At 57.2% G+C, this 62,389-nt stretch overlaps 2 protein-coding genes and 1 non-coding gene across 3 annotated transcripts; 1 reads left to right on the forward strand and 2 right to left on the reverse strand.

The window, feature by feature from the left end:
* Nucleotides 1-7,570: 7,570 nt before the first annotated feature.
* On the reverse strand, nucleotides 7,571-23,189 carry MORF4L1 (mortality factor 4 like 1). The gene is made up of 13 exons (XM_066558907.1): nucleotides 23,066-23,189; nucleotides 21,259-21,305; nucleotides 19,233-19,300; nucleotides 17,070-17,156; nucleotides 16,837-16,917; nucleotides 15,097-15,159; nucleotides 12,209-12,234; nucleotides 11,549-11,637; nucleotides 11,342-11,443; nucleotides 11,012-11,100; nucleotides 9,782-9,954; nucleotides 9,381-9,465; nucleotides 7,571-8,254 (listed from the first exon to the last, which is right to left on the reverse strand). Exons 1-13 carry the CDS (start codon nucleotides 23,103-23,105, stop codon nucleotides 8,170-8,172), a joined length of 1,035 nt encoding a protein of 344 aa, XP_066415004.1. The 5' UTR covers nucleotides 23,106-23,189; the 3' UTR covers nucleotides 7,571-8,169.
* Nucleotides 23,190-23,369: 180 nt separating this feature from the next.
* Nucleotides 23,370-23,442, reverse strand: TRNAK-CUU (transfer RNA lysine (anticodon CUU)). The gene has a single exon. It is a non-coding gene; the product is annotated as a tRNA-Lys (tRNA).
* Nucleotides 23,443-25,032: 1,590 nt separating this feature from the next.
* On the forward strand, nucleotides 25,033-58,969 carry ADAMTS7 (ADAM metallopeptidase with thrombospondin type 1 motif 7). Its single transcript, XM_066558486.1, has 25 exons — nucleotides 25,033-25,219; nucleotides 25,675-26,015; nucleotides 26,914-27,085; nucleotides 29,060-29,262; nucleotides 29,883-29,966; nucleotides 30,538-30,662; nucleotides 31,648-31,797; nucleotides 32,425-32,568; nucleotides 35,846-35,990; nucleotides 36,693-36,785; nucleotides 37,391-37,536; nucleotides 38,881-39,050; nucleotides 39,238-39,371; nucleotides 39,786-39,906; nucleotides 40,202-40,446; nucleotides 41,688-41,829; nucleotides 43,178-43,304; nucleotides 43,855-44,068; nucleotides 46,562-48,118; nucleotides 48,548-48,691; nucleotides 49,780-49,932; nucleotides 50,658-50,831; nucleotides 51,576-51,722; nucleotides 51,915-52,074; nucleotides 58,818-58,969. The coding sequence occupies exons 1-25, from the start codon at nucleotides 25,033-25,035 to the stop codon at nucleotides 58,967-58,969; spliced, it is 5,430 nt and encodes a 1,809-aa protein (XP_066414583.1).
* The last annotated feature ends 3,420 nt before the right edge of the window (nucleotides 58,970-62,389 follow it).

Consider the following 62,389-nt stretch of genomic DNA (forward strand, 5'->3'; position numbering starts at 1 on the left):
TTCCTCTCACCTCAAAAAGAAGTGGGGTTTGCTGCTGCCTTGGTTTATCAGCAAGAGCAGGCAGACTTTCCATGGGATTATGCAACTCCTGGAACATGGAGGCAAAAGGGACCTCGGACCAGGGCTCCTGGGGCTGCACCAGGGGACAGAGCAATGTCAGGAGAAACTCTGATCTCCTCTGGACTGGTTTGATCCTGGAGATAAAGCCTTACCATGGACTATGGTAAATGGGAGGACAGACTAACAGCAGGGATAAGGAGAAGTGATAAGGAGCCGAAGGAATGTAAAGATCAAAAGGAACTTAAGCAGAGCTGAATGCCTTCCTGCACAGAGCAGTCTGGCCAGGGAGTGACCATGCTGCAGTTTAACTGTTTCATTTGCAGCAAAAGAGAGAGAAAAACGGGACTGTGTGGCCACAGAGTGTGCAAATCCATCAGAGCACTGGCAGAGCTGCAGACAGGTCTTCAGGGAGACAATGCTCTCTCTATCTGTGGGGAGCCAGCCCAGCTCAGAGAAAAAACATCTCAAATAGCTGCTGTCATCAGCACCTCTCCCTCCATCCTCACGGATGGGCTGTGCTGGAAACCAGAGCTCCCAGGCAACCACAGCACACTTTCCAAAGCTTTAGAGTCAGTAGCAAAGGCAAAGCTCTTCCTAAGCTTCTTATCCCTGTGTGTGTGTGATGGCTGGGGCTGGACCATCAGCAGCTCGGAGCCTTGTTTAAGCTCAAATGGATCAACAGTGAAACTGGAGCCTTGTGACCTTCAGTAGCTCCCTCACCCTCTGTCTCTTCTTGGGAACTCCTGTCAGCACCGGAGAGATCCTGGATTCATTTTTAGGGTGATGAGGAGCAAAGCAAGCAGGGTCCCAGGTTAGCAACCATCCAGGCATGCAGGATTTGCAGTGTAATAATAGCAACCCCAGTGTCTCCCACAGTAATCCCAACCAGCAGCGTCTCCTGAAGCCAGAGAAACCCCATGCAGCTCCCCGAGCCTCGCAAATTAGCTCCATTATCTTGGCTGGGCCTTCCCTCTCTCCATCTGCTCTGAGCAGTGGGAAACCAGCGGGGTTTGAACTCCTGCCTGCTTGAGGGAGCAGCTGAGCCTGCAGCAGCCAAACCAGCCTGGGCTCACAGAACAGAGGGGGAGGCTGGGGCATGAACAGCCCCCGGGGTGGCTCAGGGGAGCAGGGTGCCCTGAGGCTGACACACCAGTTACTGCACCCCTGAGTTCATGGTGCTCGAAATAAATCCTGTGTCTGCTGGTACTGCTCTCTCTTGGATGCTGGCCGATGGCAAACAGGGGCTGAATTTCCTGTGAAGAGGATTCGTTCTGGAAAGGAGCTGCCCCTCCTGCTAGGCAGCAATCTGTGCGCAAATCCGGGAGCTGATCTCGCTGTGGAGCAGAGGCCCTGCCCTGGGAGCAGTCCTGGGAGAAGGGGCAGGCACACTGTGCCCTAATTCCACGCTGCACAAAGCAGCAGGCGGCCCGAAATACCTGCGGGATGGCTTGGGCAGCTGGGAAACCTGAGCCGGCTCCCTGCCGAGCTATTCAAGGATGGCTTTGCTCAAAGTCTTGTCATTTCAAGAGAAGGCAAAAAATACCCGTGGGCAGGGACGTTTGTGCTCACACTCAGGAGCTGCTGCTGTGCTCTGTCCTCTGTGGAGTGTTCCAGGCTGCTGCACACTCCATGTGCCAGTTCCAGCTGCTCTGCACCTGGACATTCTGGTGTTTGCACCGAGGAGGGAAAGAAAATGACTTGTATTTTAAATAACAGCTTAAATCCTGGGGCATGAGAGCCAAACTTTGGGGAGGACAGCCTGTTGCCAAGCCACCCTAATCCCAGTCTTTTCCTTCTCTTTGTTTAGCATTCCTGTAATGGAATTTGGGCTACAGCTAATGCTGATTAACATTTCCATGTTAGTTATTTCACATAATCTCTTCTCCAGCTGTGGCAGAGCCTAGAAATACACCATTTATCCTTGTTCAGTCTCTGCTTCCCAGCCAAACCACTGGGACTGCAAGGCAACTCTGTTTAGCTGCCCCTAACGTGGATAATTCCTAAATGCAGGAATGGTGTCCTTTCCCTCTAAACCTCCATGTGGACAACAAGACTGTGATTGCAGGCTGATCCTGAGGTGGGAGCAGGGCTGCCTGGGAGGCAGCAGCACACACAAGGCTGAGCTGGACTTTTCCGTGGTGGGGCACTGGTAACTGCCAGCCCAGAATAATCCAGCTAATTTTACACCTGCACTCATCCTTCCCTGCGGGATTCAGCGCCAGGGACCTAAAATTAGGGCAGGTTACAGACACGGTCCTTAAGATGTTAAAAGTAGAAACATGCCAGTGGATGCAGGGCTCTCGTCCAGTGCTCCCCACTCGGGCCAGGGCCCATACCAGCCACCACTCGGGGCACCTCCCAGCTTTGGTGACAGCCCCTGGCTGCCCCACTCGAGGGCAGGAGGTGCTGGGGCGGCACACAAGGTGCCCACGCTCTGCAGGTCACCCACCGAAACTTCAGTCAGCGATGTCACAGCCGGGCAGAGCTGCCATGCCCCAGCTCCAGCCGGCCCAGCACTGCTGCAGCTTCCAGCACTGTCCTGGGGGATGCAGGAGCTGAGCGTGGAGCAGAGGTGACAGGTGACAAGCCAGCCACTGACAGCCCTCTGTCCTGCTGCACCTTCTGCTTCCAGCACCAGCCCTTACCTCCGTCTGCCTCAGTTTCCCCTGCTCCTGGAGTACTGATCCCATCTCCTCAGAGCACTGGCTGAGGCACCAGCTTGGAATTATTATGGCATAACTGTTTTTCCCCTCATTTAAAAAAAGTCCCTTTTGGTGACACACCAGTTGTTAATCAAAATTAATTTTTCTCTATCATTAATTCTCCACGGGTGAAAAAAAAATATCACGGATATGTGTGACTGCATCTGTTTGCCAGATATAATCAGAGCCTACAGTGATGTTGACTTTATGGAGGGACCAGCGTTTTCTTTGCCCAGACCTGCGGGCAGGTGAGGCAGCAGCTGCCGCACAGGTTCAGCTGGGGCAGCGACACTTCAGAGCAAATCACGGGGAACAGCTTCTGCTGGGAAACTCCGAGAGACAGAGGATCACAAGGAGCTCCTCCCCGGCCGCTCCCAAGCGCTAATGGCTGAGCCGCTGGACCACGAAGCACGCAAGGGTGGCCCGGGCCAGTAATTATCCCTCCTCATCCTCCTCCTCGGAGCATCACCTCCACCTGCGGCCGGGTTCAAGCGCAGGCTTGGCGGTGTCGGGGTCAGGGCTCCCCGCACAGGTCTGGGTGTGGTGGCGATACCTGCCCTGGGCTGGGCTGGCAGCAGGACCGGGCTGTCGGGGCTGCCAGCGGCAGGAGGAGCTCGGCCAGCCCTGCATTCCTCGCTCCCGGCATCACCCATGCACTGAGCAACCCAGGGAGGAGCAGGGGAAATCGGCACAGCCCAGTGCTGCCGTGCAGCTCTCCGGTTCTGTCCTGCTGTCCCTCGGATGCCAGCGGGCACTGGAACCTGCCCTGCCGCTGTATGGAAGCGCAGGTCCTGGGAAGGGAAGGGAAGGACCAACCCGTCCCTCAAGCACAGAGCATCCTCTCAATGCGGGGAGAGAACAGGGACCGGGCATCCTCTCACTGCGGGGAGGGGACAGGGACCGGGGCATCCTCTCAATGCGGGGAGAGAACCGGGACCGGGGCATCCTCTCAATGCGGGGAGAGAACAGGGACCGGGCATCCTCTCAATGCGGGGAGAGAACAGGGACCGGGCATCCTCTCAATGCAGAGAGAGAACAGGGACCGGGCATCCTCTCAATGTGGGGAGAGAACAGGGACCGGGGCAGCCTCTCAATGCGGGGAGAGAACAGGGACCGGGCATCCTCTCAATGCAGAGAGAGAACAGGGACCGGGCATCCTCTCAATGTGGGGAGAGAACAGGGACCGGGGCAGCCTCTCGGGCCAGGGAGGGCACAGGGACCGGGGCATCCTCTCGGGCCAGGGAGGGCACAGGGATCGGGGCAGCCTCTCAGTCCGGGGAGGGCACAGGGACCGGGCATCCTCTCGGGCCAGGGAGGGCACAGGGACCCGGGCAGCCTCTCGGGCCAGGGAGGGCACAGCTGTTCTGGTGCCAGCTCGGAGCCCCAGCCCTGCTAACCCAGCATGGCTGTGGGACTGGCGGGGATCATGCTGATCCCGTTTCCATGGAGAGCTCCATAGAGAGCTGAAGGGATGGCGAAGGGTGGGAGCTCCAGCGGTGGAGCACCGGGGCCCTGGATAACGAAGCCCTGTTGTTTTGTACGGGAAGGGACGCCGGGTTTCCACTCCCCACCCAGCTGAGAAACAAAAGCAGCGATTGTGGCAGTGGAGGGGCTGATGGCGCTCCCGAGCCAGCTCACACTGCATGGCCTCTGGAAAAGGCACTTCCCTCGATCCTCGGTGTGCCCCCGGGCTGTCACAGGGCCGGCAGCCAGGGCAGCTGCTCGGCACTGTCCCTCGGGAAGGTTCCTCAGGCCCAGGGGTGCCTGTACCACACCAGGGCCGCACGGACCCGCGGCTGCTGTGTCACAGCGGAGCGTGCACGGGTTTGTGTTTCCCAGCTCCATTAGCTGGCCTAACGAGGTAATGACAGCCCTGTCCAGCCCTGGCCTTTCCCAGATCACCGAGCTGCTACTGAGAGGCTGTTTTAGAGAATAAACTAATTAGCCAGCAGCCTTCACTGCTGCATTGAGCAACCCCTCAGTGCCAATTACAGGTGAGAGCAGCGGCTGAGCCAGAGCTGCTCCCTGGCCCTGCTGCTGCCCTGGCTGTTCCTGCCAAGGACAGGGACTGGATCCCATGGGACTCCCACCCTCCACCCATTCATGTTGCCAGTGGGTGCTGCCTGGCCAAGGCCTTCCAGAACCTCCAGCAGCTGGTGAAGCCATGGGAAGGGAAAATAAATAGTGCCACCCAGCAGCAGGGTCCTCAAGGGGACACATGGCTCCTGGCACCCCCTGCTCATGGCCCAGGGCAGCTGCAGAAAGCTGCTTTACTCCAGAGAAGCTGATTACAGCTCCCTGACACCCAGGAAGGCCACACAGGCAGCAGAACCCACACTGGGGCTGGAGGCTCTGCTGCTGCCTTTGCTCTGGGGGTACCAGCAGGGCCTTGGGGTGATGGGGCAGGGGAGCAGCCTCTGCAGCGCTCCCTGCATCTCTCCACCCTTCATCTCATTAATTCCGGTTAATAATTAACCAGAGGGAGTAAGCCTTGGCATAATCCTGGTATGGCAAAGCCCAGTGAGCATGTGCCTATTGCAGGTAACAGGGAGCCCCATGGAGCCTTAATGGGCTTTGGGACCCGTTAGCTCCTTATCCCCTGCAATAAGCTCCTTGTCCCTTGCAGAGAGCTCCAGAAGCCTCAGCAGCTCCAACAGCCCTGGCTCTTTCCCTTGGCCATGTCAGGGCTGAGGCCCCAAGCCCCCCCAGCACAGATCCCTGGGCAGGGCACAGCTCCCGGTACACCCCAAGGCACAGGGACACGGCACATGCAGGACACAGCCAGGAGGACACTGGGACATGGTTATGGGGGCACTCACCTGTGCAGACACCATGGCTGAGCTGGGGCAGTGCCACAGGGATCACTCTGCTCCCCCTCTCCTCTCCTCTCCTGGCTGTGCCGAGGCAGCAGGGCAGGGATGGAGCAGCGTTGGGATCACTCTGCTCCCTCCTCTCCTCTCCTGGCTGTGCCGAGGCAGCAGGGCAGGGATGGAGCAGCGTTGGGATCACTCTGCTCCCCCTCTCCTCTCCTCTCCTGGCTGTGCCGAGGCAGCAGGGCAGGGATGGAGCAGCGTTGGGATCACTCTGCTCCCCCTCTCCTCTCCTCTCCTGGCTGTGCCGAGGCAGCAGGGCAGGGATGGAGCAGCACTGGGATTGCATCTGGCACAGGCGCTGCCGCACCAGCCAGGCTCGAAAGGGCAGCAGGAAAACAGGCGAGGAGGGACCCAGCCCTCCGCACCCTCGGCACAGGAAACCACCCTCACATTGGAGCAAAGGAAGGAAAAAGGGACACAGCGTGGGGCAGGATGCACAGCCCAAACACTGGGAACAGCACGGCTGGGACATGGGGAATGGCACAGCTGGGACATGGGGAATGGCACAGCATGGCCCTGCCCTCCTGCCGGGGTCACCCTGACAGGGACAGCTCCTCACAGCTCCTCATGATTCCTCAAACAATCATTTCCCATGTGTAAAAGCACCTTTTCCAGCAGGGAGCTCGGCCAGCTGAGCTCCCCCAGGCTCTGTCACATCGTGCTGTGCCAGGGACTCCCCTCCTGGGCACAGGGCTTGGCCTCCAGCAGTCCATCCTTGCAAAGATCTCGTTTCCTGCTCTACAAACTCCTCAGCTTCTCCAGGGGGTACAGCCCTGTCTGAGGAACCACAACCATAAGCGCACCCAGCCTCCATGGGGGCCAAGGGCACCAAGAAAGCCAACGAGGGAAGCCAACAATTCCTGCCTCAGGCCAGCCTGGAAGAGTTCACCCTTTCCAGGAAGAGCTGGAGGGAGCAGAGGCTCCCAGCTCAGAGGGGCAACACAGGGCCAGGTGAACTCTCCCTGGGAACCTTGGTTTGCCAGCAGGAGCCCAGGGACCTTCCCACATAAAACATAATGACCAGAAGATCCCAACAGGCCTTGGTACAAACCCTGTTCTGTGAGCACAAGCACTGACAACAAAAGGCCATTTTCACTCTTGGGGTGGTTGGCAAAGGATAAATCCATTGTTCAGATTGGAACATGATCCTGGCTCCGGGTAATGGCCAGGATAAATAATGAGACGTGGCTAATTAACAAGGCTGAGGCGAGCAGGCAGCGATTAGAACAGCAGCAGGAGCAGGAGGAGCACCCACCTTCCCCCAGCCTGGTGCTGGGCAGGGACCCCACAGTGCCCCTTTCCCTACTCCCTGCCTGCCCTGAACAGAATTCCGAGTAGGAACCCGCCTTGGAAGTGCCACAGGGGCTCCCAGCCCTGCCTCAGTTTCCATGGCAACTTCCCCTCACCCCATTGCTCAATATCGCCCTTTTTCCATGGAACAGCAGATCCTGCTGCTTTTTCAAACAGCTCCTTATCCAACTGGACTATCCCATCCCCAGCACCACTGGGGGCTGTGCTCAGCACAGGAGGGCAGCAGGGTGGGACACGACCCTGCTGGGCTCCCGTCCAGGGAATGTGCACAGACCTTCCCTCAGCCCCGGGCAGCCCAGCCCATCCTCACCCCAGGCGGGGCTGGGAGGGCACAGCCCTGCTGGGGACACGTGTGGGACCCTCCTGCCCCTCAGCCCCTGCAGGAAAGGCTCAGTCCCACCCCAGAGCAGCCCTGGGACAGCATGGGTCCCAGATCCCTGGCCACTGTGGCTTCCTGCAGTAACATCTGTGATTAAAACCTGGTATTTTGCCTGCAAAGAGCAGCTATTCAGAGCCAAGTCATGCAATGCCTTTAAGAGATCCAAACCCCTCATTCCCTTGCTCAGCCTGGCCAGGACACTCACAGAGCAGAGACTGATGCAAACACAAACACCAGAAACCACATTTGAAATTAAAAAAGTTTATTTGCAGATCTGTAAAACAGCTCTGCGAAAGACCAACATTTCCAAACACTACGAGATGAGAATGCATTTTCCTATCATTAGAATATAAAAAAAAGTCACAGTCCTTCAACTACCCCATGAAAAGCAGACATTTATAAACCAAACATTGAACTTTCAACACCAAAAAGTCACTGGGGTGAGTGAGACAGTCAATAGCACCGAGACAGGTGACACAGCCCTCGTGGTCTGTCATTACTATGGAATAAAGCAGGTTAGTGAGGCCGAGCCTCTGGGGAGAGCAGCCCTACGAGCACTGAGTCCAGACAATGACACACCAGAACACATTCCTTTACATCCCAGCGATGCACACACCGAGCCAGGAACACCACGGAGCTCCCGGAGCTCCGAGCTTCCGCCCTGGGACAAGAGATTCCACCGCAGAACAAGGAATCTTCCGGACTTAGGTGGCAGTTGCACTTCACACACACAACTTGAATCACTCTATGTTTACAGGAGCTGTGCAGGAGCTGTGTGACGGGGAGGTGAAGGACAGGATGCAGGAGTGGACAGTGGTGCAGGATCCAAGCCTTGCTCCGTGGATTACACCGCCTTCCGGTGGTACTCCGGAGGGGCCACCTCGTAATCGCTGGCACTGAACAACGCAGAGGAATTCTTCGCTAAGTATCTACAAAAACAACAAAACCATTACATTGCTGCTTGCCCAAACCCTCCGTGTTTCAGTGAATCTGAATGCCCAGACACACAACAGGGTTTGAGAAGCACCAGTCAGTCCCACAGTAGCTGCTCCCATCAGCTCTGCCAGGCACTTACAGGTCTGACAGCTCAGCCAAAAATCCCATTCCAAACGAGCTGCCAAGCACCTCTGGCTCCAGGTGAGCTCTGGCAGCTCAGGATGAACAGGACGAAGCTGGTGGTATTTGAGGTTCAGGCAGCTGCTGTACCAAGAATTGATCTGGTACTGCTCTGCTCCAAGAAGGAGGAACAGAACAGGACACCAGGAAGCTCTGTCTGCACAAACAGGGACCCTCGAGGGCTGAGTGAAGGATGGCAAAACAAGGAACGGCCAAAGGTAAAGGTTGTGTGCCATTGATTCTCATGGAATGGGTTCAGGATTTCTGCTCACTGGGTTCACATTTCTACCTCACAGCCAGAGCTCTTCAGCACCTGCATTTACCTCAGGCTGCCCCAAAGGACCAGGGCAGGTTTCCCCTGGCTACCAGGCTGACTCCTGTCAAGCCCTGCTGCAGAGCTCTCCTGGATTTACTGAGGCTTTTCTTTCAGCTTCCAATAGCTCCTAATCACGGAATGATTTGGGTTGGAAGGGACCTTAAAGCTCACCTCATTTCACATTGAAGTGTTTTATTATTATAGGATGTTTCCCCTCCTGAACATCCCACGGCTACAGGGAACCATAGCACACTAAAGCCCTGGTGACAGTCTGTCCCAGAAATAACATTCCTAAAGTTCATCACTTTTTAAACGTTTGCTCAATTGTTGTTGAGTAACTGTTGTGTAATTTAATAGCTTGCTGGAATTATCATCTGCTTTTTTTAGCAGCTATAAATAAATGTTGAAGCATTTATTTTGCAACAAGGAGCAGATGGGACAGGGTAGGAGTGCAGATTAACAGAACCAGAGAAGTGGAGTCTGAGAGGCTTCACTGCAGCCGTGGGGAAGATCCCACACACAGGCCCCAGTTACACAACAATTCACTGAAAAGGGGCAGCCTCACAGCAGCCTGAGCTCCCTGACCCCTCTCTTTCTTGCTGGAAGACCTCACAAGTACTCACTTTAAGAAGTCATGCAAGTAGTTCAAGAGCAAAGCCAGACTCTTCTCATCCAGGGGCGTGTAGGCCAGCATGGCTCCGATCCGCACTGCCCAAAGCAAGGACACTTGTCACAAACACTGCTTCAAGTCACTGTGTGAGCCCACAGCCTTACAGCAGCACAGGAAAGCAGCCCAGGGATTATTCCAATTTATACAATTTCACCCAAACCAGACTTTAAAAATTCATGTCCATCCCAAACCCCACAATGGCTCTGAGCCTTTTGGGTATATGGATAGGGAACGAATCCACCCTTAGGGAATGAACCCTCCCTTCAGAGCTGCCTGTCACAGGCTCAAGAGGGGGAAACAAGCACTTGACTCCTTCCCAGTGCTGTCCATCCCCCCTGCCCAGGTGGCACTCACCAAAGAGCCTCAGGAGGTGTGGGGCCCCGTAGACCTGGGACATGGGGGCGTCGGGGTGATCCGCCAGGATCTCGGCGTACTGGGGCCTCTCGAACTTGTACAGCAGCTGGGTGCCCAGCATGACATTGAAATACTCCTTGATCCCAGCCACCACCTCGTTGACAGCGTACTCCCTGGGGACAGAGAGCTCTGCAAGGCCTGCTCCAAGGAACAAGGACTGCTCCAGGGCGAGGCTTGGCTTGGGGACACCACCAAAATCAGGATAGCCTTTCACACCTTGCAAGGAAATTTGTCTGGAGACCTTAAAATCTACAGCCACAGGGAGGGATGCAATTCCAGACCCCCCTGGAAAATGGGCTGTTCTGAACAGAGCCAGGATGTAGGCAAACCAAGAACAGCAGAGATGGACTTGGAGCAGCCCTTCTGAAAGCACAGGCAGCACGGGGGACATTCAGCAGCTTTCTCTGTCACCCACATCTCATCCCAGCTCACACCATGTTCAAAGGACAATACTGAATTAATTGCACTGGGCAGGGGAACAGTCCCCTAGTATTTCAGGCACCTGCTCCCTTCCTCCCAGGCCTCTCCTGCCAGATTCCTGCAGGCCTCCAACCTCACCCTGCCTATACAGGACCTGGCAATGACAGAAGAGCAGAGCCCTCACCCCGCCCTGCCAACAAATTTAGAACAGGCATCAGGACAATTACATCAGAGCAGGTTAAAACACCCTGACAAGTCAATAATCTGCTTCCTCTTGAATGGAAGAAAATTACTTCCCCTTTCTGTTCTCCCTTTCAAACAGGAAAGTCTCCTGCAGAGTAAACACACCTTGTTTTGCTCAGGGCTGATTGCTGGGTAATTACAAACAATAATTGGCTTTGCCCATCTGAGTATTTACAAGTCCTCGTGCACCTCTCTGGCCCCTGGCTCAGTGAGGGAGCCCAGAGGCACTGAGCTCACCCCACATGGCTTCTCTGGGAAGTTTCATCAGCTTCCTTCAGGAAAAGGCTTAGGGCAAGTGGGGAAGCAGAACTCATACGCAGAAAGCAGACGTGCAGTTTGGAATTACTCCCTCAGGATTTCTGAACACCACTATCACCTTGGGCTTGGAACAGGGCATTGGACATGGGGCTGGGTCAGGTTTCACATCCTTATTCCATTTTCCATGGAATCCAAGTCCAACAACAAGAGCCAAGGAGGTGTTTAAGGCTGGCAGTGAGCACTACTCACTTGTTATCAGTATTTCCTCGGGATTTTTTGTAGTTTGCATAATCCTCTAAAATGGAGTCCACATTCTTCTTGGCAGGGAGGTAGAAGAGCTACAAATGCAAAACAGAGTAAAAGTTTGTCTTATTCTTGCAGACATTTATACCTGGAAGCTGAACTGAAACCCTTTCTCACCAGGCTATTTCTAGGATAAAATCAGCAGGTTAAGATGATTCAGGTTAGGAAAGAACTACTCCAAGAGTTTAGTTGGGCATTTAAAAAACCCCAACCAAGCTGGGCAGCCTGGGATAGTGGAAGGTGTCCCCCAGAGCTGGGCAGGATTTCCACAGGTACCTGTTTCTGCCTGGTGATCAAGTCCCAGTCATCCACCAGCCATGGCTTCAGCTCTTCAGGGATCTTCACCTTCACTTCAACTCTGTTCATAAACGTCTCCTCCTGGGAACAGCCAAGCCAGACTAATTACTCTCAGGTACTAATTGGGAGCACAGCACCCTTCTGTTTTCCACCCAGAATCCCTGGGAGGGAATGGAAAATACTCACACTTTCAACAGTTGGATCCACCCGAGCCCTCTTCTTCCTGGGAGGCTGGGGAGTCTCACTGGTGCTGCTCCCCTCCCCAATGCCTGGAGCTGTGCACAGCACACACAGCAGCAGAAAAAACAGCAGGCAACATTTAGGGCAAGGATTTCAAAGTAAGGCTCAGATTTTTCTCAGGTCACCTTTGCTCCTGTTGGGGTTTTTTTGTTGTTGTTTTAAATATTACTTCTGTTCTGGGAGTCCCCCATTTGTGCCAGTTTAAACTGCTGCACTGGCACTTATCTGAGGGAGGTTTCTGCACTAGAACCACACCAGTCTGTCACATTTTTGGGGGAGAATTTTTGGACCCAGCAGCTCAGCTCTGCAGCTGTGTCATGTCTCCATCTCATTAAGAAAACCCAAGTTTGAGTTAGGAAATTATTTCAGCAGATCAGCTTCACTTTGCAATTGCAAGAGCTCAAAATCCTGACAGACTGGAACGAGTACATTTTGTACCAAGCAGAAAAGTGTGAACCTTCCCCTTCCTGAGCAGGGAGAGCCCCAGGAGCCCAGGAGGGACAGCACAAGGTGTCACTGAATTATTGGGGCAGGCTGAAGGTCTTGTTTCAGCTACAAATCCTTCACTAGAGAGAGCCACTCAGATGCAAAATAAAACGCACTTACTTTTCTGCTTGTTCTTTTTTGTTTTCCTGCAAGAAGAACACAAATTAGTGCACATGTCAAGAGAGTGATACTTAAAGAAGCCACAGCAGAAAGCCAGAAAATGTTTCAAGCAGCAGGAGCAATCCTCAAGAGGCCTGGGCAGTGTTTAGCTAAGGACACACAGAGGAAACACAAGCTACAACTTGGCTTCAGGGCTATGGTACCACAAGATTCCTCATGAAACAGGTTAGAATTCACCATTTCTGGGAAGTTTTATCCTTCCCAACTGCTCTTGGAGAGCTACATGAGGTTTGTGGCTGTTTTATTTCAGACAGAATATGGCACAAGGAAACAGAAGTGCTGGGAATTCCCAGAAAAATCTCACTAAACTGAATTAACTTCCAGTAAAAGATGGAAAAAAACCCTCCAGCTTTACCAAGTGCAGCAGCAGAGGGAAGATGCAGGAGCACTTTGTCTATTTACTACCCATTTTCAGCCAGTTTTAGCTGGAGTACCATGATTTATTCTCAGTTTGCTCCCTGCCAAGAGCAGCCTGGATCCACTGCTCAAAAACTGGGCACTGGGTGGATAAAACTCCACCAGGCCAAGCCTGATCCCTCAGAAATTCAGCACTCCCTCAATGACTCTTGTTTTCAGGCTCTGGACTGGGTTTATCAGGGCCAGGAAACAGGCAGAGCTCTGAGGAAGGGCAGGAGATAGGGAGAATAAAGGGTTTGTTTAAAGGCAAAGCAGCTGAAATGAGGCTGAAAGTCTGTGCAGGATAAAGCTCATCCCTCAGAGGGAGCAATTCCCAGGGTAAGTCACCAACAGTGGGCTGGTGCACTGAAGAGAAAGGCTTTTCTTCCAAAGCCAACAGGGAGGATCAGGGAGCCCTTCACAGAATTAATTCACAAGATAAAAATCAGGTTAACCATTAGAACAGAAGCAGAGTTTTTTAAAACTCCATTTAGGTAATTTACAACCAGATGTTATTCCCTAATTTGTTACTCAGTACCATATCTTCCCTCCAGAACACTTGGTTACCCTTCGTATTATTCAAGCACCCATTAACTCTGTTTCCTGAATTTTAGGCCCATGAAATGTAGAATAAACTTTTGGAAGCTGAGATTCAGCTGAGCTACATTTAACAGAGTCAGAAGGTGTTGCATAGGCAGCCTGCTTTAACTACACATTTTTTTCTGCTACAGCTTCCAGTTACCAAAAGATGAGCAATTATTTTAAACCCAAACCTGCATTTCATACATATTTCTATCTGATCAGAGATTGCTTCACAGCTTTTGGAACCAGCTGCTGCAGTTTGCAGAACAGTTACCCTGAACAGACTCAAACAAAAGCACACACAAGGAGCAGGTTCTGAGCTCTCCCTTCCAACGCCAGCACTGCTCCCAAGGCCCCTGAAAACTCCTTGGTGCTGCTTTCCAGGACTCCAGGCTGCAGGCTCTAGAAGGATCCAGGGCTGAAAGTCTGGAGTCAGCTGGACACAGGGAGCGTCCTCCCACTGCACCCAGCCCGACCACAAAGGTGCAGGGCAGAGGAGCTGCAGATGGGCTTTCAACAGCCCCAAGCAGGGCCCTGCTGCCAAAGCACCCCAGGACAGCACGGGCCCCCAGGGCCTGCCCAGAACCCAGGGGAGTACCCAGGGCCTGCCCAGAACCCAGGGGAGTACCCAGGGCCTGCCCAGAACCCAGGGGAGAATCAGGAGAGAACCCAGGGCCTGCCCAGAACCCAGGGGAGAACCCAGGGGGGAACACAGGAGAGCCAAGGGTTCCCAGGTCCTGCCCAAAACCCAGGGGAGAACCCAGGGGGGAACCCAGGGTCTGCCCAGAAACCAGGGGGGAACCCAGGAAAGCCAAGGGCTCCCAGGGCCTGCCCAGAACCCAGGGGGGAACCCAGGGGGGAACCCAGGGGGGAACCCAGGAGAGCCAAGGGCCCCCAGGGCCTGCCCAAAACCCAGAGGAGAACCCAGGAGAGAACCCAGGAGAGAACCCAGGAGAGAACCCAGGAGAGAACCCAGGAGAGAACCCAGGAGAGAACCCAGGAGAGCCAAGGGCCCCCAGGGCCTGCTCAAAACCCAGAGGAGAACCCAGGAGAGAACCCAGGAGAGCCAAGGGCCCCCAGGGCCTGCCCAAAACCCAAGGGAGAACCCAGGGGGAACCCAGGGGGAACCCAGGGCCTGTCTAGAACCCAGGGGAGAACCAGGAGAGAACCCAGGGGAGCTGAGGGCTCCCAGGGCCTGTCCAGAACCCAGGGGGAACACAGTGGGGAACCCAGGGCCTGTCTACAACCCAGGGGAGACAAGGGCGCCCAGGGCCTGCCCAGAACCCAGGGGAGAACCCAGGGCCTGCCCAGAACCTGGAGAGAACCCAGGGCCTGCCCAGAACCTGGAGAGAACCCAGGGCCTGCCCAGAACCTGGAGAGAACCCAGGGCCTGCCCAGAACCTGGAGAGAACCCAGGGCCTGCCCAGAACCTGGAGAGAACCCAGGGCCTGCCCAGAACCTGGAGAGAACCCAGGGCCTGCCCAGAACCTGGAGAGAACCCAGGGGAGCCAAAGCCTCCCAGGGCCTGTCCAGAACCCAGGGCAGAACCCACAGGAGGGGAAAGGTGGGCCCCAAGACAGCCAAGGGCTCCCAGGGTCTGCTCAGAACCCAACAAAGAAACCAGGAAAGAAACCAGAGAAGAGGGAGGAGGGTGGGCCCCAGGAGAGCTGAGGGCTCCCAAGGCCTGCCCAGAACCCAAAAACAAAAGCAGGGAAGAAGCCAGGGAAGAGCCCAGGAGAGAGGCAAGGTGGGCCCCAGGAGAGCTCCCAGGGCCTGCCCAGCAGCCAGGGAAGGAGGAGGGGGCCCCGGGCTGGCAGCCCTGCATGGCGGCTGCCCCAGGCCTCACTCACCGTGTGGAGATGGCCGGGGTCTCCAGGCAGCACACGGCGTGGGCTCCATCCCGCCGGAAAAACCTGGGGACAGGGCACACACAGCTCGTGGGCAGCCTCACCCAGCCCAGCCTGCCTTCCTGCAGCTCACCACTCTGAGCACTGCTGGGCACACGCTGTGCTCACACTCGTGCCACCACTGCCTGCTTAGCAGGGGAACACATCTCAGAGTATAAACCGCCTTCCCCTCAGAGCCTCCAGGAGTGCCACAAAAGGTGGCCCACGGAGATGGACAGTGTCACCCTTTTAGAACAGTTTCTCCCCTCCCCACCACCAGTATTTCGTGTGTCTGCAATGAGCTCTGATGTACAACAAGGGAACAGCCCCGAGGCTGGATTTTGGCAGTGTATTTTGGGAAGCATTACTCTGTAGTGCAATCAACACACACTCACAGCTGAGTCAAACTCACACCCACCATCAGCTCCCTCCCACCGCTCACATGGGAGACACTCAGCCGGAACAGCCCCTTAAGCAGCCAAATCAGTGCTGGTCATCATTCAGACCTGTTTTAATTAGGTTTTAATGACACTTATCATTATCAGCTGCCTACAGAGTTGGGCTGGGCTTTGTCTGACCCCAGGTGAGCACAGCAGTGCGTGAGTGGTTCCTGTGGAGGCTGCTCCTGAGCTGGCAGGACTCAGCTGGAGCTCAGCCTGCAGCACCTGAGCACAGGGGAGCACCCAGCCAGGAGATCCAGGGGGACCCAGCAGATCCACTGATTCCCCCTTCCCCAGACCAGGAGCCAGCTACAGACAGCTCTGGCCAGGTTCTGGCCAGTCCCAAAGTGAAACTGCCCCAGGATCCAGAGCAAACCCCAACTCCTGTCCCCACCTGTGCTGCACTCCTCACAGCCATGACTCACATTCCATGCCAAACCCGCCCCTGAGTGAGCCCTGCAGCCTGAGGCTGCTGCCAAATCCACTTCTGAAGAACTGGTGGCATTTCAGCAGCTTCCTTATGACAGCCAGGATCACAAATGAAGTTAGGGATTCAAAACAGCCCATTAGTAAGGGCCACATTCATCATTAAGTGAAACCCTGCCCAAACAGAAGATGACAAATGAGCAGAGCTGCACTGATTGTCTGAAAATCTACCATAAAATCTGTCCTGAATCACCAAAAGGATGAGTGAAGGAAATCTGACAGTCACAGCTCAAAATTAAGTTCTTCTAGTAGATGCCTGAGCTTGCTTCTGGTCTCTTAGGATGCAGGCCCATTTTTAATTGTGTATTTATTGGTTTAGTTTTGTCAAAACCAGCCAAAGAAAGGCTCTTTAAATGCAGTTTTGACAACTGTACCATGGCAGAAGGCAAGGCATTGTGAGGATTTTATTCCAAAGTGCTTGAAAGACCTGGGAAATTCTATAAAGAAACTGATTTTACTGAGATACACAAGACTTATGAAGAATCACCATTTTTTGAGTGTCAGGCCACCAACAATAGACTGCAAAAAAATGCAGAGTGTGTCTGCTCAGCACCTCAATTCAACATTAACTGTGCACCATCTAAAAGGCATTTTAAATGAAATACTTTAACAAAGGCCTTTTTGGTGCCATTAAACTGCTTTTGCACAAGGCTGTGCCACAAGAAATGGAGTTGAGCTGCAGAGCCACTAAAAGTAAAACTGATGAGCCAAAGTCTGGGAGGTGTTTTGGGCAGGGTTGGGAGGTGGGTTTTTTATTTTTAAATAAAAAGAATCTTACACTTCAACATTCTTCTGCTGCAGACCAGAAGTCTTCTTGCCTGGAGCAGCTCCTCTCATCTTCCCCTCTGCATATTGTTCCCTTTAAAGAGAGCGTATTCAGAAAGAAGATTTTGGTGGAAAAAGAAGCTTCTTTGGTTTTGGTTTGAAACTCAGTAGCTTCCCCTCATAACTGTGGGTGGAAGCTCTGTTGAATAAACATTCCCTGACAATCCCTCCTTCCTCACTACTCACTGGTTGGCCTTCTGGAGTTCTTTTTGTTTCTGCAGGTTGGTATCCACGTATTTGAGCACTCTGCTTTCTGGAACCCATTCATCCCAGCTGGAAAAAACCCGGAGAGAAATAAATCATCACTCAAAGCCATCCCATGATTGCCTTCTACACACAACAGTCAATTAAAAGCTTCACAGAATTTGGGACTAAACTCTGCTTTGTGTCAAGTCATGGACTGGCACAGCTCAAGGCCAAAGTCACCAAACGTTCCCCACTGAGTGGAGCTGGAATGATCTATCCAGGGAAGTGCAACCCTCTGGCATTTCCAGCTTCCCACACTTGAGGGATGGGCAATTTAGGAGGGAGAGAACAGTCTTTAATTCAAAAAAAAAAAGCATCACAGGGAAAAAAAAAATACTCTATGCTTACAAAATTATGGGATATCTGTAGCCACAGTATATTACTGAGAAAGTTTCCTTTATCTATTCCAACATTTTATAGGTTAACAAATTCAGCAATAGGATCTTACTGTAAGGAGAAGAGCTCTGATTTCTGTCTGTGAAGGGAACCAAGATGGCATGAATATTTGCAGAATCTGAACGATTTAAGAGAACAGGTGTTGGGGAAATTGCCATTACAGCAGGAATTCCACTTCAACACAGAATGCCTCAGCTGAGCAATCTGACAACTTATTACAAACAAAACACATTAAAAGTGGCCGAGGTATTCCAAAGTACAGCAGTTAAAGCTCTCTATGAAGAGTTCTGTGCCAGTTTTCAGCAGCTGCCACTCTTGGAGCAGCACGTGGCCAAACCAATATTGCTGCAGGAGCAGCAGGACTGGAGAGGTTGGAGAGAAGGCAAGGGCAGCACCTGCAGACTGCAGAGGAACACCTCCAGCTGTGCCCAAAGCCTCTGGGCAGTGCTCTGCTCAGCTGCCTAAGCACTTATCCCACCCCTGCCTGTCCAGCTGCAAGAGACCTTGCAGAAGTGCCGTGTGCCCAGGTGACAAAGCTTTCTGCTATCCTGCCTCTTGATACTGGCAAAATAACTCCAAGCCAGGCCCTGACAGTGGCACATGAAGGCTGTGCTGCCCTGGCTCTTACAGCAACGCCACTTTTAATGTCCTTTAATTGGAGCTTGAAGGCAAAAATGAAAACTCAAACAGCACAAGCAAGAAAAGCGGGATGGGGACAGCACCTCTGCCCCTCCATGGCACAAACAAGGGAAGGAAGGGCCACACTGGTGCTGCCTCATTAAGAGGAGCCAGCACACAGTGAATGTGCCCCTCTAAGTGTTGTGTTTACACTGGGCCATCCCCTGGCCCTCTGGCAGCAGGAGAGCGGATGCAATTAAAAGTCACATCTAAAACACGAGGTTCAGCTTTTAGTCACATCACAGAGATCAAGACTGCTGTGACTAAGAGTCCTCAGCACTGAAATGAAACCAAACCAAACATGAAACTGCCCTCTGAGACTTCTGGGCCTGAAGAGCTGACATTTTTAATCACATAGAAAAAAAACTATTTCCTAAATTCAACTTGAGGGGTAGAAAATAACTCAAAAAAAGGGAGAAGAGTACATCAATATAGCAACCTCATTGAAGCTTTCACCTCTAATAGGCTCAACATTTATCCCACAGAGGTGCCTGTAACCCTCAGCCATCTCCCAGCTGGAACCCTGCCAGTTTTGCAGGAGAAAAAAGCACCTGTAGGTTTACTTTAATCTGAGAGGCTGGAGCTCAAACACAGGCTGCACCTGCTGCTAACCCAGCCCTCAGCAAGCTGTGCTCCAAAATCCCCTGAACACCTGGGGTGAGAGGCAGGGGATCTGAGTGGCTTTGCCCCACCTCAGTAGGAGCTGCCCTTGCTCCCAAGGAATAACCAGGAAGTTTTCATAGCAGAGGTTTCTGCCAGGGAGGAACTCCAGTGTTTCCCACCCTGAACAACCAGAATGTCCCAGAGCATGGCCAGCAGCCTCTGACAGCTCTGCAGGAAATGGCCAGCTCTGTGTTCCATAAATCAGGTACTAAATCAGCAGCTCAGGTATGAAATCACTCTGGTCAATCCCAGAGGATCTGCCAGCTGCAGGGACATGGCACGGCTGCTGCACCCAGCCCACACTCAGACAAAGCATCTCCCTGGAAAGGAAAGAGAAATCCTGCTTTTATTCCATGCACTACTTACTTTTTATTCCAGCCACTGTAGTGGATAAAGTATTTCACTTGCTTGTCCTTTATGGCAACCTTTACACACTGGAACAGAGAAGAGAGGCGAGTCAGTCCCAGGGAAAAGAGGGAGAGCTCAGGGAATTTTGCTGCTTTCACTTGCAGAGTTTTCCCTGGCCCTGAACTTCTGGGCTGTACAAATCAAATCCACCAACTCAACACTTCCTCCAGGAAGTTCAAGTCCTGTTCTGGAGGTGCTGAGATTCAGCTGCCACTGCTCCCCTGAGCAGTGACAGAACGAGGCTGCAGTAAAACCTGCAGGGCTCCAGAGCTGAGTCTCTGTAAAAGAGTCTTTCTTCCACTGAAGTAAAAACTACTCCCAAAATCACAATTGGTATTTTCCTGGCACACAGAACCCCCTCCAAGTGTCTGAGAGGGCAGAACCTTTGGCTATACAACATTTTCCCAAGACCACACTGTGCTGTACCCCCTCAGCTACAAAATACTGCCAGAGAGGAACCTCCTGTTTCAGGAAACAGCTGCAAAATGCCACACATGGAACTTAAACCCAGCCAGGACTAAGGTTCTCCTGCTCCTGCTGCAGCAGTGCTTGTTCTGACAGCCTGGAGCTAACCCCAGCCACACACAGCCTGCGCCTGCCCCTGCTTGTTTAGAGAATAAAGGGGCTGAGCACCAAGCAAAAGATGACTCAAATACAGTTCTGCAGCAAAATATTTTCCCTGCTGGGGGTTAGAAGGGCCTGAAGTGAATCTCCTTCAACTCTGCACGGCAGAGATGCACAAACAGCTCCTGTTTGCCACGAGCCCTCACAAAGAGCTGCTCTGACCACCTTGCTGTGGGACACCAAGGATGTGGTCAGGAACAAAACAACTGCTGGACTGAAAACCACGGGAGAAAAACAGATCAAAGGAGCAGGAAGAAAGCCAAGGCTGTTATTCATTAATACTGACAAAGCAGCTTTTAAAATTAAACCCTTAAAATAAACAAGCCAAACCTTTTTAAAATGAAACTTCAAGTTCATTGTGCCGGTGCAGGAGCTCAGAAGGATGCACTCAGTACAAAGAGCCAGGCAAAAGCCACTTGTGAGCTGGGAGATCCCCTGCAGCACCCATTCCACTCTGGAAAAAGGAGGGCAAGCACAGCTGCTCTCCAGCTCGGGCTGCTGAGTGGCACAGGGCCATTTCCTCAAAACCAGGAGCCTCCATCACCCTCCCCTCTGCAGCACTGGCACAACAGCCCTGAGCACACAAGAACAAACCCCAGCAAAAGGTGGGAACTGTCCCACATTCCCACAACCTCATCCTCCTGTTCCAGAGGCAGGAAGGAGCAGAGTAGGAGCCCTAAGGTGGGAATGGTTTGGAGCAGCTCAAACCCTCTCAGTGCTCTGGGTGAGGTTTTAGCATTACAACTCTTTGTCCTGAAGAGAGAAGTGGAGTGTTTCTCCTGCCTCCCTGTGTTAACACTCACTGACACCAAATCCTGAAGGATTAAAATCCCTGTATGAGGCACCCCAGGGATTTCTGCACCCCTTCCAACCCACACAGCTCCAAGAGGCCTTTCCTTCCCTTTCAGAGGGAATGGAAGCACTCAAACACTGAGGCAGCAGGGGCACAAATCTGCAGTGCAGGCTCCTGTGGTTAAAAAGCCAGAACTGGAAGCAGAACTGGGGCTGCCGCTTCCTTTGTCACTGCAGTGCAGCTCCTCCTGGGCACTGAGGAAGACCACGGGCTGTACTCAGCCCCCTCCCCCTGAGCAGCTCAGGCACCAAACCCTGCAGGCACAAAGTGTTCTGGGATATTTCCAGTGTTCTGCATGTTCTAACAGCCTCTGGGAGCTTCCCGGAATAGCTGCACGGTGCCACTGGGCTTCCTGAAATTGTTCTGGAATAGAGCCCCAGGGCTTGACACTGATTTCAGACAGGTTTTTGTTAATTTTAGTTCCAGTCCTTGGTCCCACCTAGAGGCACAGCAGACAGAAACACGTCCCTGTTTTCCTGGGCAGCAGCAGCAGCCACACACACCCACCTTGGCTTCATAAAGGAGAGGTCCATGGAAACAAAGCACTCGCTCACCTGCAAGGGAAGCACAGAGACTCAGCTCAGAGGGCCATGCCCACAGCCCTGTCACCAGGAACAGCACAGAGCAGCCAGGGAGAGCCCCGAGGCAGGAACTGACTGCAGAGGCAATTTCTCTGTCCCACCAAAGGGATCAGAGCTGAGATTGTTTGGAGCCCAGAGCAGAGATCCCTGAGGATCCAGGAGCAGCTGCACACACACAAAGCAATAGTGCTGGTGCCTTTGGCAGCAAACCCCACATCCCTGCCTCTCCCTGGCATGCCCAGATCTCCTCCCCAGGCTCAGGTCAGGCTGCAGCCCCACAGCAGGCTGGGCTCAGCCACAGGCAGGCAGAGCTGCCCCTCTGGGGGGTCACTGATCCAGGGCACTCCCCTACCACCCCACCTCTGCACCTGCAGCTCCTGACAGGCACTGTCAGCCGTGTCCTTTCCTTGCAGGAAGGGCCGCACGTGGCATTCCCAGCTTAGGGGAGTCAGGAAGGGAGACCCTCATGCTGCTTCCCCAGCCAGCCTGTGGGACAGGGCAGGGCAGCAGCAGAGCCCCCTCACTCTGGGGTTTGGAGCAGGATGAGGTTGTCCTTCAGCCTGGCTTTAGCTCCTCCTGGCCAAGCCTCATGGCGTGGCTCCACTGTGGGGTTTGCAGGGTACTTAACACAAGATATCTGAGGGCACACATCTCCTGCTGGAAGCTGCAGTGCCTCCCGGTTTTGGGAAGATGAGCTGCAGAACTGTGAAATGCTTCTGGGTCTCAACAAAGAGAAAGGCTCAGAAGGGCTCTCCCGGAAGTGCCCACACTGATACATTGCACAGTCAGTGTTTTTATTTATTTAAAAATGTCCCTACAGACAGGGCTGACAATCAGAGGTGACATTACCACCCTCGTTGTCACAGTGCTGGCGGCAGACACGCCCCTGCCTCAGAGCTGCGCAGTGTTTTCCAGGAGAGATGCCCACGGTTACCGAGGAACACTCATTTTTAAAAACCACACGGATGATTTGCAGAAAGGGCTCTTTGTCTCCATGATAAGCCGGCAGGCTCCTGCTCCCTCACACAAGGGCTGTTCCCTGGATGAACACCCTGCTCCTTACACCAAAGCTCGTCCCATCCCACCCCCGCCACGACAGGGACACCTTCCACTGTCCCAGGTGCTCCAGGACCATCCAACCTGGCCTGGGACATTCCAGGGATGGGGCATCCATCTTACACTGCACTGCTATTTTTATTTATCCTACCTCTATTACTCTCAACCGCAACCATTACCTAAAGATCAAAATATACCCAGAAAAATCCTCCTAAAAAGCTCGATTAATCCTCATTCACTTAAAGCCCGGCGCTCTGCGGCAGATGTGGATTCCAGCTGTGCTGGAATCCAACACTACCTCCATGAATCCTCCTGCACTGGGCTCCCTTCCGGGGGACAATAAATAATCATTTTCCAAACGCATTAAAACAAAACCCCCGACAAACCAGAGGCATTTCGGCAGTTTTAATGCCAAGGAACATAGGAAAGCGAAGGATATTTGGAATAACGGGGTGGGAAGGGCCCGCGTGCTCCGTGGAGGAAAGAGGAGGCCCGGGAGGAGACAAAGCCTGCGGGAACCCAGCTCTCCCACCTCTCGGCACCTGCTGGGGGCTGAGCCGGGAGCGCTGGCAGCGGATGCCGAGCCCCGGGGCCGGAGCCGAGCCCCCCGCGCCGGGCGCGGCCCGCGGCACCCTCGGCCCGCCCGCGCCGCGGCCCCGAGCCCTGCCCGCACTCACCCTCCTGGAACTTGGGCTTGGGGTCCTGCTTGGGCGCCATTTATAAGGGCCGGTCCCTCCTCCGGCCGCTCCCCGCGGGGCCCCGGCGCTGCCCGGCCCGGCCCCGGCGCTGCCCGGCCCGGCCCCGCCGCGCAGCCGCGGCTCGGGCATGCCGGGACATGGAGTCCGCGGGCTCCGCGCCCGCTCCGCCCCGCTCGGCGGGCGGGGGCGGCTTGGCTGCCGACTGCTGGCTGCCTGCGCCGTGAGGAGCCAGACTGGGCGGAAAAAAAAAATAAAAACCGAGAAAAAACGGAAAAACACGACCCGCCCAACGTGGGGCTCGAACCCACGACCCTGGGATTAAGAGTCCCATGCTCTACCGACTGAGCTAGCCGGGCGCCACACGCGCTCTGTGGCCGCCGCGGGTGTTGACAGTGGCTCCACTGGCCGCGGAAGTTCCCCGCTACGGCCGCCAGAGGGCGCGTGCCTCGGCTGATCTGCACATTTAACATTCTCGCCTAATTAAACACCATCCCAAACTTTATCCCATCATCTTGGCAGGTGCGGAGCGACCGAAAATGCGGTCGTCATGGGAAAGCTGTGGGCTGCCGGAACCGCGAGCACCCCCCGAGGGGGTAATTCATTCAGCCCAGTAATCCCGGGTGTTTGCTCCCGGTGCGCTTCAACCTGAGAGAAAATAAAAGGATACAGCAACGGGCAGCCCAGGCTGAGGGGGGGATGGACGTGGCGGCGTCAGCCAAGCACCGTTTTTCATTTTTGACCGAAAATTCACTGAAATTTTGTGATTTTTTTAAGCGCGATCCTCGCGACGGGGCAGACGAAGCAATGCGGCAAGGGAGCGCCAGAGGGCGCCACGGGCCACGCCGGGAACGCGTAACACAAGCCCCTCCCCTTAATGTGCATAACTCCGCCCCTAATGCGCATAATCTGCTCTAATATGCATAACCCCGCCCATCTGGCATGCATTGATGCCTTGAGAGGCTGCCTGGAACAGAGCTGGGCAGAGTTGAAGAATAAAGCAGGGATTTATTAAAAGGCATTCACAGGACACACCTTGGGCAGTACCTGAGCCAGGCCGTGGCTACACCCAGGCTGGACTCCAGTTTTCACACTTTTATAAGTTTTGTTCCATTTCCATATTGGAGTTAATTGTCCAGTTCCATCTCCAGGTTATGCCATCCCATCCTCCCAGATTGCTCTCCTCACTTCGCTGTTTGCACTTTTTGGGCCTGAAGCTGCAGCAGTGTCCTTTGTTCTGGGGCTGGAAAAGGATTGTTCTGTGTGACTGAGCTGTGAGGAGAACTGCTAACACTCTCTATGAAGCTCAGAGTTATAAACTAATGCAGTACAGAATCTGGAAAATGTGAAAGCTCAAACTTAGGGCATCAGTGTAACCCCGCCCCCTGATGTACATAACCCCGCCCCTAATACGCATAACCCCGCCTGTCTGATGTGCATAACCACACCCCTAACGTTCACAACTCCGCCCATCTGATGTGCATAGTCCCGCCCATCTGTTGTGCATATCCCCGCCTCCTGTTGTGCATATCCCCGCCCCCTGTTGTGCATAGCCCCGCCCCCGCGGTGCCGCCGCGCCCCGGCGGAGCCCCCAGCCCGCCGCAGCCATGGCGGCCCCGGCCGCGCTGCGCCCGCTCCTGCCCCTCGTCCCCGTGGCCGCCGCGCTGGCGCTGGCCGCGGGCGGGGGCACCGCGGGGACAGGTCCGGGGGGACGGCACGGCGGGGACCGCGGGAGGGCCGCGCGGGGGGTCCGCGGGGATGGGGGCGGGATGTCCGTGGAGTGCGGGGTGCCCGCGGGTGGCGGTGGGGATGAGCGGGATGAGCGCCGGGTGTCCGCGGAATGAGCGGGAATGGGCGCTGAGTGTCCGCGGGATTGTCCGCGGGATGAGCGCGGGGTGTCCGCGGGATGAGCGATTTGAGCGCCGGGTGTCTGCGGAATTGTCCGCGGGATGAACGGGATGAGCGCGGGGTGCCCGCGGGATTGTCCGCGGGATGAGCGGGATGCCCGCGGGATGAGCGCCGGGTGTCCGCGGCATTGTCCGCGGGATGCTCGCGATCCGGGCAGCCCGGTGTCCCCGTCGCTGCCGCGCTCCGTGCCCGCGGGCTGGGCACGCCCGGAGCCCGCAGCCAGCCCCGGTCCCCTCCCGGCTCCCCGCCGAGCCCCGCCTGGGAGGCTCCGGAGCGCTCCGTGCCCGCGGGTGCTTTGCCCCCAGAGACGGCGTGTCCCAACACCGCCTCAAAGCGGGGATTCCATTTTTTGGGAGTTTTTCCGTTGTTTGTTCGGTGGTTATTTCACTGGCAGCCGGAGTTTAACAGCGGGAGTTAAGCGGGGCCGGCCAGGGCAGGGCTCCGGAGCTGCCTGACTCCCCCTCGCCCGGCCGGCCCCTAACCCTGAGCTTAACGCTGCCCCGGCGGACCCCAGCGCTGGCCCCGAGGGCAGCAGGGGCAGTCCCTGCTGTCCCTGCTCCGTGCGGTCCCCGCGGGCACATCCCGCTGCTGTCCATCCAGCCGCAGGGGGAGGCCAGCGGGGAAGGGGTGTGAGAGGAAAGGTGCAGAACCCTGCAGGTAAGCACTGCCACCCCTCTCCCCAGAGCCGCGCTCCGGCAGCGACATCGTCCATCCCATCAAGGTCGACGAGAGCGGAGCCTTCCTGTCCTACGACTTGTCCCACCGGGCCCTTCACCGGAGGTCTCCTGCCTCCAGGAGCAAGCTCCCCGCCTTCTACGAGCTGCAGTACAGAGGGCAACCCCTGAAATTCAACCTGAGCCTCAACAGGCACCTCCTGGCCCCGGGCTTTGTCAGCGAGAGGCGTTTCGGGGGCATCGCCGGCGCCAAGATCCAGCCCCGCTCCTACAACCCGTGCCACATGATCGGGGAGGTGCGGGGCCCGCTGCAGGTGGGGCTGGCTGCCCTCAGCACCTGCGATGGCCTGGTGAGTACAGCCCCCCCCTCACACCCAGCCCTGATCCATGAGGGAATGGCAGGAGCTCGGTGGAACCCTTATTTCTGCCAAAAGTGACACGAAAATTCCCTGCAGCAGCAGCACAGTCAGCATCTCATCATGCAGGTCTGGTACACCATGGATGGGCTGACTGTAAATTTCCCATGGATTGCAGTGGTTTGGTACCTCTCCAGGGCTGGGTTTACTTGTTTGTGTCCAAATTCCCAAAAGGAGCAATTCTCTGCCTCGTGCTGCGTGAGTGGGATTGTGAGGAGCGCACTGGGAACGAGGGGCTGGGAGCTGCAGGTGTGATAGCACAGCTCCTGGGCAGTGAAGCTGCTCGCTGTTTCCTCAGCTCCACTGTTGGTATTTCCTGAGGCAGCAGTGACCTGGAGGAGTCTGGGGGGAAAGGGCTTAGAACCTGCTGTGGGTGTGCAGAAATGTCCCATGTACCTGGTGGGGCAGTGCTCACAATCGTGTCCCTCTCTTTGGAGGGAGCACAACTCCATTGGATCCTCCTCCACAGCTCCCCACTGCCAGAGGGCAGGAGTAAACGGGACCCTGGGGAGAATCCTTCCCTGGGAGGGTGGCAGGGGCTGTGCTGGAATTCCCAGAGCAGCTGGGGCTGCCCCTGGATCCCTGGCAGTGCCCAGGGCCAGGCTGGACATTGGGGCTTGGAGCAGCCTGGGGCAGTGGAAGGTGTCCCTGCCACGGCAGGGATGGGCTTTAAGGTCCCTTCCCACCCCAATCATTCCAAGGTCCCTTGATTCCGCTGATTCCTTGATTCCCCAGCCATTCCAAGGTCCCTTGATCCCGTGATCGCTGCCAGTGCCAGGTTCCACCTGGGCTGCAGGTGGCCTCACGGTGGCACTTTGTGTCTCCCTGGCAGAAAGGTGTGTTTCAGCTCATGAACGAGGACTATTTCATCGAGCCCGTGTCCAGCAGCCCCCGGGAGGAGGGAGCAGCACAGCCCCACAGGATCTACAAGCGCCAGGTGCTGGAGGCCAGGGCTGAGCAGGGCAGGAGCGCCCCAGCCCCGCGGGAGCCCTGCGGCGTGCCAGGTACTGTCCCTTCCTCTGTGCCACCAGGGACCCAATGCTGCTGCACCCCAGGCCTCTGGGCTCACCTGCTGCTGCAGGCAGGGGGGATGTGGAGACAGAGCTTTTGCTTTCATTTCCACCAAAACTTTGGGTTTGACCTGCCAGGTTGTTGGGCTTTGGCTTTGGCTTTGGCGTGGAACTCGGTGGCTGCCCCGGGAGTTCCCGCTGTGGGCAGAGGGCATGTGGGTCCTTCCCTGTGCACAGCAGATGGGTTGGATCAACTCCCAAATCCAGCATTCCGAGTGCTGAGGAATTCAGTGCATTCCCAGAAGCTCGTGGGCACTTTGCTCCCTGATGAAGCTGCAGTGCATTATGTGCTGCACGTTTTCTGGAGCTCTCTGTTTCCACAAACTGGGGTTTGCTTGTGTAACAGTGTTATCTTCAGGCATTCTTCTGATAATCTAAATTAATTATTTAATCTGTGGTAATAATCTTAATGGCTTCTTCTGGGCTTTGAAGTCTGTTCTTGACTCAAGTCCATTTGAAGTCTATTCTTGATCATTAATTTCTCTAGGTGTACCATGGCCTGTGTGTAATTCACGTGGATCTCCTCTGTAATGAGCACCAGTGGGGTGGACGTGCTGTGCATGCCCTGGAGGGGAATTCCATGGGAATCCCAAAGTCTGTAGGGTTTTAGTGACTGCCATCCTCTTGCTGAGCTCTGCTGTGTTGCTCTTTGCTTTGCCCGTGACAGGCAGGTGCTGCTGGTGTTGTTTAACTCCTGTCAGTGCCCAGGGCTGCTGTGTGCTCACTGGGTTGGACTGGGGTGATCCCAAGGGGAAATGCCCAGGGATGTCAGTGCCCAGGGCTGCTGTGTGCTCAGCTGGGATCATCCCAAGGGGAACTGCCCCCTGGGCACCCCCAGCCCTGCAGCAGCCTCACATCTCAGCTGGGAGCTCACAATGGGAAGGAGCTCCAAGGAAGCTGCTGCGATTAAACTGTCACAGTGGCATTAGCAGCTCATCAGGAGGTGCAGATAGCTGGGATTTCTCAGGCTGGGGATGAAACGCCCTTTCACAGCACACTGCTGCTCAGTGCAGCCCAGGAAGTGTAGGAGTCCATTGTTAGGGAAGCCATGAAAGCGATTCCCACTGTGTGGGATGAGGTTTGTAAAGCCTTCACCCCGCTCGGGCTGACCCTGACCTTGCTCTTGGAGCCGTGTCACAGGAAAAGTCCCCGCTGCAGAATTCCCAGTGCCTGGTGTGCGTGAGGAGCTGAGCCCTCCCCGCCTCCGCACTCCCAGCCAACATTCCCCTTCTTTCCCCTTGGGAAGGAGCAGAGCCTCTCTCCTCTCCTCTTCCTGTGCCCGGGGCAGTCTCGGTGCTGCCCTGCAGGGTCCCCTTGTTCCCTTGGGAAGGAGCAGAGCCTCTCTCCTCTCCTCTCCCTGTGCCCGGGGCAGTCTCGGTGCTGCCCTGCAGGGTCCCAGCCCGCCCAGGGCTCTGCTGCTGGCTCCAGTCGCCAGTGCTGCTTTGGGGGCACAGAGTTCATTGTGATAGGAACTGTCCCTTCCTGAAAAACGCAGATTTGGGATGACCCCAAATGTGGAGCCACCAGGGTTTTTTCTCAGGTTGTTTCTCAAGCGTCTCTGCAGTGTTGTCTATAAATTCCTGTTAGTACAAACACTAAGATTCTGCTTTGGGAGGCTCCCTGTTCCTTGTGAAATATTGCAAACCTTTTTCTGGTCAAAGAAATTCCTTCAAATGCTCTGTTTTGGTTTTGGGGTTTTTTTTGTGTCCTGCTCATGTGCAGCAGGCTGAGCTCAGAGTCCTTTGGAACAGAGCACAGCAAAATGCACAGGAGTTATTGAGTTATGGCTCTAAGTGTGGAGCCTTCTCCACATCAAAGGTGATTCCTTTGAATTAAAAAAGAAGATATTAAAGGTGCAGGCACTTGATCAAGGAAAAAAAAAATATTTTTTCCCCTTAAATCGCTCAGAGTCTCAGGAAAGCCTGGAGCGGTCTGAGAGGCGCAGGGAGAGGTGGGAGCAGAAGCAGCACAGGAGGAGGAGGAGGAGGATCAAGCAGCGCTCCATCAGCAGGGAGAAGTGGGTGGAGACGCTGGTGGTGGCAGACACCAAGATGGTGGAGTTCCACGGCAGTGCCAACATCGAGAAGTACGTGCTGACCGTCATGAACATGGTGAGTGCTGGCCCTGGCGTGCACCCAGGGCCCATCCAGGGTGGCACGGGCAGGGCCGCCTGCCATGGCACCGTGGGCATCGTGGTCTCCAAGGGAGGCGCTGGACAGGACAGCTGAGGGAGGGACAGCCTGGCCGTGGTGGTCTCTGCTGGTGCCCTGACACAAGCAGAGAAAGAGGTGGCTCGGTCTGTCCCTCTGCTGCTGCCGGGCTGGCACCTCTGGGCATTCCAGAGGAAAGATTTGATGCCAGGAAAGGCTGGGATGGGGCAGAGGACCTCAGGTAACATCCCTGGGTTTCTGGGGGTGCTGAAGGCACCCAGAGAGCACCAAACTCCTTAGGGATGTTAAACACATCCAATAGGAGTGGGAGCAGAGGGGTCCCCCGGGCATTTCTGGCTGAGTTCCAGTGTCTGCACAGATCCCATGGAGTGTAAATGGATTTCATGGCAGGCCTCGCTCCAGCCCCGTGCCTGCTCTTGTCTCCCGTGAGGGGAATTCCTGAGATGTGTCAACAGCCTGCAGCAGCTTCCCCTGCAGGAGCTGCCGCAGCTGGAGGTGGCAGGGGCAGCGTGCCGGCTGCTCTGCGTCCCCAGCCGTGTCCCCGTGGTGTCCCACTGCAGGTGGCAGGGCTGTTCCACCACGCCAGCATCGGGAACCCCATCAACATCGCCATAGTGCGGCTGATCCTGCTGGAGCACGAGGAGGTGAGGCCCAAACTGGGGCTGGGCTGGGCTGGGCTGGGGAGCAGGCTCCCTCCTGGGCTGTCCCCCTGGCCTGGCCCAGGGTGTGTGGGAGAAATCCAGGTGCCCACCTTTGCCTCCTCCTCTTGGCTGGTGGAGCCAGGGTTGGTGTGGGCAGAGGAGCTGCAGAGCCTGGTTTGGGGTGGTTTGTGGTGTCACACACAGTGCCACTGTGCTGGCGGAGGGCTCTGGGTCACCGGTGGTCGTGTCCAAGCTGCTGTGGTGGCTCTGGGGGGCCTGAGGCCACTCGGGGTCTCCACAGTCACGTCCTTCTCTGTCAGCCAGCACACAGGGTTTTCCTGCAGTGGTTCTTAAGCCCTGTTACTGGATGATTTAATGTTTTGGTTGAATCACAGATGAAAAGAAAGCAGGAAAAGGGCTGTCTTCCCACCCAGCCTACAAGCTATAAACATGGAGCAATTCCATCTGGATGGCAGTCACTCCCAATCCCCCTCTGATGTGCCTGGGCTCGGACCTCTCCCCTCCCCATCCCAAAACCCAAACAGCTCCAGCAGATCTCCCTTTATGTTGGCAGGAGGACCTGAAGATCTCCCACCACGCAGACAACACCTTGAAAAGCTTCTGCAAGTGGCAGAAGAGCATCAACGTGAAGGGAGACTCCCACCCCCTGCACCACGACGTCGCTGTGCTGCTCACCAGGTGTGGAGCCCAAAAACTCACCTGGCTGCAGGTGGGACAGCCAGGGGAACATCTCCTGGCAGCTGTTGAAGTCTCACTCTCCCTGCCTGGACACCTGCATGTAAGATCTGTGACGTGAAATCTGGGGACATTTCCCGGTGGCTGGAGCTGCTGTGGAAGGTGTCCCTGCCCGTGGCAGGGGGTTGGAATTAGATGATCTTTAGGATCCCTTCCAACCCAAAGTGTTCCACGAGTCTGTGATTCCATGGACTGGTCTCAGATCTCAGGTTTAAACCTGGACACAGCTCCCAGCTGAGGTTTCCAAAACAGGTTTTCACCGTGGCCCCGTTGCCAAGCCCCAGAAGGGCTGGATCCAGGAGCTGTACACAGGATTAACTCTCCTTTTTCCCTCAGAGGCTGGGCTTGGCAGAGGAGCCTCTGGGAAGCCCCTGACCTCCCACGGAGCTGGCAGGAATTCCTGCCTCTGGCCAAGTTTGTGTACCTTGCAGTCAAAGCCTGGTTTGAGGCTTTCAGGCTGCCGTGAGCTGGCTGCTCTGGTGGTTTGGGTGATGATTCACAACCCACAGCAGCTTTATCTTCCCTGGGAGGTTGCTTTGTAGCAGAAATGAGGCACTTCAGGCCTTGTACTTCAGTGGAGCTGTTCTTCCTGGGAGGCAGGAGCTGCCCTGGAAAACCACAGCACCTCTGGGATGTTCTTCCCCAAAACATTGTTTGATTATCTCCAGCATCAGCTTTATTTATACAAGGGAGTAAATGCAGCCAGGCTGGCCAGCAGCTCCCATTAATCAGCTTAATGGTGAGCTGGGGATACTGGGAGAGGAAAGGGGAAAGGAAAGGTCACAAATGTTTCCCCTGTGGAAGGACGTTGGATGTCTCGGCTCTCACTCCTGTTTGGCGCTGTCCGTGGGCCGGGTCCTGCCGCCTTCCAACGCCCTCTCTGCTCTGTGTCTGTCTGTCTATCTGTCCGTGTGTCCCCTCGGCCAAGGAAGGACATCTGTGCTGCCATGAACAGGCCCTGTGAGACCCTGGGGCTGTCCCACGTGGCCGGGATGTGCCAGCCCCACCGGAGCTGCAACATCAACGAGGACACGGGGCTGCCGCTCGCCTTCACCGTGGCCCACGAGCTGGGACACAGGTACCACCCTCCTCCTCCTCCTCCTCCTCCTCCTGTTCTCTGTGTGCACCCTAGGGCTGGAGAAGGCACGGGGGAAGTTGGGAGATGGTTCCCAGGTGGTTCCTCATAGGTGCAAACACCCCCTTGCTCCCTGAGGGTTTCATTCCAGAGTTAAGTTTTGGGTTGTCCCACGTTTAATGAGAACCACACAATCCAAGGCAACCTGGAGAAATTGCACCTGTGTATTGTCCTGGGGTGGTGTGGGAAGGTTTTGGAGCAGGGTTGCCCATTGAGAAGTCTTAAAGTAGGATCTGTCTGTACTATCAGTGACAGAATCTTGCTTGCCCCAGTTTCAGTTAAACTTTGACAAGGTCACTTGAGCATTGCAGTTTCAGTTAGACATAGACATCTAACTGAAGACATAGACATTCCCAATAAACATCTGCATGTGGCAAAACACCCACCAGCGAGATCTTGTTGAATATTCCTGAGTTTTCAGTGGGAAAGCTGCAGTGAGAGCAGGGGACAAAGCTCAGGGCTGTCAGTAGATGTGCCCAGGGCAGTCCCTGCTCCGGGGCCGGGAGCGGTGGCGGTGGTGGCTGTGGTGCTCGTGGCTCACCTCCCCTCCATGGGCTGTGTCTTACACAGTTTTGGGATTCAGCATGATGGAAGCAGCAATGACTGTGAGCCAGTTGGGAAAAGACCTTTCATCATGTCTCCACAGCTCCTGTATGACACGTCCCCACTCACCTGGTCCCGCTGCAGCCGCGAGTACATCACACGCTTCCTCGAGTGAGTGCTTCCTCCTCCTCCTCCTCACTGATGGGGCTGGGGGGTCGGGGCCCAGGCATGGGGGTGTTCTTATCTCTGAGATATCTCTCCTAGAGAGTTGGGGGGTCTTTGCCCTGAGCAGCTGTGGCTGCCCCATCCCTGGGAGTGTCCAAGGCCTGGGGTAGTGGGAGGTGTCCCTGCCCATGGCAGGGGTGGGATGAGATGGGCTTTGAGGTCCCTTCCCACCAAACCATTCCACAATTCCATGGATCCTCCCAGGGTTGCCTCGCTCTGTGCTGTGAAGGGGGCTCAGGAGCTTTTGGGGGGCACAGGGGCTGTGGCTGCACGGATAAAACCGGAGTGTTTTCCCTCAGTGCTCCCTGCAGGTTCTGCAGAATCTCTTCGATTCTCTCTGCCTGTCATGGGCAAACCAGATCCAGGCAAATTCTTCCCCGCCTTTGTTTATTTTTAGCAGCCGTGGCTGATTTTCCAGCCTGCTGTTAGGAAGTTCCAAGGAGCCCGGACGGGAGTTTGGTTTGTCAGCCAGTGGCTTGCACTGGAGGAGCATTTCCCCCGTGCTGCAGGAAGGTTTGAAAGCAGCGAGGAGCAGCAAGGGGAGAGCTGGGCCAGGGCGGCTGCTGGGGCCAGGCTCTGCTCCCAGATCCTAGCCTGGGCCGTGTGGGTTGGCCCCGTGCAGGGGAATTACTGCTGATTTATGGCTTTCTGAGGAATGGAGCTCTCCCGCTTCCGCAGCGCTCTTGGCCCTCTGCTTTTAACCTTCACTTGGGCAGGAAGAATTTCCTGCCTGTGCTGACCCTGGGCTGCTGCTGATGGGGAGACAGAGCAGCTGGAAGCTCCTCTGCTGGGGTTTGGGTGTCCCTGCTCCCCAGAAGGAGCAGCTCTTCCTCGGGAGCTGTCTGTCACTGGCTGTGACACCCGGGCCAGGGCACAGACAGGAGTGTTGTAACGGGATGCTGGCAGGAGAGCAGGAGGGAGGGAGCCAGGAAACCCGACCCTGCTGACCTGGGGTTGCTGGCTGTGCTTGGAACAGACCTCATGTTCGGGAAAACCACACTCTTGCGTGGTGATGATTGTTGTTTTACACAAGATCTTTGTTATTTCACAAGCACTGCTGAATGTCGGAGCATCTGAAAGGGATTCCTGGCAGCAGCAGGGCCCCAGCACTGCAGTCAGTGCTGCTGCAGCTGGGCCTCCAGTCAGGGTCTGCCTGGACACGAGGGGGCACTGGGAGGAGAGGTCCTGTCCCTGCTGTGGCAGCCTGTCCCCAGGGAAGGTGTCCCCTTGCTCAGGCCAGGGTAGGGTGCTGGCACAGGGTGGCTGCTGATGCTCCAGGGCTGGAGGGACCCTTCAGTCTTTGCTCTACATCAGAACCAGATCTTCAGCCTCTTTTCACAGTGCTGGAGCTGTTCTTCCATCATCCTCCTCTTGCCAGGGCCTGGGGCTGCTGCCTTGCCACCCCTCTGCCAGCCCCTCCAGCCCCATGGCTGTGCTGCTGATTCTTCCCGAGCTCCAAGCTTTGCCTTTGTTTTTCTTGAACTCTGTCCTGGCTCCTTTGGACCCTTCCTCCAGTTCTCTGGGAGCTTTTGGAATTTTAATCCTGCTCTCAAATGTATCTGCAGATCCTCTCAGGCTGCTCACAGATGGAGATTTAATCATTGTTCCATCCACTCCATCCTCCAGCTCGTTAAGGAGCGGGCTGGAACAGGCAGAGCAGTGCAGGCCCCTGCATCTTTCCCTGTGGACTGGGATTTACTGCACATCCCTGGAAGCCAGAGGGAAACTCAGGCCAATTTTTCCCTGCTTGGAGATGTGTTTTGGCCAATTGAACAGACCAGGAGAATGATTGTAAAATATTTAACAAAGCAATAGATTCTGGAAAAGCTGGAAAGCTGAGGCAGATCCCAGTGACCCCAGACTGGACAGAGACCCCTCTGTGAGCTGGGGCCGGGCAGGGAGTGCCCCAAGCAGCTCAGAGGAACAGGAGGAGGCTGGGGACAGGTAGGGGGGACCTGTGGGGCCCAAACAGGCAGCGGGTGAAGGGTCCAGAGCAGCACGAGTGTCACACCTGGGGCTCATCCAGGATGAAGTGCTCGAGCCTGGACTTTTTCCAGTGAGGACACCTTCTGTTTTTAGAGAAAACATTCCAAGTGTACAGAATGGGATGGGCTTTAAGGCTCCTTCCAACCCAAGCCATTCCAGGATTCTGGGATTCTGTGGAAACACATGGGGAGGTGCCCTGCAGTGTGTGCCTGACACAGGCTGCCCAATCCATGCCCCATCCATCCCAGCTCAGCACCACATCACCCACAGGGATGGGATCCTGCCCTTCCCACGGGGCTGGGAGCAGCAGGGTGCTCCTGCTGTTGGGAGTTTGGAAATGGAGATTTTGGAGCCCCTGAAAACAACCCCTTTCCTGGCTCTTCCCACACTGAAATACAAGTGTATGTCAGCGAGGACATGCATGGGGGTTAAGGGGCTGTCTCCAGCCACGGGAGCTGTTTGCAGGTGTCCAGTGTGGAACTCGGTGGTGGGATGGGAAAGGGAGGAGGGGGTGCTGGTTCTGCTGGGCATCACCCGTGGCACTGCCAGCACCCCAAAGCAGCAGCTCTCCTGTTTCCAGCGCTGTTCCCGTGCTGCTGCTTTGGCTTGAGAAGGAATCTCACTGCACGTGGATTCCCAACAAACCCGAGTAATCCGATCCTCCACCGCAGCCCTGCCAGAGGCTCGGCCTTGCTGGAAACCAGTTTGTTGAAATAACGCCGCGGGCTGAGCCGGGACAATCCCGGCTGTGTTTGGGAAGAGTCAGCAGCAGCTGGAGCAGGGGAGGCACCTCTGCCCCAGAGCTGTCCTGTCCAGCTCGGCCTGAGCAGGGTGTGGGCATGTCCAGCTGCTGATCATCTCCTCTATTCCTGTTAGCAGCGTCTGCAGGGACTCTCTGGAGCTTGTGGCTCCACTGGGACATTTATGGTTGTTGCCCCTTCTGTCTTTGTCCCTTCACCTTCCTCCCCCATGTCTGGCACACCGGGGGGACATGGGGGATCACTCTGGGGGGCTCCCACCCCAATGAGGTACCCAGAGGTGCCATCCACACCGGAGCAGCCCCAGGGACTGCAGAGCTGGGGCCGTGTCAGTGGGAAATGCTGGTTGCTCATCCAGGACATTGGCCAGCGGCTGTTCCCATCCCCTGCCAGAGCTGTGGGATGCTGGGTGACACTGGGTGACACTGCTGGGTGACACTGGGTGACACTGGGTGACACTGCCGTGCCCTCTCTTGCAGCCGGGGCTGGGGGCTGTGCCTGGATGATCCCCCGGCCCGGGAGCTGCTGGACTTTCCCCTGGTGCCCCCGGGTGTCCTGTACGACGTGGGCCACCAGTGCCGGCTGCAGTACGGCCCCTACTCCACCTTCTGCGACGACATGGACGTAAGGGGGACTGCTGGGCATCAGGGGGGCTCTGGGGGGCTTGGCTGGGGCTGTGCCCACCCTGCCCCAGGGATGGATGTGATCTGTGCCCGAGGGAGGGATCTCATCTGTGCCCAAGGGGAGGGATGGATCTGTGCCCAAAGGATCTATGATCTGTGCCCAAAGGATAGATCTGGTCTGTGCCCAAGGGATGGATCTGTGCCCAAAGGATAGATCTGGTCTGTGCCCGAGGGATGGGTCTGACCTGTGCCCAAAGGATAGATCTGGTCTGTGCCCAAGGGATGGATCTGATCTGTGCCCGAGGGATGGATCTGGTCTGTGCCCGAGGGATGGATCTGGTCTGTGCCCCAGAGAGGGCTCTGTGCCTGAGGGATGGATCTGTGCCCCAGGGATGGATCTGATCTGTGCCCCAGGGAGGGCTCTGTGCCTGAGGGATGGATCTGTGCCCGAGGGATGGATCTGATCTGTGCCCGAGGGATGGATCTGGTCTGTGCCCGAGGGATGGATCTGGTCTGTGCCCGAGGGATGGATCTGGTCTGTGCCCAAGGGATGGATCTGGTCTGTGCCCCAGGGAGGGCTCTGTGCCTGAGGGATGGATCTGTGCCCGAGGGATGGATCTGATCTGTGCCCAAGGGATGGATCTGATCTGTGCCCAAGGAAGGGCTCTGTGCCAGGCAGGAACCTGTCCCTCTCTCCCCACAGAGTGTCTGCAGCACGCTGTGGTGCACGGTGGGGAACACGTGTCACTCCAAGCTGGATGCAGCTGTGGATGGCACAGCCTGCGGGGAGAGCAAGGTAAGGGTGGGGGGACACCCTTCCATGGCCTTGGGGAGCTCTGCTCCTGGGGAGAGCAAGGTAAGGGTGGGGGGACACCCTTCCATGGCCTTGGGGAGCCCTGCTCCTGCACACACAGGGGCTCTGCAGGGTCACTGCAGGGCTGGGCTCATCCCACTGCCCCTGCTCTGCCCTAACACCCACTGCCCCAGCAGGGACTGCCCTCGGGGAGGGTGACTCACTTGGGGTCACTTGAATCCCAAAGGGAAGGTGAAACCCACAGTTAATGCCTGTGGCAGGAGAGCACGTGGCTCATTCTGCTGCCAGGGTGGATGCTCCTCCCTGGGATCTCTCCCACTGCTGGGGAGCCCCTCTGGGCCGACACTGGGCTGTGAATCCCCTTGCTGAGGGGTCTCCACGGAGCTTTGGGTTTGTTTTCTCCCTCAAATCCTCCAACAGCCCAACACCTCTGGGTTTGCCATGGCTTGAGGAGCTCCAGGCTCTGGCAGAGCCCAGCTGACCCCGGGCACCCCCATGCAAGCAAAGCAGGGATTTCCACGGGCCGGTCTGTGTGCTGGGCCTCAGCTCTCCCACCCTTGACCCCGTGTTCCCCTCCTGTCCTGCAGTGGTGCTTCAATGGCGAGTGTGTTCCCGTGGGCTTCCGGCCCGAGCCCATCGACGGCGGCTGGAGCTCCTGGAGCGCCTGGGCCTCCTGCTCCCGCAGCTGTGGGGCAGGAGTGCAGAGTGCTGAGAGGCACTGCAGCCACCCCACGTAAGCCAGCCCTGAGCCCGGACTGCCCAGACCCCAGCATGGCAGCCGGGAGTCACAGAATGCTGGGGTGGTTTGGGCTGGGGGGACTGGTTCCATCCCCTGCCCTGGAGTGCTGCAGTGTGACTCAAACAAAGGGCAGAGGCTCCACGCTCAGAGATGTAAAACATATCCAGTGTCCTTTAGTGACAGAACAGCAAACCAGGCATTCTTGGAGCCTGATTCAGAGTTGTTTTGAAAAATCCTGCTGCAGTTTATCACCCTGCTGCATTCCATCAGCCAGTGCTGGCTGGAAGTGTCCGGGCACTGCTGGAGGAGCTGCCATCTCCATCCTGGCATTTCTGCTGACCCATCTGCTCCCCAGATGTCCCCTTGGTCACCAAACCCCCGTTGCACTGGATTCAGCCAAAACCCCCAGCTTGCCCTGGTGTCAGAGCAGCCTGGGATGGGGAGGAAAAGGGCTTTATGGTGTTCCAGGGGAGTTGCTTTTCCATGGCATGGGGAGCTCTGGCAGCCCCAGGAGTGAATTCCTGTCCCTTCCAGCCATGCTCTGCCCATCCTCTTCCTCGGGTGAGTTTGGTACGTGCTGCTGGGCTCTTGAGGGAAGTACTCTGTCATCTCAGTCCTGGATCAGGACCTGGATTTGTGTTTGACATAAACGCTGTGGCAGAGGTGCTGTGGTGGTTTGTGGAGTGTTCCAAACACAGCTGTGGACAGGCAGGAGAGCAAACACTGGGAATTTCCCGGGCAGTTGTTTGCTTTGGCCACTGGAGGTAAATCTACAGCTGTGCCCTTGGGATGAGGTGAGAAAATGTGTGCTGGGCATCCCTCCCTCCCACAGCCATTCCTCAGGGCAGAGCATGTAAACACAGCCCTAAAATAATCATTGGCTTCATTCTCTTCAGCAGAGTGTGCCCAGGGGAAGGAATTCTCGTGGGGTCACTGGGACATGGGCCATGGACAGTGGTGTGACCGAAGGACAAGGCAGCAGGGTGGGAGATGGCGGCCGTGTTGTGAGGGTCTGCTGGCATCTGAGGAAAGCACTGCTGTGCTTCTCGAGTCTCTCCTGCTTTAACAAGTCCAGTGTCAGCTTTGCCATTCCCTGGGGCAGTAGAGGAGCAGAGTCAGGAGGATTCCCTGGGTGGGATGGAGAGCAGCTCCTCCAGAGCAGCTGCACGAAGGGCACCAGGCTGGACGGGGCTTGGAGCTGCCTGGTCTGTGGAAGGTGTCCCTGCCCACAGCAGGGGATGGACTCCGAGGTCCCTTCTGGCCCAAACCATTGCAGAGCTCTGTGGCTCTGAGGCCTGTGCCCTGCCAGCCCTTGTGACCGGTTTTTGCCTCCCCCAGGCCCAAGTACGGGGGCCGGTACTGCCTGGGCGAGCGCAAGCGGTTCCGGATCTGCAACGTGCGGCGCTGCCCCCTGGACAAGCCCTCCTTCCGCCAGGTCCAGTGCAGCCAGTTCAACCCCATGCTCTACAAGGGGAAGCTCTACAAGTGGACTCCAGTGCCCAACAACAGTGAGTGCAGGGCAGAGACCTCAAACCTGGAGCGGCTCGGGAGCAGCCGGAGCTGCTGTTTGTGTCCTTGCCTTGCCTTGTGCCCCACTCGTGCTGTGTTTTGTATTTTACACTGCCCTGGGCTTGCAGGGTTGATGTGTGCTTTCGGCTCTGCAGAGCTGGGGCTGAGTGTGTGCCTGTTCCCCAGTGAACCCCTGCGAGCTGCACTGCCGGCCCGAGCACGAGTACTTTGCGGAGAAGCTGCGGGACGCGGTGGTGGACGGCACGCCCTGCTACGACAGCGACGCCAGCCGCGACGTCTGCATCAACGGCATCTGCAAGGTGGGCTGGCACCGGGGACACCCCGGGCCTGCAGAGCACCCTCGGGGCAGCACCCAGCCTTGGGCACTCGGCATCCCCTCCCTCTCGTGCTGAGCTCGTCCTTTTGCCATTCCCCACTTGGAGAGCGTTCCTGGTTCCCGTGGGGTGAGTGCTGCAGGCTGTGTCAGCCTCTGTGCTGGCCTCAAGGAGCCAGGGCACCACCCAGGCCAGGATGGATGCAACCTGGAGCAGCCTTGGACACCCTGGTCTCAGGGAAGGTGTCCCTGGCCATGGCAGGGGGCTGGAACTGCATTGTCTTTAAGGTCCCTTCCGCCCCAAGCCATGCCAGGACGCTGTGAATCCCTTGGGGACGATGCAGTCGGTGCTGGGAGGTGCTGGGAGGTGCTGGTGTGGGGCTGACAGGCCGCCTTGCAGAACGTGGGCTGTGACTATGAGATTGACTCGCACGCCGTGGAGGATCGCTGCGGGGTGTGCCACGGGGACGGCTCCACCTGCCACACCGTCCACAAGACCTTCGAGGACAGCGAGGGGCTGGGTAAGGGCACCTCCTGCTGCCCCCAGAGCACCCCATGCTGGTCCAGCACAGCTGGGCTGCTGCTGCTCCTTTGGAGGGGGAGTTTAATTCCAGCTTCTTGATTTTTTTGGGGGTAAGGCAGCAGGGAAGTCAGGTGGGCGCAGGGCAGGGTAGGGCTTGGTGCCCACTGGTGCCTTACAGGGGTGCAAGGATTGGCACAGTGCTGGCACCCAGGGGCCACAGCACCCACCCAAGGGCAGAAATCATCTCAGACACCTCTGACTCCCCCAAGACCAAGGCTTGGTTCCATTCCCAGGCTATGTGGACATTGGGATTATCCCCGTGGGAGCCCGGGAGATCCGGATTGAAGAGGTGGCAGAAGCCGGGAATTTCCTGGCGCTGCGGAGCGAGGACCCCGAGAAGTATTTCCTGAATGGAGGCTGGACCATCCAGTGGAACGGGGACTACAGGGTGGCAGGGACCACCTTCACCTACAAGAGGACAGGCAACTGGGAGAACCTCACCTCTCCGGGGCCCACCGTGGAGCCCGTGTGGATCCAGGTAGGATGGATCCTGCCCTCCTCGTGGGGCTGAGCTGCCGTGGCCCCTCACAGCCCTCCCTGCACGCAGGGGATGGCTCTGCCCTCCTCAGGGTGTGTTTCCCTGGGAGCCAGCGCTGGGGCAGCCGAGCACACGCTGCCAGCCCGGGGATGTTTCCAGCCCACACCACTTGGAGCTGAGCCTCATCCCCTTTGCGGCATTCCGCAGAATATTTGCACAGGAGAGGGAGAGTGAGGAGAAAGAGCCGTTTCCTGAGGCCTTTCCCATATCTTATCACCAGCAGGGAAAGAGCCCCTGGTGCTTCTGGCTGGGCTGGCCAGTCAGGAGGGAGGGAGCTGCCAGCTCCTGCAGAGCTGTGGGAGTCACTGTCCTTGTGACCGTGAGGCCAGGCCTTCCTCTGCAGAAACCAGTGGGAATCATCCCACACGTGATGGCACAGCTGGCACCAGGCTGACATCCCTCGTGCTGCAGAGGTGGCGGTGGCCACGGAGCTGCATCCCACGGACCCCCAGGATCCCCCTGCCCTGGCAGTGGTGGCTCAGCCCCACACACTCCCCAGAGCGTCCCCTCCTTTGCACGGGCTGTCCCAGGGCTCAGCCACCCCGAGCAGCCACAACCTCCTCCTGCCTTTCCTTCAGCAGCGGCTCGGGGTGGGATGTGAGCAGGATCCTGGGCCTGCTGCTGCCAAGGGCTGCTGTCAATGGGAATGCTGGCACGCTCAGCACCCACAAATCACTTTCTGGGATTCATAACCTAATTAAAACCCGTGGACAACAGTGTTTCGATATTCATGGAGAGGTTTTGGAGAGGCGCCCTGGCTCTCCCGCCAAAGCTCCAAGAACAACAAAGCTTTGGCAATAATGGGAGTGCTTAGGCTAAGAAAAACAGGGATGAACTCCCGGCCCTCGTGAGGCGGGTGCTTCCAGCAGGGCTTGTGTCAACCACGGGAGCAGCAGGAGCCCCTCTGCAGTGGGAGGCAGTTTGGGAAATTCCACCCGTGGGCAGGGACACCTTCCACAAACCAGGCTTACTCCAAATCCCATCCAGCTCTGTTGGGGTGCTGGGCACAGGGTCACATCCTTCTGGTCCTGCTGGGCAGCTCCTTCACCCTGAGAAGCCCCTGGGGCAGTGCCACCCCCCACTGCCCTGCCCAGCCACCTCCTGCCTGTCCCCTGTGTCCCCAGCTGCTGTCCCCTGTGTCCCCAGCTCTGTTCACCCCTGCCTGTCCCCTGTGTCCCCAGCTGCTGTTCCAGGAGACCAACCCCGGGGTGAGGTACCAGTACACGATCCAGCGCCCAGCTGACAGCGAGAACGAGATCGAGCAGCCCGAGTTCCTGTGGCGCTTTGGCTCCTGGACCACCTGCACGGCCACCTGTGGGACAGGTGAGCACAGCCCCGGGACACCCACTCGGAGCAGTGGAGGGTCCCTGGGGAGCCTTTGAAATTCCTGGGTCTTGGGTTTCACAGGTCCTGGGGGAAGAAGAAAGGCACAGCTGCTGAGGTCAGGGCCCGTGTGCTCAGCAGGAACCCCAGGGCTTTATCAGCACCGTGCTCCCGGCTCGGTGTCCTGTTACCCTGCACGGATGGAAACAAAAGAGCTTTAGAGAAGTTAGGGAGTGTGGAAGGGCTGGTCTCCTGCCTGGCTGGGCCTCTCCAGCGGGGAGGATATCCAGGGTTTTTCGGAGAGCACTGGGGTCCCACAGTGTCCCTGTGTGGACATTTGCTTCCTCCCTTCTGCCCCGCTGGCTGGGTATCCCAGGGTCCCCAGGGCAGCTTTTGGGGCAGCTGGTGCAGAGGGACATTTCTGGAGCACTGCCAGGGGAGGCTGGGAGCAGCAAGCGCTTCCTCGAGAGCAGCTGGCACTGGAAAAAAGGGGAATTCAAGGACACTTGTGCTTTCTAGGTAGCACAGAGTGCCAGGATTGGGCTTTGTTTAAAACCAGCTTTTCTTTGTATGATTCGAGTGCTTGGCTTCCAGAAGGGAAGGGAAATAGAGGGGTGAATCAGGCAGGAGTCGGGTGAGGGTGAGCAGCTGGAGGAGGGCTGAGCCCCTCTTCCTGCACTGAGTGATGATGTGAGATGAGATGTGGGTTTGGGAGAGCTCACAGCGAGCCTCTGGTGAGCCCCAAGGCCCTGCAAGCTCCCAAGTGCTTGAGCCAGAGCCCAGCTCAGCAGCTTCAGCAGGGTTCTGTCAGTCTCAGCTGGGCCCGTGGTGACAGCTCTCCATGTCACAGGTCAAGTACGTGTCACAGAAACGGGGACAGGAGCCTGAGCGAGGCAGCGTGCTGAGGTCGCCCTGTGAGCAGGCTGGGGACACGAGGCTTTGGGCAGTGTTTGTCCCCGATTTGGGCTGGGGCAGGGCTGCCAAAGGAGCCGAGTGCTGCCCCTTGGCAGCCCCCAGAGCTCACAGTGCACACGGTGCTGGGTGTGCTCCGGGCGGTGCTGCCAGCCTGGTGCTGCTCCCTGGCTGCACGGCTCCAGCTGCCATCCTGCCCCAGTGCCAGGGCACCTCAGCCTCTGCCCCAGTGAACTTGCACCTTCAAGTGCTGCTTTCATTTCCTTCCCACTGCCCTGGCTCTCCAAGAGCCTCCTGTGCCCTGCTGGGTGGTTGGGTTGGGTTTCCAAAGCGGTGCTGGCACCCGCGTGGTGCCGGCGCCCTGGGGGTGGCTGTCAGTGCCCTGGGGGTGGCTCTCAGCGCCCCGGGGGTGCCCTCAGTGCCCGTCCTCCCGCAGGGGTGCAGCGGCAGGTGGTGCACTGCGTGGAGAGGCTGGCGGGGCTGGTGGAGGAGCGGTTCTGCGACGCGCTGACGCGCCCCGACGACCAGCAGCGCACCTGCAGCGAGGAGCCCTGCCCAGCCAGGTGCCACCCGCACCCTGTCCCCGCTCCCTCGCCCTGGCCCGGGGTCCCAGGCCCTGGGCTGGTCCATGACAGCCTCCCTGGGGTTTCCTGACCGCCGCAGGCATTGCCTGTCCACAGGCTGAGCCTCACAGATGGTCCCGTCGTGGCAGGATGCTCCTCTCTGCCTCTGTGCACAGCTCGGGGACTGTCCCGTCCCTGACCCTCTGTCCAAGCTCACAGACCCTGGGATGACACATTTGGGATCCTCCTTTCCCCATGGCCTCACACGATGGGCAGTGGGATGGATCCTGGGGCACGGCTGCTTGCTCTGGCTGAGATCTTTCTCTTCCCTTTCCCCCCCTTTTTCCCCCTCTTTTTCCCCCCTTCCCCCCCCTTTTTCCCCCCCTTTCCTCTCCTTTTCCCCCCCTTTTTCCCCCCCTTTTTCCCCCCCTTTTTCCCCCCTTTTTTCCCCCCTTCCCCCCCCATTTCCCCCCCCATTTTCCCCCCTATTTCCCCCCCCCTATTCCCCCCCCCCCCATTTTCCCCCCCTGTTTTTCCCTTTCCCCCGCAGGTGGTGGGTGGGTGAGTGGCAGCAGTGCTCAGCCACGTGTGGCCGGGCAGGGCTGATGAAGAGGACGGTGCTGTGCATCCAGAGCGTGGGGCTGGATGAGCAGAGGGCCCTGCAGCCAGCAGACTGCCAGCACCTCACCAAGCCAGATGCCACCATGCCCTGCCACCCAGAGGTCCCCTGCCCCTCCCCGTGGGCTCTGGGCAACTGGTCCGAGGTGAGAGGGGACACTGGGAACGTGCCAGTGTCTGGCAAAGGGGTGGGAGCTGGGGACAGGAGTCTCAGGACACCTCACCCTGCCCCAGAGTGATGGGTGTGCTCCTGCTCACAGAAATCCATGGCTGTGTCCCTGTGGGCTCCCCTGGATGGGGATTCCATTGTTTGGAGAGGTCTCAGGGTGGGGAAGGGGCATTGGGCAGTTTAAGTGTGCCCCAGCTCCCCTGGATGGGAAGGAATTCCATTGTTTGGAGAGGTCTCAGGGTGGGGAAGGGGCATTGGGCAGTTTAAGTGTGCCCCAGCTCCCCTGGATGGGGATTCCACTGTTTGGAGAGGTCTCAGGGTGGGATAGGAGCATTGGGCAGTTTAAGTGTGCCCCAGCAATGGGTTTTGCAGCTCCCTCACTCACACAGGGTGAGGGCCACGCTCTGTGCTTGGCACAAGGAAAGCAGAAATGAGGTTTTCAGCTGGACAGGGCTTGGAACAGCCTGGTGCACTGGAAGGTGTCCCTGCCCAGGGCAGGAGGTGGAACTGGATGATCTTCAAGGTCCCTTCCAAGCCAAATGATTCCATGGGGTGATTAATGGTGACACTCTGTGTAGCCTTGATTTATATTTGTGTTTTGTGAATCAGCTTAGCCACAGGCTGAGGGTTTCAACCAGAAAATGATAACTCCTAATTTAAACAGCCGTTCCAAAAGTGTTCAGAGTGAAGACAAATATCAGGAGAGAAAGGAGAGAGCCTGGGAACAGAGCTTGTTGCTAAGGAACAAATGGAATCAAATGCGAACAGAGGATTTGAAGGCTAGATGAGAGCAAGTTGGAAATATTTTTCTAGGGGCCCACAAAAGCCACAATTAAGGGCTGAGAAAGATGGATGCAATGATTTAAAGGGAAAATTATGGCTTGTAGGTGGGTCAGAACTGGGCAGGGCAGCCCCAGCCCTCACTGCTGGCCTCTGTGGTGTTGGCACCAGTGGATTTGTGAGCCCTGGAGAAAATGCGTTTGGAATTTTGAGGTTCTGTAATTTTTCTGTCCTTTAATTTAAAGGGAGAGCCCTCTTTCTTTTCCATTTCCACCATAACCAGGGGGATTGGAGGGGTTTGGAGGCTTCCCAGAGCCGTGGTCCTTCTGTCAGCAGAACCAGCAGGGTGGGACAGCTTTGTCTGCAGAGCCCAGGCAGGAGCAGTGTGCCCACCTGGCACTGGGCACCTGGCCCTGCCACAGGGGCCCTCGGGGCTCTGGGTGGCTGCTTCACGCTGGGACTCGGTGCCTCGGGAGGACCCCAGAGCTCTGCACGCCCAGCTTTGTGGAGTTTCCAAAGGAGCTGACGTGGTCAGAAGGCTGCTTTGTGGCTCTTGAGGGGAGCAGCTCCTTGCAGCCCTCTCGCAGTGTTGGTGTGTGGTAATGGTTGATTCCAGCTCCAGAAATGCCTGCTGGTGACCATGTGGTGTTACCAGAGCGTCCTGGAATGCCCTGGGGTGGAAGGGACCTTCAAGCCCATCTGGTTCTGCCCCCTGCCATGGGCAGGGACACCTTTCACAAGCCTGGGTTGCTCCAAGCCCCAAATGCAGCAGAAAATGCTGCCGTTCTCCTTTCCAGTTTCTTTTGTGCTGGCCCATCTCAAAGAGCCCATTATGGGGGGATGGTGTGTCCCCAGCAAAGCTCCCTCCTGACCTTTGCTTTTCCCCTACTCGGACAACACCCGTGTTGTAATTCCCTGCTTCAAAGAACGCTCTTCTAGAAGAAGAGCTGCAATTCATGGCCATAGGTCACAGGAAAGGCCCATTAGCTCATCCCACCCCTGCCCTTCCCAGCCTCCATCTCCCGGGAAAGCTGTTCCTGGCTGGAAAGCAGGGCAAGGATCACCCTGAGCAAATCCCCACAGCCCCAGCCCTGCTCTGGCCCGGTCTGCAGTGGGATTTGGGCAGTAATGCTCTGCTTGCAGGGTGAGCAGTGCCCTGCACTGGGACTGGCACAGGAGCTGTCCGGGGCCCGGGAGGGTGGTGGGGGCTGGCAGAGGGACGTGGAGCCCTCACAGGGGGAGCACTGGCACCACTGCTGGCCTTGCCCCTCTGTGACCGTGTTCACAGGGGTCCCAGGATGAGGGAGGAGGCGGGGGTCTGACCCCGTGTTTCAGAAGGCTTGATTTATTATTTTTTGATATATATTACATTAAAACTAGACTAAAAGAATAGAAGAAAGGATTTCATCAGAAGGCTAGCTAAGAATAGAAAAAGAAAGAATGATCACAAAGGTTTGTGGCTCAGCTCTCTGTCCCAGCCAGCTGACTGTGATTGGCCATTAATTAGAAACATCTAACATGGGCTAATCACAGATCCACCTGCTGCATTCCACAGCAGCAGATAACCAATATTTACATTTTGTTCCTGAGGCCTCTCAGCTTCTCAGGAGGAGCAATCTTAAAGAAAAGATTTTTCTTAGAAGCAGTCTGCGACACCCCACAGCCGTGCCCCTCTCTCTTGCCTCCCCAGTGCTCAGTGACCTGTGGGAACGGGACCCAGCGGCGCCCCGTGCACTGCAGCAACAGCACTGGGGCCCCGTGCGACCCTGCCCAGAGACCCAGCCCCGAGAGGCTTTGCTCCTTGCCACAGTGCCACCAGGAATGGGACAGCACAGACTGGTCTGGCAGCGGCTCCTCCAGCAGGGAGGTGTTTAATGAAATCCATTACATCCCCAGCAACCACGTTCCTAAATTTAACCCCTTAGTCCCAAACGTCCCAGAGTCCAACGATGTCAACGTCATCACCGAGGGGGACTTCTCAGCCAGGAAAGGAAACGTCTTTGTTGATGACTTTTACTACGATTATAACTTCATCAACTTCCACGAGGATCTGTCCTACTACCCCTTCACGGAGAAGGAGAGCAAAGCCGAGGAGCCAAAGGCAGAGCTGAGCACGGATGGCACGGAGGGGCCCTGGGAGCTGCCCACTGAGTCCCTGCTCACCACCGAGCTGGGAGGAGAGAGCCAGGGCCAGCCGGGCCCCGAGGAGGAGCACACTTCTGCCCCTGTGCGTGGGCAAGACACAGAGCCTGGGGGGGATTTAGCCTCGAGTGACCTCCTGAGCACGGGCCCCGAGGATGTGGGGTCAGCCACTCCCAGATACAGCACCCCTGGCTTTTTGGGTGAGCAGGAGGAGGATACGGTGCCTGTGCCCCACTCTGAGCATCACCCGCCCACTCAGAGCTCTGTGAGCCCCAACTCTGCAAACCAGGGCCAGGCAGGGCCCTGGGATGGGCCCCACGGAGCCGTGCCCAGCAGGAGCAGCCTGGGGCAGGATCTCCCTGCTCCCTGGGGTCCCCACCCCGCTGATGTGGGCCGGGGCAGTGCCCAGGTGGATGTGGCCCTTGGGCCAGCAGCACGGGGCAGCAGCAGCAGCAGCGAGGGCCGTGTGGGCACACAGGGACGTGGCACTGCAGGGAGAGGCCACGGGGACTCCAGGGAAATGGCTCTGGCCACCAGCAGCGGCATTCCTGGTGCAGCCCCACAGCCCAGCGAGCAGCACGGGTGGGCAGGGATGCCAGGGGGGATGCTGGACACGTGGGCAGGAGGGCAATCCCATGGCACGGAGAGGGCAGATCTTGCCCTGCATGGCCCGGGCTGGGAGGTGGCAGGGAGTGCTGGCAGCCCCCACCCTGCCCTGAGTCCCGCTCCTGTGGGACAGGGAGGGCACCAGCCAGAGCGCCACAGCCCCACAGCCCCCACCTCAACCCCCTCGCTGGCCACAACAGCCCCTCCAGTGCCCCTGTCCCCTGCCATGCCCGGGCCAGGCACCCAGCTCACCTCCAGTGGCCTCAGCCAGCAGGGTGGCCTGGGCCCAGCCGTGCCCACAGCCCCAGCTCATGGCCCACCTGCCCACACTGCAGGGCCCCCCCGGGAATGGGGGACACAGGGGGTGTCCCTGCACCCGGATCTGGCATCACGCCACACTGAGCTGACCTCCCACGGGACCCCACTCAGCATCCCTGCTCCGAGGGACCCCTCACCATGGGCAGCCCCAGGGACACCAACGAGGGACCCCTCACCGTGGGCACCCCCAGGGACACCAACGAGGGACCCCTCACCATGGGCACCCCCAGAGACACCAACAAGGGACCCCTCACCATGGGCAGCCCCAGGGACACCAACGAGGGACCCCTCACCATGGGCACCCCCAGAGACACCAACGAGGAACCCCTCACCATGGGCACCCCCAGAGACACCAACGAGGGACCCCTCACCATGGGCACCCCCAGAGACACCAACGAGGGACCCCTCACCATGGGCACCCCCAGGGACACCAACGAGGGACCCCTCACCATGGGCACCCCCAGAGACACCAACGAGGAACCCCTCACCATGGGCACCCCCAGAGACACCAACGAGGGACCCCTCACCATGGGCAGCCCCAGGGACACCAACGAGGGACCCCTCACCATGGGCACCCCCAGGGACACCTGCCTCCAGTGACAGGGGGCAGGAGTTGTCCCAGCCCAGCCCTTTGCCCCCCCTGCTCTGGGAGAAGAGGCTGGAGGAGGAGGAGGAGGAGGAGGCTCTGCTTCCACCGTCACCCCCTGCAGCAGCCCCTGCCAAGCCCAGCTGGGAGGTCGGGAACTGGAGTGAGGTACGTGGTGAGTCCCATTGCAAGTGTGACAGGGCCAGTGTGGGTGTGAGACCTGCCCCTGTCCTGGCTGCCTCTGGGACATTTCTCTTGGCAGCGTGGGGTCATTTGTGCTAATTAAGAAACAACATGGCACCCCCAGCCCCAGGGTGCTGCCTCATTTTCCCCTCTGCTGTGGGCATGAGAATCCAGGGAGCAAACACTGAGCAGGGAGAGCCCACCCAGGGCAGAAACAGCTGGAGTGGGCCATGGAGGAGCATGTTCCTCCCCTTCCCTCCTGAGTGCTGCCTGATGTGGGATTGCTGAGAGGGGAAAGGTTCTCTCCCCACGTCATCCCACAGTCCCAGTTCACCCAGCTCCCTCCTTGGCCAGATGCACAGCTGGGCTCAGGGTGTGGGCATGGACAGCAGCAGCTCCCTGTGTCACACAGCTGGGGTCAGGTTTTAGGGCAGGTTTTTGCAGCATTCCCTGTGTTGCAGAGCAAGTGTTGGGTTTTGGGGCAGTTTTTGGGGTGCACAGCAGCGTTCCCTGTGTCGCAGAGCTGGGATCAGGTTTTGGGGTGCACAGCAGCATTCCCTATGTTGCAGGGCAGGTGTCAGTCAGGTTTTGGGGCAGGTTCTTGCAGGGTTCCCTGTGCTGCAGGGCAGGTGTCAGGTTTTGGGGCAGGTTCTTGCAGGGTTCCCTGTGCTGCAGGGCAGGTGTCAGGGTTTGGGGTGCACAGCAGCATTCCCTGCGTTGCAGAGCTGGGGTCAGGTTTTGGGGCAGGTTTTGGGGCAGGTTTTTGCAGCATTCCCTGCATTGCAGTGCAGGTGTCAGGTTTTGGGGCAGGTTTTGGGGTGCACAGCAGCATTCCCTGTGTACAGGGCAGGTGTCAGGTTTTGGGGCAGGTTTTGGAGTGCACAGCAGCATTCCCTGTGTACAGGGCAGGTGTCAGGTTTTGGGGCAGGTTTTGGGGTGCACAGCAGCATTCCCTGTGTACAGGGCAGGTGTCAGGTTTTGGGGCAGGTTTTGGGGTGCACAGCAGCATTCCCTGTGTACAGGGCAGGTGTCAGGTTTTGGGGCAGGTTCTTGCAGCGTTCCCTGTGTTGCAGTGCTCGGCCACGTGCGGCCTGGGCGCGGTGTGGCGCTCCGTGCGCTGCAGCACTGGCCCTGACGGTGGCTGTCCCGCGGCCGACAGGCCCGTCCCCGCCCGGAGGTGCTCCCTGAGACCCTGCTCGGCCTGGCGTGTGGGCACCTGGAGCAAGGTACGGGCCCTGCGGGGAGGGAGGGTCCCCAAATCCACGGGACAAGGCGTGGGTCACACCTGCTCTTGGGGAGGGCTCTCGTGGCTCACAGAGGTAAAGGTTTGTGCTCGCCGTGAAATACTCATTCCACAGTATTTTCATTTTTCCTGGTCCTGGGCTGGTATAAAAGTCAGGAATTTGCTAAGCTAAAGCTAAACAAGGTGATTTGATGAACGGCCAGGTTGGGTGGGGCTGGACAGCCTGGTCTAGCAGGTGTCATCCCATGGCAGGGGTTTTAAGGAACAAGGTGGTCTTTAAGGTCCATTGCAAGCCGTTCTGTGGTTCTATGATTTATCATATGTTCTGGCCACTCTGCCCTGCCAGGGGCTGTTTGCAGTTGGGTTGGGTGAGTTTGGTAGGGTTGGTGGTGGGGAGCAGCCGTCCTTGCTCTGGGTGGTTGCTGTTCCTTGGGATCATCAGTTCCTTAAGGCAAAAAGACTGTTCCTGTTCCAGCTGGAAACCAGCTGGTTTCAGAGGGGTGGTAGTGACAGATGAGCTGCACAGACTGTGCTCTGGCTTGGCCTAGAGCAAGAGGGGAAAGCAGGTGGGAAAGCAGGAACCCAACCCAGGGCAGAGCGTGTCCCTGGGGTCACCTCCCGTCCCCACAGGGATCCCCCCTGCCTGGCACTGTGTCCCTCCCCATGGTGGCTCTGTGTCCCTCCCCACGGTGTCTCTGTCCTCCCCAGTGCTCCAGGAGCTGTGGTGGGGGCACCAAGGTGCGGGACGTTCACTGCGTTGACACCCGGGACCAGCGGCTGCTGCGGCCCTTCCACTGCCAGGCGGGGCTGGCACAGCCCCCGGCACAGCTGCCCTGCCACAGTGCCCCGTGCCTGGACTGGTACACGTCCTCCTGGAGAGAGGTACGGGCTGGCCTGGGCTCAGCTCGGCCCACCCTGCCATGGCAGGCACACCTGTGCTATCCCAGATGCTCCAAGCACCAATGTCCCACTGGCCTGGGCACCTCTTGTTCCACCCTGCCATGGCAGGCACACCTGTGCTATCCCAGATGGCTCCAAGCACCAATGTCCCACTGGCCTGGGCATCTCTTGTTCCACCCTGCCAGGCCAGGGACCCCTGTGCTATCCCAGATGCTCCAAGCACCAATGTCCCACTGGCCTGGGCACTGCTCGGCCCACCCTGCCAGGCCAGGGACCCCTGTGCTATCCCACTTGGCTCCAAACCCTGTGTTCCACTGGCCTGGGACACTGCCAGGGATCCAGGGGTACCCACAGCTGTGCTGGGAACTCCATCTCAGCTCCTTGCCACCCTCCCAGGGAACAATTCCTGCCCAATCTCCCATCCATCCCTGCCCAATCTCCCATCCATCCCTGCCCCATCTCCCATCCATCCCTGCCCCATCTCCCATCCATCCCTGCCCCATCTCCCATCCATCCCTGCCCCATCTCCCATCCATGCCTGCCCTCTGGCACTGGGAGCCATTCCCTGTGTCCTGTCCCTCCATCCCTTGTCCCCAGTCCCTGTCCAGCTCTCTGAAGCCCCTTTGGGCCCTGGCCGGGCTCTGGGCTCTCCCTGAGCCCCTCCAGGCCCAGCTGTGTGCAGCAGGGGCTCAGCCCTGCCCTGCCCTGCCCTGCTGTGTCCCGCAGTGCTCGGAGCCGTGTGGTGGCGGGGAGCAGGCCCGGCTGGTGACGTGCCCGGAGCCGGGGCGCTGCGAGGAGAGCCTGAGGCCCAACAGCACCCGGCCCTGCAACAGCCAGCCCTGCACCACCTGGGTGGTGGGCTCCTGGGGACAGGTGAGCAGGGCTGGTCCCCTCCAGGGGCACCTGCAGGGAATGGGGACCCTCTGGGGCTGGCCAAGGCTCCGGGGACCTGCAGGGAATGGGGACCCTCTGGGGCCATCCCCAGGCTGAGCCCAGGGACATACAGGGAATGGGGACCCAGGGTGGCTCTGGGGCTGTGCCAGGCTGAGCCCCGGGTCCCCACAGTGCTCAGCTCCCTGTGGAGGGGGCATCCAGCGGCGGCAGGTGAAGTGCATCGACACCAGGAGCGGGGTGGCCGAGGAGGACAGCAGCCTGTGTGACCACGAGCCCCGGCCAGAGAGCACCCAGAAGTGCAACCCCCAGGAGTGCGACAGCTCCGAGCCAGGTGAGCAAAACCCGGCTGGAGAAGGGTGTGGGAGGTCTGGGGAGATGGAGGGAGCGGTTCCTCCGTGGGTTCTGTAAGGCTGAGCTGGCTACTTGATGATTCAGTGGGAATGTTGTAACTGTCTGTAAATGTCCAGAGCATCCGTCCCTCGAGGGGCCACCAGGGCTTTGCTGGCACAGATGTGAGCTGGGATGGGCTTGCTGGGGTCAGCAGTGTCACCCAGCACAGGGACAGCCCCAGGGACCCTGTGGGGTGAAAGGACCCAGCCAGAGGCAGCAGGGCATTCAGGAAAAGGAAGGCACCGGGGAATACCCAGCCATGGAGCTCTCAGGAAGCTGTTCAGTGGTAAAGTCCCAGAACACAAGACTTGTGAGGCAAGCTGGGGCCAGCATGAGAAAATGGAATAAAGGAGCAGTTCTCCAGCATCTTCAGGTGTGTCTGAGCAGGTACTCCAGGGAGCCAGCCCCATGTCAACCTGTTTGTCATTTACCTGCCCCAGCTGCAGCCACAGTGCTTGGCCGCACCACAGGCACTCACTTGGCTTCTCCTCCCTCTTCCACTCACAGAGATACAACCCAAGCACCAGGCACTTCCCTGGGAGACAGAAATCTGGGCGCTGCAAGGGTTAACAGCACTTACAGAAAAGCAGTATAATGAGGGATTAGATGTCACTGATATCAGCATGTCAGTCACTTACCAGCTTTATCTCTTTCATGTGTCTGTGAGAATGAAAAGCTCTTTGGCTGCCCAGAAGGTGTTGTTGGACCTCCAGGAGGTTTGCTGGCCAAAGGGAGGGCTGAGAGGTGGGGCAGGGGACAGCAGTAGCTGGTGCCTGGGGTGGAGGAGCCAGATCCACGGCAGCTCCACACATCCCTGAGGTCCCCTCTGCAGCCTGGGGCTCCCATTCCACCCTTCCAGCTCTTTTTGTTTGTCCCAACACCAATTGCAGAGCAGGCAGGAGCGTTGGCTTTGGTTAACTGGGATTTGGGCACTGGCACTGTTGGCCATCAGGATGTTTTTAGCCATGAATCTGCTCCTTTTTTGGAGCATTTGCAGGGCCATGGGGCACTCCAGCATTTAGGAAATGATGAGTCAGCCCTGCTCAAGACACGATGCGCGGTTCCGGCTGTTTTGGTCAGGGGAAAATTTCCGTGCCAGGCTTGGTGATGAGAGCTGTGGAGCCAAGGCTGGACCAGAATAACCACTGAGATATGTAGGAAGCACACAAATAAATGGTGAAATCCTGGATCAAAAATGACATAAATGCTCTGGCTGCAGCCCAGGGCAGGAAACGCCTCTTGGAAATACAAACGTTTCCAGCCAAAGCATGAAGGGGAACAAAACTTTCACATGGCAGGAAATCCCAGATGTGTAAATGCAAAGGCTCCCAGAACGACATAAATGTAACTCCAGCCCTTTCCTGTGCTTTGGAGGATCTCTACTGCACAAGATGGGCTCAGGCTGGAGCGATCCATGTTTTTGTGAGGAGCACAAGCAGCCTCTCCCTCCTCTGGCATGAATGAGGTGCTCCAGTGCCAGCAGAACCAGGGCTGGCTCTTGTGAGTGGTCGTGTCCTCACTGGACACAAAAGTGCCAATAACCCCAGCAGGGTTTAAATGTTCAAACCATTATCAGATGGATTTGGAGCAGAGATGGAACAGATGAAGCACAAACAAACGTCTCACAGCAGTCAGCTCCTCAATTAAAGGAGGTCAGGATTAATTAGAACCAGAGTCCTGAGCTGTTGCCAAGTTATAAATTAATTGGAGATTCCAGCAAGGTTATTTTTGACTGTGGCTGTTGCCTTCCAGCTGCAGCCAGCTGTGAGGGTGTCCTTAGATGGCTCCTGGGAGCTCCAGGGCCGTGGGCACCCCAGTGCCTCCGTGTGATGCTCCAGAGGCTGGGGACATTTGTCTGGGAATTGTTTGTGGTGTCATGGAAAGGAGCTGAGCCCCAGGTCTGCATGGGGGCCTGGAGAAGCCTGCAGCAGTTTATCCAGCAGATCAGAGAGATTTCAACCAGAGAAGTGGGAATTGCTGTGTACTGGAGGAGGAACCAGGGTGAATGGAGCTGGTCACTGCAGGGCTGTGCTGGGCACAGCAAATCCTGGTGGTGGTGACACATCCCTGCCCAGGACAGAGCAGGGCAGCCCCGGGTGCTCATCAGGGTCATGCCATGGAATGAACCAGTTCTCTCATGCCCATTTCTCCAGATCTGATACCAGGGAGGTCTCTGAGCTCCCCAAATCTGCCCCAGGCAGGTGCCAGGCAGGTGATGGGGCCAGTTCTTGGCTCCAGCAGCAAGCACAGCTGCTCCACGGGTGTCTCAGCTTGGAATTCCAAAGGGATGAGGTTCAGGCTCCAAGTGTGTATGAAGTGGTGCAGCTCCTCTGGGAGTGGGATGGAGCCCAGCCTGTGTGCTGGGAGCAGCAGTGCCTGGGGGCCAAGGAGTGAAGGCTCTGCTCACACAGGGTCAGTCCCTGACACCATCTCTGTCCCACTGCTCCTGTTTGCTGGCTCCTCATCCAGGGCTGGCTGTATTTCCATTAATTGGCAATTAAATGTGGTGCTCCTGCTTGCTCTGAGCAAGGAAATTAAATTGTCCGTGGCTCTGCAAGTCACAGAGTTCATCCACAAGGGATCCATGTGGGAAATAGTTGCAGCAAATCCCAATTTTCTGTGCCATTTGAGCGTGTAAGTCCCTATCCAAGTGGTGAGGCCAGGAGGTGCTGCTGAGGCACGGAGAGCAATTAATTAACTGCTAATTAACAGCAGGAGTCAGTGGGAAAGGGATGCTCCAGAAAGAAGTCCTTGTTTTGATAAAATGTGGGAGAAAGATGTTGCCTGCAGCAGGGCTGACACCTGAAAACTGTGGGGTTTGTGGGTTGTGGGTTTCTCCCAGTTTTCCCAGCTGTGGCCATGTCAATGGGGATGCATCCCATGCATCCCAATCCATCCCAATCCATCCCAATCCATCCCCTCCATCCCATCACACTCACCAGACACCCCAGGGAGGCACCTCAGCCCCAGAGCAGGACCCTGGGATAATTCACTTGTTAAATTCAGCCCTGGCCCCGAGAGCATCCCGAGGGCCAGAGGTCAGCAGCCTAATTCCCTGGATTTGCTAGCTCAGCTCCAAGCTCAACCTTTCCTTGTTTTCACAAAACGTGCTCCAGGAAGTTTGTTTTTCCCAGGAATAAAAGTAAAAGCTTAGGTCTGGCTGGCAGAAGCTTAAATGAAATTTAAAGCGACTTCCACACCGACCTAAAAAAACAGCCCCCAAAAAAGTGGGGGTTTTCAGTCTCTAATGTGCTGACTTAGCCTGGATTTTTAAAGCCCTGCTTTAAGCTATTTCTTTAGCCTAAAATTTGGCATGGACTTATGGAACGTACTTCCAGATGAAGTGCGAGCATTATATAAAAAATTGTTAATAGAAAGAAATAGCAGTAAAAGCATTCAATGAAAATTGGGTGGGTCCTGTAGGTCCCTCTCTGAAGAGCTGACAAATTAAGTGCTTATTACAGCTTCCCTTGCCCAAGACCAAATTCCAGGGAGGAATCACAAGCTCAGCCAAGATTTTCAGACCTGAGCCTGACCCTGCATGCATCCACCCTGAGACTGCAGCAGGATCTGGGAAAGTGATGGGAACTCAACCCCTCTACGACTCCCAGTGGCTTCCCTGAGTTCAGGGAGCGTTGGGAACGCTCTCAGGCCTGGGGTGGGATTGTGGGGGTGTCCTGTGCAGGGCAGGACTTGGACTGGGTGGTCCCTGTGGGTCCCTTCCAAGTTGGATATTTGATCATCCATGAGGTCACTTGGCTTTGGACCCCGGGCTGCTGCTGGGATCTCCTGTAAGGTCAGCAGAGCCTGCAGCCAAGGGTGGTGGCTCTTCTCCCCATGCCCGAGCCCATCCCTGCTGTTTTGCACAGGGAGCCCATCCTGGGTGGCTGAGGAGGTTTCAGAGAGCAGTGACCCCTGGCAGGGCGGGCTCAGTGCTGCCTGGGCACGGGGCAGGGACAGGAATTTCTGAGGGGCCCGGGGTGCTGACCCACTGGAGAGGGAGCAGGAAAGAGCTGAGCCATCACTCCAAGCCTGGAAAGCAGTGTGAGCCTTCCCAGCTCTTTCCAAGGAAGGCAGCTTGGTTGTGATCCATAAATAACTTTCTAGGAAGCTGTGACTGCTGAATGCCCTGAGGGGCTGGGCAGGCTCTGCCCGGGCAGAGCATCCCCAGCATTGCCCAGGACATCCCCACTCCTCCATGGGCATCCCCAGCAGTGCCCAGGACATCCCCACCCCTCCATGGGCATCCCCCAGCAGTGCCCAGGACATCCCCACCCGGGCAGAGCATCCCCAGCAGTGCCCAGGACATCCCCACCCGGGCAGAGCATCTCCAGCAGTGCCCAGGACATCCCCACTCCTCCCTGGGCATACCCAGCAGTGCCCAGGACATCCCCACTCCTCCCTGGGCATACCCAGCAGTGCCCAGGACACTCCCACCCTTCCCTGGGCATACCCAGCAGTGCCCAGGACATCCCCACCCCTCCATGGGCATCCCCAGCAGTGCCCAGGACATCCCCACTCTTCCCTGGGCATACCCAGCAGTGCCCAGGACACTCCCACCCTTCCCTGGGCATCCCCCAGCAGTGCCCAGGACATCCCCACTCTTCCATGGGCATCCCCCAGCAGTGCCCAGGACATCCCCACCCGGGCAGAGCATCCCCCAGCAGTGCCCAGGACACTCCCACCCCTCCATGGGCATCCCCCAGCAGTGCCCAGGACATCCCCACCCCTCCATGGGCATCCCCAGCAGTGCCCAGGACACTCCCACCCCTCCCTGGGCACCCAGGCTGATTGCCACTGCCATGGGGCACCTCTGGGGTGTTTTAGGGGCCCTGCTGAGCCATCCCTGCCCTGCAGCAAAGGGCAGTACCCGTGTTCCTGTGCTCCAGTGTCCCAGTGCAGCAGGGCTGGGGGCTCAGGGGGTGCCTTGTGGAGCCACAGGGATGTTCCCAGGGAATATTGTCCTGACAGCCCCGTGGAGCACAGCACCAACAAGCACTTCCCTTTTTCCAGTGGCTCCTGCACTCCCGGCCTGGGCTGGGCAGAGACTTCTCATCTGCTCTGCTCACCCAGCAGGGAAATCCACTGCTGGTGCCCCACAGCTGGAGCGAGCCCCCAGGCTGAGGTGGGGTGTGAAGCTGGGATCCCTCCAGCCTGCTCTCTCAGCACTGTTGATCCAGCAGGGCAGTGATAAATCACTTTTTGGGGGCGCAGGGATGCTCTGGCTGGGCACAAAGAGCTGCAGCTCGGGAGGCAGGGAGGAAATACCTCAGCTGAAAGAGAAAATAAGTTTTAGAGCAGTGTAGGGACCTCCTCACTGCTGGGCTGGGGGAGGGGGCTGTGACTGAAATCCCAGACCAGGGAAAAGTCTCTGCTCTGCATCTGCTGGCTCGTCCATCCCGTGGGAATGGGGGCAGCAGCCCTTCCTCAGCACAGCCTTTGTTCCCAGAGGGGACAGGGAGAGGGCCAGTGGTCAGCCAGAGCTCCCCTGGCTCGGTCACAGCCTTGTCCCTGCAGAGAAATGTCCTGAGAAAGAGAAAATCCCATTGCCCTGCCCCATTTCTGTCCCTGCTCTGCATGGTCCCAGGGAGAAGCAAGGGGGGGTTGGCCCCAGAGTGCATCAGCTCTGCCCTTTTCCAGAGAAAAGCTGTCATCTGTTTTAGTTCCTTGTACAGGAGGTAAAATTGGAATCACAGAATCTTAGATTTCAAGTTTAGGCTCAGTTTTGAGTCGATGTCATTTAGGTGAGTCTGACACCACTGGGTGAGAAGCTGCAGGCTCAGCGAGTCGAGCCTTGCTCTGAGACTGAGAAGGAGGAAATCAGAAACTCAAACAAAGCAGTTCTGTATTCATATAAACCACGGGTACTTGGGGATGGGTCTGTGCTGCTGGACCGAGCCCAGGTGGGGCCTGGGCTGCCACTGGAGCAGCCGTTCCCAAAACAAAGCCCGTCCTCAGAGCAGCACCAGGGTTGTTTTGAGGGCTGCAGGACACCTGCAGGAAGTGAACCAGATGATGCAGCTTCTCAAAATAACCTGAACAATTCAAAGAAAAAGGAATTCTGGCTTTTCTGCCACTCTGCTGGCACTGGGGGGGCTGGCAGGAGGTGACACTGTGGGGGGGTTTGTCCCCTGCACCTCAGCTCTGCCCTGGGCAGGTGCTTTGGAGGTGCTGGCAGAGCACAGGTGTGCTTTGTGCTGGGATGGGCAGTGCCCAGGTGCTTTGGCAGCAGCACAGGTGTGCTTTGTGCTGGGATGGCAGTGCCCAGGTGCTTTGGCAGCAGCACAGGTGTGCTTTGTGCTGGGATGGGCAGTGCCCAGGTGCTTTGGCAGCAGCACAGGTGTGCTTTCTGCTGGGATGGCAGTGCCCGGGTGCTTTGGCAGCAGCACAGGTGTGCTTTCTGCTGGGATGGGCAGTGCCCAGGTGCTTTGGCAGCAGCACAGGTGTGCTTTCTGTGGGGATGGGCAGTGCCCAGGTGCAGGAGGGCTTTGCCCTGTCCGTGTCTCCCCAGCCGCTGCAGCCTCCACAGAACCCCGGGTGGGTTCGGGCTGGAGGGGACCTTAACGATGGTCTCATTTCCACACCAGACGCCCGGTGGCCGTGGTGACAGCGGCACTGACACCCTCCTGGTGGCCGTGGTGACAGCGGCACTGACACCCTCCCGTGCTCCTGCCTCCCCTCCAGGTGTGCCCTGCGAGCGCGACCGCCTGAGCTTCGCCTTCTGCCGGACGCTGCGGCTGCTGGGCCGGTGCCCGCTGCCCACCGTGCGTGCCCAGTGCTGCCGGAGCTGCCAGCGCGGCCAGCAGCGCGGCCAGCAGCGCCTGTCCCGCAGGTGACAGCAGCACCGTCCCCATGCGCCGCGGGCCCGGGGCTGCCCGCCTCTCGGACTCGTGCTGCTCTCAAACGGTGCTCGAACATCCCTGGGGCTGCTGCAGGTGCCGCTGGGGCCGGGCAGGGCCCGCTGGGCAGGTCCTGCCCGGGCTCACCCTGCCCCGGCGCGCCAGCGGGGAGGCGGGGAAAGGGGAACTGGAAGCAGCAATGATTTGGGGAAGACCTCTCAGAAATGCTCATGGTGCTATCATTTGACATTTGCAGCCTCTTGAAGGTGTTGGCTGGCCAGCACGAACCTTGATTTTTATTGTTATTTTTGTATCTCTGAGGTGAGCATCCAGCATTCCACCGGCTCTGCCGACCCTTTGGGGTAGGGATGTTTTATTTTTTTTCCTTTAAGGGACTTGAAGCTGGCAACCCGCTCCTGTAATTTTCATTAAAAATGTTTACGCACTGAAGCTAAATAGATTTAATTTAAGAATTGGAGGCAGGGCAGAGGAATAAAGTTTCAGCTGGGGCTGTGCAGGGCTCTGTCTCCCCATTGCTGGCTTCCTCTGCCAGAGCCATTGCTGGGTCCCTCTGGAGCAGAGGGCAGCACCAGGGACACCGAGGTTTGGAGGCCACCAGGGCATTCCCTTGCACGCATTTGGGCAGGAGAGGGAAGCTGCCCTGGCAGTGAGTGGCACATCCCCTCCCTCGTGGGCAGCCAAGTGCTCAGTCCCTGGATTTCTCTATGTGTAGCAGTGTAATGCTTGGTTAAGGTGTTTTTCTGTGGCCTTACAGGCTGAACCCTTTTTTTTTCATGCTTATCTAGATTCTCCTCAGTTAAGGTTAGCTGATTTTTAACTAGAATATCCAATTTACTCTGAGGCACAGCCCCTCCTGCCTGCTCCCAGGGATTTGTGGGAACAAATCCCTCCCTGTCTCAGGAGGGATTCCTGCCAGGTTGGTCTCTGGAGGAGGGCAGGAGCGTTTAGATAGGAATTCCTTTCCCTATTACTCCTCAGGCTGTGGAGGGTGCCCAGAAGCTGGGGGACCTTGAAGGGCAATGCTCCCTGCACGGGCAGAGCCAGGCTGGAGCCCATCCCGTTTGGGCTGCAGGGCTCCACGTGCAGCTCCCTGGGCTGGCGGGGGCAGCAGCACTCAGCCCGAATTCCTGTGTGTGATTTGTATGTAAAAACACAAGCCATGACCTCACCATTTGTGCTTTATTCCCTTCCAAGGTGGTGTAAAGTTTTTATGGTCCAAGAACCTGTGTCCAGTCCTGGTTTCCTTGTCCCCATCTGTCCCACACTCTGTCACCCCCCCTAGGATTGCAAAGGGACGACCCTTGTGTTGGGATCTCATGGCCACAGCTCACAAACTGTTAAATTAAACAGTTACTGAAGGAAGCAGGTGGGTTTCACATTTTCTCCTCCCCGTGGGGAATTCTGAAGGTTTTCAGCTAATTGGAGATGGTTCAGGCACTGGCAGCAGGAAGGAAAGATCACTTTGCATCTGAAAATCATTCACAGCTGCCCTTTGCAACTGGGATTTGTTGATTAAAACATGAGCCGGGCGGATGGGGTAAATCAGTTCTGCAAATCAATTTATTTGTTATCACCGGGACCTGGTGAGCCCCTCCTGCAGTGCCTCTCCACGTGCAGGGTCCCAGCTGTGGCTGAGGGCACGGGATAATCCCCCCTGTGGGACACCAGGCCATTTTTAGCCACATAACAAGCACAGAAACTGCATTGTCAGTGACAATAAAACACATCTGGCTTAAGTATCTGCAATATTTTCTTTCAGTGAGACACCTCCAGTGAGTGTCTCTGCAAGGAGGCTCTTCACAAGGGCCTGGCGTGACAGGAGAAGGGGGAATGGCTTCCCACTGACAGAGGGCAGGCTCGGATGGGATGTAGAAATGCCTTTTTTCTTCTTCTAAAGGCGCTTTTATTGTCTCAACACAAGCAGGATGTTATTCAGACAGAGCTGCTGCGGTGGGGTGAAGGGAGGAAAGGGCTCGTGGATCAAAAGATGTTTGAAATGGGATTGTGGAATGGTTTGGGTGGGAAGGGACCTGAAAGCCCACCCAGTTCCTCCCCCTGCCACAGGGTGAGAGTGGATGGGCTTTCAGGTCCCTTCCCACCCAAAGCCCTCCGTGGTGCCATGATCTCCTGGAAGACTCCCTGAGAGCCTTTTGGCTTCAGACCAGAAGTCAGACCTTTGTGCCTGCCTTGGTCACCTCCAGACATTTCCACGCTGGAGGCAGGAAGGAAGAGGAGCTCGTTGGTTGGGAAGCAGCAGCAGCAGCTGTGGAGGAGCCTGTTTGTGTCTCAGGCCCTCGGGAACGCTCCAACGCTTCCGCAGCCCCCGGAGCTGCCATCTCCTGGCAGAGCACCTGTGGTCACAGCTCTCAGACCTCACCAGGCACCTCTGTCCAGCCCAGGTGACCTCAGCTGGAGGCTTTTAGCTCCCAAGGAGCCAGAGGGGTCACCAGCCCTTCACCATGGGCTGGGAGGGGCACGGTCCCAAACCGGGCAGGCAGGAGGCAGCAGAGCCAGAGGGACCAGGAGCAGCTCAGCTCCCACCTGTCCTTCCCAGATAATAAGAAGAAATGGGTTTATTTCCTCTTGTTCTTAAAACCTCCTGTGCTGCACAGAAAGGCTTCACAGGCACAGCACAGAGGGACAGCAAGGGAAGGACTTGAAAAATGTCACTGCTTTATCTTTTTGTTTGGATTGTAATTGGCAGCTGATCCCTGCCAGCTGCTCCGAGAGGGAACAGCTCTCACCCACCCACCTCGGGGCGCTGCAGCCCGGCCGCAGCTCCAGCAGCTCATCCCGGGGCTGCCCCTCGCACAGGGACATTCCCGGCGGCAAGTAAAGCACAGAGAAGGGCGGGAGTGGAGGGAGGGAAGGAAAGGAGCTGCCCCCTGCCCAGCTGGTACCAGGCCACGCTGTGTTTGCTCACCCGGAGCAATCATTTGGTTGGGAAATTCAGTAAAGCTGTTCCACATGGGGGAGGGCAGGGCTGCCACCAACCCACAGCTCCCGGCCCCTGCCCCGCTCCGAGGGGAGGCTCAGCCGGGTGTAAACATTTAGAAATACCCACGCGATAAAAACAGCTCTGTCTCCACACGCGACTGCTCCGCTGCCATCTGCGGTGAGTAAGTTACACCCCGAGTAAAGTGTGTGCAAACCCAAGCCCTCTGCATGGCCGTGGGGCAGGTGAGCAGCCCCCGGCCCTCTTCCTCCTCCAGCCGGGAGCTCCGGGATGGAAATCTCAGCCCTGGAAAGGCAGCTGGAATCCAGAGGCTGCTGGAAGTCGCTCGGGGCTCTGGCAAAGGGGCAGCAGGATGGCGCTGGCTCTGCCTGGGGAGCAGAGGTGCGGAATGTCCCGGCTGGGCTTTGGGCCAGGAGCTCAGCCCGGGCTCGGGGCGCTCC

Source organism: Molothrus aeneus, chromosome 13 (assembly GCF_037042795.1).
Source record: "Molothrus aeneus isolate 106 chromosome 13, BPBGC_Maene_1.0, whole genome shotgun sequence".
NCBI lineage: Eukaryota > Metazoa > Chordata > Aves > Passeriformes > Icteridae > Molothrus > Molothrus aeneus.

Excerpts from the sequence above, each read along its gene's own strand:
- MORF4L1 (XM_066558907.1), bottom strand. The coding sequence starts at position 23,105 with ATGGCGCCCAAGCAGGACCCCAAGCCCAAGTTCCAGGAGG. Across the intron at positions 16,918-17,069 it reads GAACTCCAGAAGGCCAACCA|GGAACAATATGCAGAGGGGA; the intron begins GTGAGTAGTGAG and ends CTCTCTTTAAAG. Across the intron at positions 9,466-9,781 it reads ACACCTCCTGAGGCTCTTTG|TGCGGATCGGAGCCATGCTG; the intron begins GTGAGTGCCACC and ends TGCTTTGGGCAG.
- ADAMTS7 (XM_066558486.1), top strand. The coding sequence starts at position 25,033 with ATGAACGGGATGAGCGCGGGGTGCCCGCGGGATTGTCCGCGGGATGAG. Across the intron at positions 37,537-38,880 it reads AGGCACTGCAGCCACCCCAC|GCCCAAGTACGGGGGCCGGT; the intron begins GTAAGCCAGCCC and ends TGCCTCCCCCAG. Across the intron at positions 40,447-41,687 it reads TGGAGCCCGTGTGGATCCAG|CTGCTGTTCCAGGAGACCAA; the intron begins GTAGGATGGATC and ends CTGTGTCCCCAG.